Raw genomic sequence first — 62445 nt, 5'->3', positions numbered from 1 at the left:
CCTTTATCGAATATTAGTTGACCATAAAGTTCAGGGTCCACTTCTGGATTCTCTATTCTGTTCCACTGATCTATGCGTCTGTTTTTGTGCCAGTACCACACTGTCTTGATGACCACAGCTTTGTAGTACAACCTGAAATCTGGCATTGTGATGCCCCCAGATATGGTTTTCTTTTTTAAAATTCCCCTGGCTATTCGGGGTCTTTTCTGATTCCATACAAATCTTAAAATTACCCACCATTTGCTTCAACGTGGATGGAACTGGAGGGTATTATGCTGAGTGAAGTAAGTCAGTCGGTGAAGGACAAACATTATATGTTCTCATTCATTTGGGGAATATAAATAATAGTGAAAGGGAATATAAGGGAAGGGAGAAGAAATGTGTGGGAAATATCAGAAAGGGAGACAGAACGTAAAGACTGCTAACTCTGGGAAACGAACTAGGGGTGGTGGAAGGGGAGAAGGGTGGGGGGTGGGAGTGAATGGGTGACGGGCACGGGGGGGTTATTCTGTATGTTAGTAAATTGAACACCAATAAAAAATAAATTAAAAAAAAGAAATTGATAAAGGTTTAGCTCTTAGGGGTGTCTGGAATCGTCCTTGTGACAGCATAGGCAGCATTAATCAAGTTGAAAAGAGCAAGTTTCTCTGTTAAGCAACTTCATTGGAATGTGAATTATGCAAGTTACACATACTCCCTTAAAAGGATGAACCAGCCATTATTTAAGCTAGAGTTTTTATTGCTGTCTGCAGTATTCTTTGATAATGTCAAAAACCCTTATGCCTTTTCTTGAGTGGTGACAAAACAACCTGAACCTAAATTTGGAAATAAGACTTTTCAAGTTTAAGCTGAGTTACAACTCTGTTGCATGTTTTTCTTCCATTAGCCATTTTTTCTTGAAGAGTAATGTTGAGTAATGATTAAAAATGAGTGAAAGTACTTTTTGGAAGAAGCATGATGGAACTCAAGGAACTAAATTAAATCCTGTCTGAGGCAAAAATTCTATGCTTGACCCAACTTTAGTTAAGCTTCTGAACTTTCTAGGCCTTCTCTTCTGTGCACTCCCTTGTAAAATCTAGTTTTAGCAAGAATCTTGCTAAGTCAGTTTAACCAGAATTCCCTACCCTAGATATCCGATCAGGTTCCTTACCCTTTACAGTCCATCAGGTGAGGTTTGATCGCCTGGCCTTTCTTCAGCAAGACTCCTGTTAGGTCAAGGGGCACCTGGGTGGCTCAGTCAGTTAATATCTGTTAAATATCTGCCTTCGGCTCAGGTCATAATCTCAGGGTCCTGAGATCAACTCAGGGATCCTCAGTGAGGAGTTTTCTTCTCCCTTTACCCCTGCTCATGTGCTCTCTCTCTCCCTATATATATATAGATAGATAGATATAGATATAGATATAGATATATAGATATATAGATATATAGATATATATCATGCAGACATGTTCTCTAATAAATAAATACATACGTATATACATGCCCACTCCTGTTAGATCGATTTAGTCGGAATCCTCCCTACCTCTGATGTTTTCTCTTAGTAATTTTCCATCCATTGATCACCCTCGCCTCTACTCCTTTGTCGTAAATTCCCATTTGCCCATAATTATATTCACAGTTGAGCCCAATCTCTCCACCCGACTAGAATTCCATTCCGGGGCACCTGGGTGGCTCAGTTGGTCAAGCATCTGCCTTTTGCTCAGGGTGTGATCCTGGGGTCTTGGGATCAAATCCCACATCGGGCTCCTTGCTCCGTGAGGAACCTGCTTCCTCCTCTCCCTCTGTCTCTGCCTCTGCCTCTCTGTCTCTCATGAATAAATAAATAAAATCTCTTAAAAAATAAAATTCCATTACAGCGGTCCTTATACCTATTGCAATAAAGTCTGCTTTGCCATCTTTAGCAAGTGTCCTTGAATATCTTCTTTCTTCAACACCCCGAATATTTCAAGAGGCCACATGCTGATTTCACTCTTGCAGTTCTAAAAAATTTGGAACTTATTTCTTTTGGAATTGTCTTCAGCATCAGTTTGACAGCTATGCAGGAAATTCTTTAGGTATTTATAGTTACAGGACTTGCCTTTTTCTTGGCTCAACTATTTTCTCATTTTCTATATGAAATCCTCATTTTGCCCTACTTAGTTTTACCATTCCATCCTATCTCCCTTCCCCAAGCCTGTGCCTTTCATCTGAGAAATTTAAACTACTTAAGGCTACGGGGAGGGAGGAAGCAGGGAGCTCTACTGTTGCCAGCATGATGTGAGGTCCCTTGAAAGAGCAGCTGTGTAAGTCAAGGTGGCAAGAAGTGTGCAATGATCTGTTCTGGAAATAAAGGAATAAAACAAGGGAGTTTTGATTGTAATATATCAGGGTACCATAATCTGGGTTACATAAATTACTTTGCCCCCTCTTTTACATGGAAGTAACAGTACAGTAGAAGATAAAATTATTTCCAATACTGGGCAAATATAAATGGCTTGCTGGGAAGCGTTTGTCGCTGACCTCATTGTCTTAGGCTGTACAAGATTTTGGCAAGAAGACCAAAACTATGCTTGGATCTATCCAAACATCTCAGATTCCCAGAACTCCCTAGTCTACTTGTGCTCTCTGGCTGAAACAGCCACACACAATTTAGTTCAGAAATCCCTTGATTTTTCCCACCTCTAAGAGTTTGTCATACCTTAAGATTTTCCTTTTTTCATTCTATAAAAAGAATACTCAAAAATGCCTTCTCTCTCCTTTATTTATACATAGATGGTGGATTGGCATTTCTCCCCCAATGAAACTGTTCATTTTTCTGGTTATATCACACATGCTAATTTTTAAGAGTCAAATATAAAAAAAATCTAATGAAGAAAACAGAAAAAGTGGAAAAGGAAAGTCTGAGTTTAAGAGTCTTCATGTTCTACGAAAAGATAAGGAGAACCTTTAGGTCTTCTAAGATGTAAAAATCTTTAAGAGTAGCTAGAAATAGAATGTGTGACTTCTGTATCTGAAAAGAGGAATCATGAAAACTTAAGGGCAGCCTAGGTGGCTCGGCAATTTAGCCTGCCTTCAGCCCGAGGCGTGATCCTGGAGACCCGGGATCGAGTCCCACGTCGGGCTCCCTGCATGGAGCCTGCTTCTTCATCTGCCTGTGTCTGCCTCTCTCTCTTTCTCTCTGTGTCTCTCATGAATAAATAAATAAAATCTTAAAAAAAAAGAAACGTAATAAATCCAACAGTGATCAGGAAAGATGAAAGGTGCAGAAAAAAGGTAAATAGAAAGTAAACAAAGGCATAAATAAATAATTGCCTATCATAATGGAAGTTATTCTTCATCACAGGTGATTTTAACCCATTTGCAGTTAACATTATTGATAGGCAATTTTTCTAGAAGTACTTTAATTTTTTATTTTACTTTTTATTTGGAGAGGGAGGGGAGAGAGAGAATCTTAAGCAGGCTCCATGCCCAGTGCTGAGCCCAATGCGGGGCTCAATCTCACAACCCTGAGATCATGATCTGAGCTGACATAAAGAATCCGACACTTAACCAACTGAGCCACCCAGACAACCCATTCTTTAATAAATTCCTTTGCAAATTAAAAACCTCTAATTTCCAGTGAGCTAGAGCATACCGCTGGACACTTCCTGCCACCTTGACCGACTCAGCTGCCCTTTGCTCACTACTCTGGAGCCCTCTATGCACTTCTTTAGTACACTGTGGTGGTTCTCTGAGGAGGGGCAGGAGCTGGGAGAGGAGTTTCAGCCCCAGGATTGTATGCTTTCTGTACCATGATTCAAAGTTATTTAAATTTCTTCATTTCTTTGCATGTTTGTTACTGATTTAATATGCAGTTAGGTTCATTTTCTTCTGTTTGCATTTTAATTTTAGGGTTTTTGTTTTTTCTTTTCTATTTAATTTACTTTTTCTTGAATTTTCAAACATACACATAAAAAGAGGGAATAGTATAATGAGTTCCCATCCATGTACCTGCTTCCTACTTCAACAGTCAGCAATTTGAGGCCAATCTGTTTCTTTATATTTGTTCCCAATATCCATTCACTCTCAAATTAATTTTTTAAGTGAATCACAGAAACCAGTCATTACATTCATAATACTTCAACACCTGTCTCTAAAAGTCAAGGATTCTTTTTTTTAAAAACATGACCACAATGGGATTGTCCCTACTAACAATACTTATTATCTCTACTAACAATACTTATTTATTTTTAAACAAATATTTTCAAGCTTCAAAAGTCAAACTATATCTCCTCCATTCCATTGCCACTTCACTCATTTATGATTTATTCCAGGTTCTTACACACACACACACACACACATACATATATGTTATTATTATATATTCTTCTTTTATCTTAAACACGTATACATATGTTATTATATATTCTTTTATCTTAAACACAGCATATTACTTCATAATGTTTTGCATCTTGCTTATTTTTTTCACTTAATATATGTATCAATTGTGGTCCAATGAGGAGACAGAAGCCACTCAGGGAAAGTTATTAAATAAGAATTCTTTGAAGTTTTTTTTTTTTTTTTAAGTAATCTCTGCACAGGGCTCAAACTCATGACCCCAAGATCAAAAGTCATATGCTCTTCCAACTCAGCTAAGAGACTGTGACTCTTCAAGATTTAAAACAGCTCTTGGAGCCCCAGACCACACAGAAAGTGAGCTAAGAAAGCCACACAAGGAGGACATAATCTCCAAAGCCCTTTTTGGATGGGGGTGAGGATAATGCATAAGGAAAATTAGAATTGTTTGAGTGGAGTCAGGGTCAACAGTTTAATTATCACAACTGCCAAATCTCACTGGATCAACATTAAGATGTAAGATTAGGGCTCAAAGAGAGAGCCAGGGCCTATGGAGAATAATGGACAATAACAAACAACAATTAGTAAAAGCTACTCCCAGAAAGGAGAACCAAGACCGAAACAAGGCTCATTTCTCACCCTGCAGGGAGTGTTGTATTCAGTATGAAAATGGACCTGTGGTCTCTTCCACTTGTCATCTTTCACCATGGGAGTGTATATTCTTATCATTCTGTACCCTGTACCCTCTGCCAAATCAAGTTGTGTGACATACAGAAATTTGTCTCTTTAGGTCACAAAGATCAAGTGGCCACATCTGGACTTCATAAAAAGACTACCATTTATCACCTCTTATTTAAACATTATTGTGCATAACCCAGAAATCCTGAACGTGGGAGTTTTGTATTGTGACAGGATGAGAAATTTTGGGTTTCTCCGTTGGAAAGAGGGTGACAATATTTTGCCTTCAGAGGGGAACATGAGTTGAATTTTTGGTGACCAGTAGTTAATGCATTTGCCAAATGTTTCTAACTTTTTTTTAGGCACTGAGTAGGATTGAATTTCCATTTTTTCCATGTTTGGATGATGCCAAGGGATTAGTTCTGGCCCATGAATTATAAACAAAACCAAAGAATTATTTCAGTTATAGTACTTAATGGCTGATACAAGACCCTTCAAAACTGGATTTACTTCTGGCATGCCAAAGGATAATGTTCAAGATGGGAACTACTCCTCCAGCTGGGTCTTGAGTGACAGCAAGTAACTTCATGCTGTTTTGCAATGGATGTGTAGCAAGTGCAAAACATAAATACTTGAGCCCTAATCTTACATCTTAATCTTGATCCAGTCAGATTTGGGGGTTGTAATAAGTAAACTCTTGATCCTGACTCCACTCAAACAATTCTAATGAACTCAAACAATCCTAATGAACTCAATCACATTTAATAAGCATAATATATTCTAAAGACTGAAGACCCTCTTAATATTAGGAATGTATCTAATCTAAAAATATCTAAAAATAGGCTTTCTTAAAATGCAATTTCTCAAGAATAAAAAAGTCTTTAACAGATTTACTTTTAAAAATTCTGATTTTCTATAATAGTGCTGCCTCTGGAATAACTCAGCTATAATTACCTAACATCATTTTGTTACTACTATGGGCAGAATTGTGGTCCACCCACTGTCCCCCATTCATATGATCAAGGCATAACCCCAGTACCTCAGAATGTAACCATATTTGGAGATAGATATTTACATAGATAATTGAATTAAAATAAGGTCTTTAGAGTAGGCCCTAATTCAATCTGACTGATGTCCTTATAAGAAGAGGAAATTTGGACACTGACATGCATGCAGAGGAAAGATCATGGGAGGATACAGCTAGGAGATCATTTGCAAGCCAAGGAGAGAGAGCTCAGAAGAAGCCATAGCTACTGAGACACTGGACTTACAGTCTCTGGAACTGTGAGAAAATAAATCTCTATTGTTTAAGCCTCTCTGTCATATTTTGTTATGGCAGACCTAGCAGACTATATAGTCACTCTATTAAATATTTAAATTCCTGGCCTAGATTGAATAACATGTTCACCCCTTTGCAGGAGTGCAAGAAACCTTTATTTATGTTATCACCAAGAACCCATGTAATAGGAACAGTGCAGTCTCCCAAAAGAAGAAATAAGGAGGGGGATCCCTGGGTGGCGCAGCGGTTTAGCGCCTGCCTTTAGCCCAGGGCGTGATCCTGGAGACCCGGGATCAAATCCCACATCGGGCTCCCAGTGCATGGAGCCTGCTTCTCCCTCTGCCTGTGTCTCTGCCTCTCTCTCTCTCTCTCTGTATCTCTCATGAATAAATAAATAAAATCTTAAAAAAAAAAAGAAATAAGGAGGAAGTGGGCTGAGCAGATGTCCACTAACATTCCATTCCTTTGAATGTGGACATTCTGTTAAATAACCATGGTTCAACCATCAACATAAAAAAATTTACCTCTAATACAATACTATTATTTAACCTGTCATCCATAAAATTCTCCAACTGTCTCAATAATGTTCTTTTAAAAAAAATTTAGGAGGAGAGGAGCAGAAGGAGAGGGAAAGAGAATCCCAAGCAGGTTCCATACCCAGCATGGAGCCCAGCTGGGGGCTCAATCCCACAACCCCAAGGTTACCACCCCAGCCAAAGTCAAGAGACTGAGTTACCCATGCATCCCTCCATAATGTTCTTTTTAAAATAAATTTTTTAATTTGGGAATAATTTTAGATTTAAAGTAAAGCTTCAAAACTAGTAGAGAGCTCCCATATGCTCCTCACCTATTTTCCCTAATGTTAACATCTCATGTTATTGGAGTACAACTAAGAAAGCAACACTGGTACATCACTATTAACTCCAGATTTTATTCATATTTGTCTAGTTTTTCCACAAATGTCCCTTTTCTGTTCTAGGATCCAATCTAAGATACTACGCTGCATTTAAACCAATGATGTTCTTTTTAACCATTTGGTTTTTTTCCAGTCCAGGATCCAAACCAGGATTACCCACTGCATTATATTTCTTTAGATTCCTTTAATCTGAAACAATTCCTCAGCCTTTCAACATCTTTCATGATATTGATATTTTTGAAGAGTATAAGCCAAGTAATTTGCAGGGAAATATCCTGTTCCTCAGAAAAATTCATTAGTGTCTAATAAAATAGAACACTAGCTCCATGAAGGCAAGTATTTTTATATGTTTTGTTCATTAGTACAGATCTAAATCAATGTGTGGTACATAACAATAGCTCGATCAACATGTTTTTGTTGAAAGAATATTAAAAATATACTTACAGTAATGTCTAACAGTATACACATATTTTCTTTTAATTTTTAAAACGATTTTATTTATTTTTTAAAATATTTTATTATTTATGAGAGAGAGAGAGAGACAGAGACAGAGACAGAGACAGAGACAGGGACACAGGCAGAGAAGAAGCAGGCTCCATGCAGGGAACCCCATGTGGGACTCCAGGATCATGACCTGAGCCAAAGGCAGACGCTTAACCGCTGAGCCATCCAGGCATTCCCACATGTTTTCTTTTAAAGGGTGGGTGCACAGGGTTGAGGGAAAAAGGTTTTAAAAATCCTATAGAAGAGAAAATATCACAAACCTAGTCTGGGGAAAGGGTTTTGTTTTTGTTTTGCATACTACGGTGGAAATGATCATTCTGGGAGAATTTTGGGAGAAATGAACATTCCCAATAAGAAATTTTAAAATGACTTTAATAGGATTAAGACTTGTAGAAATCAGCCGTTTCCCCCACCTTGATGCCTGTCAGTTATACTCTTTCTGTAGCTGACCAAAAATGATTATGTAATCCATCTGTTTTCCACTTACAAAGTCTTTTCCCTAAATGAAACTTGAAATTGGCCTCTTGCCAATGTTCCTTTATAGCAAGACATAACAAACAAAAACAAAACAAAAAACCAGAAACTTTTGAGTGCCTGGGTGGCTCAGATGGTGGCAGACTACTGGTTTCCGCTCAGGTCATGATCTCAGTGTCCTGGGATCCAACCCTCCCTGGGGCTCCCAGCTCAGCAGGGAGTCCGCTTCAGAATTCTCTCTCCCTCCGCCTCTCCGTCTACTTGTTCTCTCTCTCTCTCTCAAATAAATAAATAAGTCTTTAAAAACAACAACCAAAGCTTTGAAACATACTCAAAATTAGGCTGCCTAAAACAAAACAAAACAAAAAAAAAAAACAAAACCCTTTTTAACAGGGCTCTAATACACTGAACAATTTATATTTTAAAATTATTTGACAAAACTTGTTTATGTTATTCCTGTGTCACTAAAAGAAGTTAAATTATTTTTAAAAAGAAAATGAAGGGATCCCTGGGTGGCTCAGTGCTTGAGCGCCTGCCTTCAGCCCAGGGCCTGATTCTGGAGTCCCAGGATCGAGTCCCACATCGGGCTCCCTGCATGGAGCCTGCTTCTCCCTCTGCCTGTGTCTCTGCCTCTCTCTCTCTCTGTGTCTCTCATTAATAAATAAATAAAATCTTTAGAAAAAAAAAAGAAAGAAAGAAAATGAAAGAAGAAATTATAATTGGCCAAGATATGTTTTTTAATTAATTAATTAATTAATTAATTAATTTATTTATTTATTTATTTATTTGACAGATGCAGAGATTACTTTTATTATGTTAGAATATTCCTTAATGGGTTGGCAATTACTCATGTGAAGGAGAGTTCAGAAAACAGATTTATGACTGTATTAGCCTTGTCCTTGATTAGAGATTTATGAATCATACAAAAAATATTATTCCCTAGAGAAGGTTATTCTAGAAGTAGGTGTAGAAAAGGTCTAAGAGGCTGTGAACTTGGAAGAGCATCTCCCTGCTTGTCTGGCTGTTCCAGTTGGACCACAAGACTTGGGTACAAGGATGGACATGTTTTCTCTGTTGGATTTAAAGCTTTACAACAGTTCGAATGCTCTTTCCTGCATACAACAGGTCGAAGGCCTAGTTAATTCGGTCAAAAGACTGTGAGTCACAAATTCATCAACTTTTATCTCTTTGGACATCTATTCAGACACCAACTCCTTTTAATGAATTACTGTTTCCTACTTGCTGTGTGTCGATATGGCATATACTTATTATATGTCACGTCTAAAATAATAAATAAAAAATTCCGTACACGTTTGCCTTCAATATGACCAGAGCCCTGGGCCATGAAGCTCAAGCGCCACCCAACCAGAAATCTCCACCAGGTGAAGAGGAAACTCCTACTGCTCTCGGGACAAAAACTCCATGAGCCTTCTGGGAAATGTAGTCTCAGGTGGAGTCCCTGGAGGACCCTGGGAAATCTGGGCGGGGCGCTCCTTCCGCGCACGCGCAGAGGGGCCGTGGGGGAAGTGCCCTGTGTTCTCCCGCCGGCTTGGTCGCTGAGCTGTCAGTGACCCTGAACGGCTGGAGGGACAGATGAAGAGCAAAGACCGGCTGGTTCGTGCAAAAGAAGTAAACCTGTCGGTAACCCGTCTGCGCGGGAGCATTTGGCTCGGAGAAAGCCGAGGAAGGGCCAGGCTCCCGGAGCCCGGGTGTGGCTGGGGTGCGGCGGGTCAGTCGCCCTGTTGCAGGTGCTGTGCACTGCGCTGTGCACTGCGGACGGAGCCTGGGCATTGAACTTGCTCACCTCATTCTAGGAGCCTTTTTTTTTTTTAAGATTTTATTTATTTAGTCATGAGAGCCACACACAGAGAGAGGCAGAGACACAGGCAGAGGGAGAAGCAGGCTCCCTGCAGGAAGTCCGACGTGGGACTCGATCCCCGGTCTCCAGGATCACGCCCTGGGCTGCAGGCGGCGCTAAACCGCGGAGCGCCCCCAGGGATCCCCGCTCCAGGAGCCTTTTGCCTCGCAGAGGACAGTGAACCCCCTCAGGGCGGCGGGGATGAGAACCAGCGTTCCCGTGCCAGACACTGTTAAGCACTTTGCAAAGAATGTGGCATTTACTTGTCATGGTTACTCTGTAGGGTAAGTGTCCTCATCGTTTTACAGAGAGATGCGGAGTTGCCTGCTTCACATCACACAGCTAGTAAGTGGAGGAGACAGTATTCAAACTCCACGCAGTTTTACCTGAGATTTCATTTCTTTTTGTAATGTAGTACTCTGCCTACAACAAAGAAGTTTGCATTCTTTCTGAGGAGTGAGTGCTAAGTGAATCTCAACTTGTGATCCGTGATTTTGTTTTTGTGTTTTTGTGATCCCTGGTTTTTGAGAGAACTCTTGGTGTCTCTGCAGGAAGGCTGTGTAATTGAACCCGTGGGTCCCTCTTGCATGTTCCTGCCAGTTTTGGTTTCCAGCCGCCCCAGTTAAAATCTGCAGGAGGCCGACCTAGGGCCACAGGTGATGGTGAGTTTACAGACTTGGGGCCCAACGTGAAGTTTCCAGTTGAAGGAGTGTTGCTTCTCTGTCATCCAGTCCGTCTTTTCTAGAAGAAGGAAACGGGAGGAGACTGTCCTGAACTGTGACTTTCCAATCCCATTTCAGGAGAGACAGGCATCAAGGTTTGTCCCTCCTGTCTAGTGAGAGTAGGGCTTGACTCATGGCATTACCTGTGAGTGCCTTCAAGGACTGTGTGGGTAGACGGGTCCTAAGTGTTTGAGAAGAGAGGTGAGAATTACAGAAAAACGGAGAGTTGGGTGTATGTGGTCAGACTCCACAGGAAGAGGATAGTCACAGGAGGAGCCTGAGGGGTGTGATCAAGGAAAGGAAGAATCAGGACCTACTACCAGAAGAAACTGGTAGCTCTTTGCTAAACACATTTCCACCCCCCTCTCCATCTGCCTGCCCTTCCCTTTGTTGGTGTCTCCTCCCCTCTCCCCCTCTCTCACAAACACATCAGCACAGCTGTGTTCCCTTCATTTCCTTTTGGTCCATTGGATCTTTCAATATGAGGCTGGCTCCATACTGTTTGTTGTTACATTTGCCTTTTGGGGATACTGATTCTTTCTCTTCCCCTTACCTAAATGCAGAAATAGTTTACAGAGTAATTACAGACCGGGAGTGCTAAAAGGTCTTTAGGAATCTTCTAGTTCCACTTCTTCATTTTAAGGAGGAATGAAACTAGCTCAGCGATGGCCATTGAGTGCCTGCGACCTCGTGTCTTGTTAGTGGCTAAGAAAGGCCCCAGATCCAGTCTTTAGTTTCCAGACCATTGTTCTTTTTCCTGCCTCACAGTTCCTTTGGGCCCAAGTTGCTTAATAAGTTTCTTTTTTTAATATTTAGTTTATTTATTTATGACAGACACAGAGAGAAAGGCAGAGGGAGAAGCAGGCTCCATGCAGGGACTCTATCCTGGGTCTCCAGGATCACACCCTGGGCTGAAGGTGGCACTAAACCACTGGGCCACCGGGGCTGCCCGCTTAATAAGTTTCTTTAGAAAACGTGTAGCAAGGAGAAAACCAACACTAAAAGGGGTTTATCCATCAATTAATTCAGCAAACATATGCTAAGTATCTGTTGTGGACCAAACACTGTGCTGGTGCTTGGTGTACTGTCAGTGAACAAAATAGAGCCTGTTTTTCATGGAAGGAAATAAAAACCAAATGAACAGGTACAGAATCTGTGTTTGAGGAAAAGGAGTAAGGGTGTATGGAGTGATGGTGACAGTGAGGGAGGCTATTTTATATGAGGTGGTGAAGCAAAACCTCACTGCTAAGTGACTTGAGGAATGTAGACAGTGAGCTGTGCCATATCTGGGTTTTTCCTGGGGAAGAACAGACCAAGCAGAAGAAATGTACAGAGATCCTGAGTAATCAACCTTGGTATTCTTTTGGAAGAATAGCAAGAAAGCTGAGGTCTGATCACGGTGAGCTGTAAGGGAGGGATTGAAAGATTGAAGTAGACGAGGTTAGAAGAGGTGAAACCAAGATGGTGTAGGGACTTACAGACCTTGACTTAAATTTTATCTGTATCTTTGCAAATTGCAAATCTGTTTTTTATGTGTATATGTGCATATATATATTTGAAAAAAGTAATGCATTATAAAAAAACCTAGAAAGTACAACCATAAAAGTTACATATGACCCTATCTCTTTACACCTCTTAAGTAATAATTATTTACAGTCTGATATATGGCTGCCAAGGTTGTGCATCTCTGTGTCTGTGTCCATATTTTTTAAAAAGTGCAGGGAAGGATTGTACTAGTATTTTAATGTATTTTTTTCACCTACAAATATAGATGGAACGCCTTTCCATAACAATATCTTCCTATCGCATTTTTTAAAAACACCTTATTAATGGATATTTAGGCTGTTGTCAGTGCTTTCATATTATTTTTTTAGTGCTTTCATATTATAAGCAATGATGTGAAAACTGCTTTTTATCTCTCCTGTCCTCCCTTTTTTTATTTTTAAAAATAATTACACTTTTACTGAGTGCTTACCATGAGCCATATATTGTTGTGAATGCTTTACATGCATTAATTTAGTTAATCTTCACAAAAGCCCTGTGAGATATGTACTGTTATTATCAGCATTTTGCAGATAAGGAAAGTGAAATACAGAGTGGTTAAGGTAGCTCTCTCAGGATCACACTGTTAGTAGGTGGAGTAGCTGAATTTGAACCCTGCCTGCCTGGCTCCCCTTCCCAGGCTTTAATCTTTGCATCCATCTCTTTTTATTTCTTAGAATAAATTTCTGGGTGAAAAGAAATCACTAGATAAGAAATTAACAGTAAGTCGTGATAGATCAATAGGGAAGAAATGTTATTCTCTGCCCAAGAGAGAACATCCTTGTCTGGGTTTCCTACAATCATATCAGAATTAAAACTGGAAGGGGATCCCTGGGTGGCTCCGCGGTTTAGTGTCTGCCTTTGGCTCAGGATGTGGTCCTGGAGTTCCGGGATCTAGTCCCACATCGGGCTCCCTGCATGGAGCCTGCTTCTCCCTTTGCCTGTGTCTCTGCCTCTTTCTCTGTGTCTCTCATGAATAAATAAATAAAATCTTTTAAAAAAGTGGACAAGTTGGTGCTTCCAGAATATGGACTTCTTGACTTGTTTGAAAAGTCATTCTTCCGCAAGTAGCCTTTTTTGTAGCTGGCATATGAATACTTATCTCTAGGCTGGAAAGGCAGAGAAAAATACCTGTAGTCTTGTTTTCATAGATCTATGTCCTTTCCCATGAGCATCAGAAAATGACCAGTTTCCAGGCAAGACATCCATCCATCCATCTGTTCATCCATTTGTTCAATCAAATTTCACTTTGTTTTCTGGTAGATTTGCAGTGACTTTTAAGAATCCACGTACTAACATGGAAAAGTCTCAATATATTAAAAAACAGGAAAAATACAGATAGAAATTTAAATTGAATACAAGCTTAGGAAGCTGATATGAAGGCCAGAGGGTTTGCACACCATTTGTAAACATGTGTTTAATCTTGGCAGTCATAGGAAAACCATATGCAGTCAGTGAATTCTTGCCCTTGTCCTAGAGAATAAGGTCTAACAATTCCATTGATAAAGGTTGGGCTGGCACAGACTATGAAAGAAAAATTTTGCCAAGTGTTTATTATGTAAGAGATTTGTTATGGATGCAATAGCAGTTTTCCTATGACCATTGTTTAGCGTCCTTTTGTATAAACATAATACATGAGGCTAAAACAATACTCACTGAACTTAATATTGTCTCTCTCTCTTTTTCCTTCTCTTCCTCTCTCCCTCCCCATATATATGGATGTATATATATGTATGTATATATACTTGTGTGTATGTATGTGATGAGACAGTTTGAATGTGATTTTCTTCTCTCACAAATTTTAATTCTGAGTCAAGTATGTACGTAGTATGTACATAGTACATAGTACATAGAGTTGCCCCGTATAACTCACTGCAAACTCAGAACAATGAACAGAATCAGAGGAATTGCTCTGAATCCCCTCCACATCCCCCAAGTGGCCTCACTACAGGTTGAAGATGAATGTGCTGTTACAGGCATCAGTGACATTCCAGGATGTGGCTGTGGACTTCACCCCAGAGGAGTGGCAGCTGCTTGAATGTACTCAGAGGAAACTGTACTGGGATGTGATGCTGGAGAACTTTATTTATTTATTTAATAAATTTATTTTTTATTGGTGTTCAATTTGCCAACATAGAATAACACCCAGTGCTCATCCCATCAAGTGCCCCCCTCAGTCTCAGTGGATAAGGACAGTGGGTGATAACTCTTCAATTTAACTAAGAATATACTCATAAGTGCCCTTCCCTTAGGACTTGTGGAAGCTGTGGATGTTCTGAAGCCCTGAATGAGTTTGGCCCTGAATGGTAGCGGTTACAGATTCTTAATCTTAACTCTTTGAGATCATGCACAAACAGTGTGTTTATGCTTCTACCTCTCAAATGGAGGAGCAGGATCTTTTCTGTTCTTTCCTTTTTTTTAAATTTTTTAAATTTTATTTATGATAGTCACACAGAGAAAGAAAGAGAGAGGCAGAGACACAGGCAGAGGGAGAAGCAGGCTCCATGCACCGGGAGCCCGACATGGGATTCGATCCTGTGTCTCCAGGATCGCGCCCTGGGCCAAAGGCAGGCGCCAAACCGCTGCGCCACCCAGGGATCCCTGTTCTTTCCTTTTTAAAGATTTTACTTATTTATTCGTGAGAGACACAGAGAGAGGCAGAGACACAGGCAGAGGGAGAAGCAGGCTCCCTGCGGGGATCCTGATGTGGGACTTGATCCCAGGGCCCCAGGATCACAACCTGAGCCAAAGGCAGACACTCAACCACTGAGCTACATAGGCGCCCCAGTCTTGTCCATTCTAAAGTCTGTTTGTCATTCTTTCCAGGCCCTGAGACTCAAGGAGGCAGACCTGAATTGTGAGGTAGTCATTTATCTCTAGCATTTTGTCTCCAGTTCTGTTTTGTTTCTCATGAACAGGGGACCCAGTTACCAAAACAAAAGTGATCTTCAAGGCAGAGCAAGGACAAGAGCCATGGATGGCAGAGGGAGAGAAGCCACGTTGGCACTATCCAGGTGAGTGAAAGAAAACCAGGCAGATGAGAGTCCTTGGAATTGAGATTCCAGTTGATCAGTGTGAGGGACAAGGTACCTTTAAAGCAACTCTTTCAGGAAGCACCTCTTAAGAGCCCCACACCTTTGGAAGTGACTGGGTGCACTTGACATAATATCGTCAGATCCCCAGATAACACCTTCGCTGTCACTCTGTCCACATAGCTGCTCTTTCTCTTTGCCAGCTCTTGTATGGAGGGATATCCCTCTCCCCTGTGCCCTGGCTCCCTGCACCTCCTGTTCCATGTAGGTCCTTGCTTTGTTCTTTTAATTTGTGAAATCCTCATTCTTCTTCCTTCCTTGGTGTGTTCACAGATCTTTTCCAGACATCTGGTTCTTGTAAGGTAGTTATGTTGTATGGATTTGAGAAATAAGGAATAAGCTAAGAGTCTCAAGTGTTACACGAATATTCCCCCTTAATGGAAGGGAATCCGATCTCAGAAATAGTGAAAAACCCTCTTCTCCCCAATTTCCCTAATGTTACTATATTAGTGGACTTAGCATTGTAGGGATTTGAGTTTGGCCGTGATGATGTTACACTGCACAAGTTGCGGCATCATGGCAACAATCAGAACTGACCTTCTTGACTACAAAACATATAAAGGCAAAGTTGCTAAAAACTAGAAGTTTTGTGTTTCAGGTCTCCAGAGTTAATAGAAGTCATTAAGTGTGGAGACCAAAATGGGAAATGTTGATTTGAAGCATGTGGTGGCATGGGCAAAGCAGGGTTCTGGAGACTGTTCTATCTGGGAGATTGAAAGAGGTTATAAAAAGTAGGTGATTTTCAGGACAAAGTCATGTCAAGTGATAGAAATAACTGATAATAGATGCAAAAGGAATTTATGTCTGGTCTTTTTTTAAAGATTTATTTATTTATTTGAGAGAGAAAGAGAAATTGTGGCAGGGGGTAGGGACAGAGAGAATCCAATCCCCATGCAGATGCAGAGCCTCATGCGGGGCTCTATCTCAGGACCCTGAGATCATGACCTGAGTCGAAATCTAGTTGGGATGCTTAACCGACTGAGCCACCCAGGTGCCCCATGTGTGTTTCATCTTTTAAATACCTTATATGAGCGGAATCTTACAGTATTTATCCCACTCTGATTGGCTTATTCAATTAGCCTAATGTCTTCAGGATTTATCTATATAGCTTATGACAGAATTTCCTTCTTTTAAAAAGTATGTATGTATATACTCTATTTTCTTTATCCCTTTATCTGTTGATTAACATTAGATTATTTCCAATTCTTGGCTATTGTGAATAATGCTGTGATGAACATGAGGCTGTAACTATCTCCAGGAAATCCTGTTTTCAGTTTTTCTGATAAATGCTCAGAGTGGGATTGCTGGATCATATAGTGGTTCTATTTTTGATATTTTGAGGCTGCACAATTTTACATTCCCACCAGCAGTGTACCAGGGTTCCAGTATCTTCACATCTTTGCCAGTACTGGTTATTTGTTGTTGTTGTTTTATAATAGACATCCTAACAGATGTGAGGTGTAATCTTTTTGTGGTTTTGATTTGCATTTCACTGATTAATGATATTGAACATCTTTTCATATGCCTGGTGACCATTTATGTCTCCTTTGGAGATAGATAGGTCTATTAAAGTCCCTTGCCCATTTTTTTTTTGCCATTGAGTTGTGGGAATTGCTTATAGATTTGAGATCTTAATCTGATAAATTGTTTAAGATTTAATTTATTTATTCATGAGAGAGAGAGAGAGAGGCAGAGACACAGGCAGAGGGAGAAGCAGGCTCCACGCAGGAAAGCCGATACGGGACTCAATCCTGGGACCCCTGGGTCGAAGGCAGACGCTAAACCACTGAGCCACCCAGGGATCCCCTCTGATAAATGTTTTAAAAGTATTTCTTCTAAATCATTCTGTAGGTTGCCTTTTGACTCTGTTGATCGTTTCCTTTGTTGCACAGAAGCTTTTGAATTTGATGTGGTCCCACTTATCAGTGTTTGCTTTTGCTGCCAGTGCTTTTGGAGTCATATCCAAAAAGTCTTTGCCAAGACCAATCATAAGAAGTTTTCCCCCCTGTGTTTTCTTCTAGGCATTTTATAGTTTCAGATCTTACATTTAAGCCTTTAACACATTTTTGTATATGGTGTAAGATTAGGGTCCACTTTAACTCTTTTAGATGTGAGTATCTGGTTTTCCCAGATATCAGCCATTTGTTGAAGACCATCCTTTCCCCATCCTTCACTTTTTGAAGGATGGAAGCCTGCTTTTTGCTTTTGAAGACTATGTAAGCATGGGTTTATTTCTAGGCTCTCTCTTCTCTTCCATTGGTCTATATGTCTTATATTTATGCCAGTACTATACTGTTTTGATAACTGTAATTTGGTAGTATGGTTTCAAGTCAAGAAGTGTGAAGCCTCCTGCTTTGTTCTTCTTTCTCAAGAATATTTTAGGTATTTGAGTCCTTTGTGGTTCCATATGAATTTTAGAATTGTTTTTTTCTATTTCTGCAAAAAAAAAATGTCATTGGAATTGCATTGAATTTGTAGATTGTTTTGGGTAGTGTGGACATTTTAGCAACATTATGTCTTCTAGTTCACCAACACAAGATGTCTTTCCATTTACTTGTCTTTAATTTCTTTCAGTAGTATTTTGTAGTTGTCAGTATACAAGTCTTTAACCTCCTTGTTAAGTTTATTCCTAATTGATTCTTTCTGATGCTATTATAAATAGGAACATTTTCTTAATTTCCTTTTTGGAGTGTTTCAGTGTATGGAAACATAACTGATTTTTGTATATTGATTTTGAATCCTGTAATTTTGCTGACTTTGTATATTAGTTCTAATAGTTTTTATGTGAAATATTTAGGGTTTCCTACATATGAAATCCTATCATCTGTGAACAGAGATATTTTTACATCTTCCTCTCTAGTTTCGATGCCTTTACTTCTTTTTCTTACTGAATCTACCTAGCTAGGACTTCAGGGCTATGTTGAATAGAAGTGGTCAGGATAGGCATCGTCGCTGACCTTATAAATTTAAATTTTTTTCTTTTTATAACATGAGATTGGAAAGAGTAACTGGGAATGTTTCATTTATCACCTTTTTAGAAGTTAGCTGCTTACTCGATGATATACTAGAGAGACAGGAGGGAAACAAAGACAATTTTTCGAATCAAGAGATGTTCATCTTTGAGAAAACACTGACCAAGGAGAGAGTCCAAAATTGCAATCTGAATATAAAATTTATTTCTTCAAGACAAAGACAACATAAATGTGAATCAAATGGAAAGAGTCTGCAACATAATTTGTACTTGCTTAGTTATAATAGAAGTTATATTGGAGAAAACTCTTGTGAATACAAGGAATGTGGAAAAGCTTTCAAAAACAAATTTTGTCTCATTAGACATGAAAAGAAGCCTATAAGAAAAAAAAACCTTTGGCTGCACTGAATGTGGGAAAGCCTTCCAAAAGAAGTTTCATCTCATTAGACATGAAAAAAACATATGAGGAAAAAAAAACCCTTTGAATGCAATGACTGTGGGAAAGGCTTTAACAGTAAGGGACACCTTATAGCTCATCAAAAAATTCATAGTGGAGAGATCCTTTGTGTGCAACGATTGTGGGAAAGCATTTATGCATAAAGCACAACTGGTGGTCCACCAGAGACTTCACACTGGAGAGAAACCTTATGAATGCCATCAGTGCGGGAAGTCATTCACTTGGCACTCTTCCTTTACCCAACATGTGAAATCTCATACACTTGAGAACTTATGTGAATGTAAAGAATGTGGGAAAACCTTCAAGTACAGTTCATCCCTTTATAACATTCTAGAATTCATACAGGAGAAAAACCATACAGATGTAGAGAATGTGGCAAAGCCTTTGCAGACTCCTCAGTGCTTGTCATGCATCAGAGGATGCATACAGGTGAGAAACCTCATGGATGTACTAAATGTGGAAAAGCCTTCATCAAGAAGTCACATCTCCTTAAACATTACTCAACTCCTACAGCAGACCAAAACAAATGTAGTGCATGTGGGAAATCTTTTAACCGGACGACACATCTTATTCTCCATCAAAGAAGTCATAAAAACATGGAAGCTGCATGAATGTGGGAAAACTTGCAGTTAATTAGCCTTTTAATGAAGCAGCAAAGAATTCATCATGAGAATTGGATAAATGTGGAAAAGCATGCTCTGAAATTCATATTCTGTGATACTACTACTTTTATTGAGAAGATTACAGAAAATTTTGAGTTGTAAGTTGAAAATCGTACTATATAGTGTAAAACTGAGGAAGTTTGGGTAACCGTAGATTTGAAATATATGCTATGCACTTCTTACACAAAATTATATCTGTTATGGTGATGGTTATACGGCATTGTGATTGTACTTAATGCCAATGAATTGTACACTTAAAATGGTTAAAATAGTAAATTTTATTGCAATAAAAATATATATAAGACTTCAAACTAGGATTATATCTGGTAAAATATCTGCTAAATACCATCATTGTCTCTTCAAACCTAAAATCACCATATGCAGGATTGCCAATTCGTGAAACTTATGGCTTACTGTATAGAATAAAGTTCAGTACTGTAAACTTTATCTCTAACCATTTCATGGCACCTGTGTATAGTTGTGGCTGTTGTTACTGAGCCTTCTGGAGCCTCCTTTTAAATAACATAAGTCAGAGAGAGTGATGAAGTCTTGTACTGCCTTTGCTCAGCTGGGACATTGGGTAATATATTTGATGTCTATGCAGAACACCAAAACGTGTGTGTGTGTGTGTGTGTGTATTTAATCCTGATTGGACACTGAAGAAAGAAAGCAGCTGTGTTTTGTAATACTTCAAGCACTTAATACAGGAAGAGACGCATTTCTTCAGGTAATCGTGTAAATAAAAGCCATCCTATTTCACTGGCACAGCTACATAAGTAGGAGTGAACCTACTCAGGCAGCACATAACTAGGGTACTTCATTAGAAAAATTAGGCATCATGATCCTTTGCAGAGACTTCTGGAAGAAAATTATTACTTTTTCATTTTGGAAGTGGATTCAGAAATAGGCTTGTTTGGAAATTTCCAGGTGACTAGCACAGGTGTATCAAGCTATTGAAAACCTTTTCTGCTTCCTTGAGCTGTACAGCAGCTCTTTTTTAATTTGACATTATGTAAATTCTGTTTTCTTTTCTTTTTTTTTTTTTGTTTTCTTTTAAGACACATGAACCAACAGTGATTTAAGTGGAAATTTTACATTTCACTTTAAGTGTTGCTTGATAATGTGAAAGTCTTTAAAACCCTTTCTTCAGTGGTTGTGAGGCTTAGGTCCAGCCTTGAGCTTCAACCTAAGTTCTCTAAATCAGCTTTTCTCTTGCAAACCTAAGTTTTAGTATTAAATGTGTGAACTTGGAATTATTTTTCTTTCATGAGCGTTTTTGTAGGGTGATGATGGGTGAAGGCTTATGCATGAGAGTGATTTTTCTGAATATCCCTCACATCTAAGTTAAGCCTTGTCTCGCAAAGTTTTCCATACTAAGACTACATGCTAATTAAACAGGTAGTCACAACTCGGCAAACCACAAAGGTGTGTATGTACACTAATTATAAACTCAGCTTTCTCAAGTTCAGCTGCCTTATCGCTTATTTCCTTTTAAAGCTGTCATTTTGCTTTACTGAACGTTACTCTTCACCTTCTAGCTCTTTCTCAGCTCCCGTCCTGAGCAGTAATCGCATCTGAGCATACCCGGGGGGTTGTCAGGGGTCACCCTGGGCTGGGGCTATGCACCGCAGTGGCGTGTGGGAGTGAGGGCCGCATGCTCTGACCCCTGGCGACCCTAGGTGAGAACGCCTGCTAGCCCAGAGGAGCCGGGGCGAGGACATTCCAGAAAGGACCCCCGCCCACATGAAAGCAACCGGCCCCTCCGTGTCTCAGCCCCAACCCCCAAGCAGCCAGACTCCCAAGTGCGAGGCTCGGGCTCGCAGCTCTGCGGTGCAAGCCGCCACATCGGAAGGAGGGAAGCCGTCCTTCCACAGAGGGTTCCAGAAAGTGAAATTGAAATGTGACCTTCCGGGACGCCTGGGTGGCTCAGCGGTTGGTCGTCTACCTTCAGCCGAGGGCATGATCCTGGAGACCCGGGATCGAGTCCCACATCGGGCTCCCTGCATGGAGCCTGCTTCTCCCTCTGCCTGGGTCTCTGCCTCTCTCTCAGTCTCTGTCTCAAATAAACAAATAAAAAAAAAATAAAATAAAATGTGACCTTCCCGGTCTCCGGCAGGGGTGGCAGGGGAACTCCGACGGGCCACCGGGCAGGTGGGTCACCCGGCGCGTCGCAGGGGCTTGTGGGAGGTGCCGCGGGGGCTTGTGGGAGGTGCCGCGGGGGCTTGTGGGAGGTGCCGAGGGCTCTCCTCGCGCAGCTGTGCAGTGCTGAGGGGCGGCGGGCGGGGGGGAGTCCCCGCGACTCCTCGCAGCGCCCCCAGCTGCTTGCGGAGAGACTGGGGCTCACAGGGGCCTCTGGGTCAGCGGAACGACGCGGATCAGAACGCCAGAGTGCGGGTGCGATGGAGGGACCTGAGCCCCCACACCGGGGGCCCCGGGAGTGATGCCACCCGTAGGTGTGGCGGGTGGGAACCTTCAGGTTCCCTAAGGCGCCCGTTTCAGCTCTGCTCACCTCCCACGGGGCTTAGTGGCGTCTGCCCCCGAGTGGCTCCCGGGTCCCTTCTCCCCCGGACTCCCTGCGGCCGGCTGCTCCGTCCGGCTCCGAGCCCCACCCCCATCCCCCCGACCCAGGTCCGGGTCGCGATCTCGAGTCTCGCCTCGGAGCAGTGTGCCCCCGTGCTCCCGGGGACTCGGGTTTCTCTCTCGAGTGCCTGCCGGGCCGCTCCTGTGTCCAGAGGTCCCTAGCCCGCGTTGCTGCAGGTATGTATCCTGACAGGTGCTTAGCGGACCTTTGCGCCCGGCTGGCTGGCGGGGAGGAGGCAGGAAGAGAGATTTGGAGCCCGGGAGAAAGATGCCAGCTGAGAACAAGCCATGCTCTTGATGAATGGGGGCTGCAGCTCCACGGGCAGCTGGAACCCATCTTGAGGGGACACACCTGTGACCTGAGGCCTGCCAAAACGGAGCCAGCACTGGGGTGGAGCCGCTGGGGTTGCGGAGGTTACTTAGCAAGGCTTGGGTCAGGGGACCACTTTCGGAGAACAGGGAGACGCAGTGGAAGTCTTGACTCAGAACAGAGGAAAGACCACTTCAGTGAGATGGTGAACAAGATGCAGTGTGGAGAAAAGAAGGCATCCTCGGGCAGGGGGGTGAGGGAACGGTTCAGACAAGGCAGAAACAATGGCCACAGTCCCTGGGAGTTACCAGGAAGGCTTGGTGTCTCATGGCTCCTTTCTCCTCCAGCTCTGCCTCCTTAACTCTGACCTCGCCCAGGAGGAAGAAGAGGTGACCAATTCCCAGGTAAGATGCAGTCCGGACCAGTCCGGACTCTTGAGGAAAAACTTTAAGTTCCTCTTTCTTCCCTAGAAAAGGAGAAGGAAACATTCATGGAGCACTTGCTGCATGCTAGATACATTCAACATCGACTTTTCATTCTCACGATAAGTGTGAGAGGTGGATATTATTCCCATTGTAGAGATATAGCAACTGCCTCAGTGGGGGGTTAGAGACTGGTCATGTTCACCAAGCTGTTAAGTGGGGAAGTCAGGATTCGTCTCCAGGTCCCTTGCTTCTCCTGTTGTCAGTGGACTAGTCTTCTCCTCCGTGGCCTGGGCATAAATTGTCCTATTCTGTGAAATGAGGGACTCCAAAGAGAATGCTACCCTCGGGCCTGATGCTCTCCTTTTTTTTTTTTTTAATTTTGTTTTTTAATTTTTATTTATTTATGATAGTCACAGAGAGAGAGAGAGGCAGAGACACAGGCAGAGGGAGAAGCAGGCTCCATGCACCGGGAGCCTGACGTGGGATTCGATCCCGGGTCTCCAGGATCGCGCCCTGGGCCAAAGGCAGGCGCTAAACCGCTGCGGCGCCCAGGGATCCCCTGATGCTCTCCTTTTAAGTTTGTTATCTTCTCTACCTGAGATGTTGCTCCTTCATTTATCCACTGAGTTACGACCGCTCTTTTTTTTTTTTTTTAATTTTTATTTATGATAGCCACACACACACAGAGAGAGAGAGAGAGAGAGAGAGAGAGGCAGAGGGAGAAGCAGGCTCCATGCACCGGGACCCCGACGTAGGATTCGATCCCGGGTCTCCAGGATCGCGCCCTGGGCCAAAGGCAGGCGCTAAACCACTGCGCCACCCAGGGATCCCTGAAGAGAAAGACAAATTGACTTAGATACAGTTCTTCGAAATTTGTGGTTTCTTTGGGGGAGATGAATATACACGAGTGTCAAATAGTGATTACTACTCGTGTATACATTAAGTAAAAATGAAAGAAGCCATATTTAAGTGTCAGTCTGAGGATGGAAGTCGTTAGTATATCAGTGCTGGAGAAGTGATTGGGAAAGACTTCCTATAGGAGGTGAGCTTTTGTTTCTTAAAGAGAAGATTTGAGTATATGAACTTCCATACTTCTTTCGAGTCTTTACTTTTTTTGTTAATTGTTTTATGGCCTAGTAGGTGATCAATATTTACAAGTTTCATGTGTGCTTGAGTAGAATATGTATTCTCTAATGGTTGCTGCCAACATCTGTGGGTGTCCATTTATTTTTGTTTGCTTGACCCTTCAGTAATTGAGAAAGAAAAATGTGTGAAATTTCTTTGAGTAGTGGATATGTCAGATTCTCTCTACAAGACTAAGATTTTTAAAAAGATGTAAGTCATGGATGTTTTAAGAGGTATATACAAGTTTAGAGTTATAGCTTCATGGTGAATTGAAATTTTTATCTCTGTAGTGACCTTTTATTTCACTAGTGATGCTTTTCATCCAGAAATCTACTTTGTTTAATATTAAGATAGCTAGTCCAGCTTTATTTTCCTTATTATTTGCTTGGTTTATCTTTTCCCATACTTTTAACTTTTTCATGGCCTTATGCTTTAGGCTTATCCCTTACTAACAATTTAAAGCTGAATTCCCCCCTCAATTTGATCATCTCTGCCTTTTTAACTGGTGGGTTTAGTTTATTTGCATTTAGTGTAGTTACTGGTGTATTTGATCTGTTTATCTTTTTCCTTAAAAAAAAAAAAAAAGGGCTCCATATCCATTGTGGAGCCCATTGTGGGGCTTGAACTCACAACCTTGAGATCAAGATCCAAGCTGATCTAGAATCTGACACAACTGACTGACCCACCCAGGTGCCCCTATACTTATACTTTTAATTTTGTTTCTTTTTTTGTTTTTTTCTCTCCATTCTTACCTTTTGTTTTTTGTATACTGTTTTTTAAGGGCTAGGGCTTTTCCCCCCCTCTCTACTTGTTTTAAATTTATAACATATCTACTCTTTAGGTGGCTGTCCTTGAAATTTTACCATATATTTGCAAATCTAAGTTTAAACGACTTTAAGAATATTGCAAAGACTTTAAAACTCTTTATTAGTGATTGCATCCTCACTTATAAACTGTTATTTTCTGCGTTTTAATTCTGTTCTTTTAATAAATTAGGTATTATTAGAATTATTATACAGACAGTATTTGTTTGCATTTACACACCTATTTATCACTTATTTATGTCCCATTCCTTCTTCTCAGCCTTTGGGGTCACTTTTCGTTTTCCTCAAGTGCATTCTTCAGAAGTTCCTTTTTTTTTTTTAAGATTTAATTTATTTATTCATTCAGAGAGAGCGAGAGAGAGGCAGAGACACAGGCAGAGGGAGAAGCAGGCCCCATGCAGGAAGCCCGATGTGGGACTCGATCCCGGGTCTCCAGGATCACACCCCAGGCTGCAGGCGGCACTAAACCACTGCGCCACCGGGGCTGCCCCAGAAGTTCCTTTTTAATGCCTATTTAGATGTTCAATTTGTTTTTTTACCCACAACTGTATGTTATTTCCAGATAATTTCTTTGCTTGGTTATCTTATAATGACGTCTTTTTTCCAAATAATTTGTGTATTGCTGCTCTGGTTCTGTATCTAGTAGTTTAAATATCTATAGTTGTTGGTAGTCTAAATTTGTTTTCTGCTGACTCTCACCTTTGATGACTTTGTTAGCTCACTGTTTGATCTTAATATATATGAGTCCTATGGGAAATTTTCCTCCACAGGACATTTGCTTCTGTTTCTGCCAGTAGCTTAGAGGATACTGCTAGATCATTCCAATTCCTTAGAGTCACTCTAACCTCCCCACCCTGCAGCTGTCACCAGGTTCTGTGTCACATAGCAGTGCTGCTGTTGGCATCTCTCTGTGGGGCAAACTTATGGCCAACTGCCTGCCACTCTGATCTCAGCTCACTCTGTGGTTTTATTTTTCAATTGTGGGGGAAAGAACAGTCCTTTTTCATTGTTTCTAGTTAGGTGAAATTCCTTGTTTTTGTAAAATAATGTTATTGACCTGTAAAACTTACAAATATCTTTACATCTGGGTTAGCATTTTTCTTTTTCTTTTTTAAAAAGATTTTATTTATTTATTTATTCATGAGAGACACAGAGGCAGAGACATAGGCAGAGAGAGAAGCAGGCTCTATGCAGGAAGCCTAATGTGGGACTCCCATCTCGGGACTCTGGGATCACACTCTGAGCTAAAGTCAGATGCTCAACTGCTGAGCCATCTGGGTGTCCCTGGTTTAGTATTTTTCAACTTTACTAGTAATCCAGGAAATGTTAATTATAATGTAATGAAATGGCATTTTTGCCACCTGTCAAGTGGCAGATAAGTGTTTTTTAAAAACACTTTCTGGTAAAACAGACTCTCAAATATTTTTAAAATAAATGTTATTTTGGAGACGCCTGGGTAGCTCAGTGGTTGAGCATCTGCTTTTTTAGCTCAGGGCATGATCCCAGGGTCCAGGGATCAAGTGTTGCATCGGGCTCTGAATTGGGAGCCTACTTCTCCCTCTGCCTATGTCTTTGCCTTTTTCTCCCTCTGTCTCTTAGGAATAAATAAGTAGAATCTTAGAAAAAAAAAGTCATTTTGGGGATCCCCGGGTGGCGCAGTGGTTTGGCGCCTGCCTTTGGCCCAGGGCGCGATCCTGGAGACCCGGGATCGAATCCCACATCGGGCTCCCGGTGCATGGAGCCTGCTTCTCTCTCTGCCTCTCTCTCTCTCTCTCTGTGACTATCATAAATAAATAAAAAAAAAAAATTAAAAAAAAAAAAGAATTTGTTTCTAAAAAAAAAAAGTCATTTTGCCACAAACATTTCAGAGGGCTTTTGGAAATTTGAAAATATGTGCCAGAAGTCTTTTAAAGTGCCTGTATCTGAAAGAATAGCCACTAGAAAAAGGACAGTCTCTTCAATAAATGGTGCTGGGAAAATTGGACAGTCACGTGCAGAAGAATGAAACTAGACCATTCTCTTACACCATACACAAAGATAAATTCAAAATGGATGAAAGATCTAAATGAGAGACAAGAATCCATCAAAATCCTAGAGGAGAACACAGGCAAAACCCTTTTTGAACTTGGCCGCAGCAACTTCTTGCAAGATACATCTATGAAGGGAAACAAAAGCAAAAATGAACTATTGGGACTTAATCAAGATAAAAAGCTTCTGCACTACAAATAAACAGTCACCAAGGGCAGCCAGGGTGGCTCAGTGGTTTAGCGCCGCCTTCAGTCCAGGGCCTGATCCTGGAGACCCGGGATCGAGTCCCACGTCAGGCTCCCTGCATGGAGCCTGCTTTTCCCTCTGCCTGTGTCTCTGCCTCTCTCTCTCTCTCTCTCTCTCTCTCTCAATCTGTGTGTGTGTGTGTCTCTCATGCATAAATAAATAAAATCTTTAAAAAAAAAAAAGAAACAGTCAACAAAACTAAAAGACAACCTACAGAATGGGAGAAGATATTTGCAAGTGACATATCAGATAAAGGGCTAGTATCCAAGATCTATAAACAACTTATTAAATTCAACCGCAAAGAAACAAGCAATCCAGTCATGAAATAGGCAAAAGACACGAACAGAAATTTCACGGAGGAAGACATAGACATGGCCAACATGCACATGAGAAAATGCTCCGCATCGCTTGCCATCAGGGAAACACAAATCAAAACCACAATGAGATACCACCTCGCACCAGTGAGAATGGGAAAAATTAACAAGACAGGAAACAACAAATGTTGGAGAGGATGCGGAGAAAGGGGAACCCTCTTGCACTGTTGGTGGGAATGTGAACTGGTGCAGCCACTCTGGAAAACTGTGTGGAGGTTCCTCAAATAGTTAAAAATAGAGCTACCCTATGACCCAGCAATTGCACTGCTGGGGATTTACCCTAAAGATACAGATGCAGTGAGAGACTGAGACACCTGCACCCCAGTGTTTATAGCAGCAATGTCCACAATAGCCAAACTATGGAAAGAGCCTTGGTGTCCATCGAAAGATAAATGGATAAAGAAGATGTGGTCTGTGTATACAATGGAATATTACTCAGCCATTTGAAACGACAAATACCCACCATTTGCTTCAACGTGGATGGAACTGGAGGGTATTAGGCTGAGTGAAGTAAGTCAATCAGAGAAGGACAAGCATTATATGGTTTCATTCATTCAGGGAATTTAAAAAATAGTGAAAGGGATTAAAAGGGAAAGAGAAAATGAGTGGGAAATATCAGAGAGGGTGATAGAACATGAGAGACTCCTAACTCTGGGAAACGAACAAGGGGTGGTGGAAAGGGAGGTAGGCGGGGGCTTGGGGTGACTGGGTGATGGGCACTGAGGGGGCACTTGATGGGATGAGCACTGGGTGTCATACTATATATTGGCAAGTCGAACTCCAATAAAAAAATAAACACAAAAAAGTTAAAAAAAAAAAAAGTGCCTGTATATTTGACCTAGCAATTCTACTTCTAGGAATTGACCCAAAGAGAAAAGTTGTAAATGCATTAAATTTAAATACAATGATATAACTTGCAGTCTTGATATAGTAATGAAAACTGGGAAGCAATTTAGATGTTTAATATAGGGCAGCTCCGGTGGCCCAGCGGTTTAGCGCCGCCTTCGGCCCAGGGCGTGATCCTGGAGTCCCAGGATCGAGTCCCACATCAGGCTCCCTGAAGGGAGCCTGCTTCCTCTGCCTGTGTCTCTGCCTTTCTCTCTGTCATGAATAAAGAAATCTTAAAAAAAAAAAAAAAAGAAATGTTCAATATAGGGATATTGGTTTTTTTTTAAAGATTTTATTTTATTCATGAGAGACACAGAGAGAGGGGCAGAGACAAACGCAGAGGGAGAAGCAGGCTCCCTGAGGGGACTCCATCCCAGGATCCTGAGATCATGCCCTGAGCCAAAGGCAGATGCTCAACTGCTGAGCCACCCAGGCGTTCCAGGGAGATTGTTAAATAAATTATAATGTAACCATAAGTTGGACCAGTCTGCAGCTTTTAACAAGGTGTAGAAGAATATTTACTAACAAGGGAAAATGTTCATGATACTGTAATTGAAAAATATTTTTAAGTTGTAAAGAATATTCCCAGCTTAAAAAAAATCCACATATGTATGCCAAAATATAAATAGCAGTTATTTTGAAGGCAATGCGATTATATATCTTATATTTTTTCTGTAGTTTTTTCTTATTTTCTATAGCCCTTCTGTTGTCAGAAAAAAGTAGCAAATGAAATATGATTCCCTTTTGAGGGGAATTTAATAATTTAAAGTGTTTATGCTAGAAATATAAGTGAGCACTCCATCAAACTAGTGGGCTAGATCAGGGTTTTTAATTTTATATATATATATCTATCTATATAGAATATCTATCTATCTATCTATCTATCTATCTATCTATCTATAGAATATGTAGCATTAAAAAATATCGCCAGCCAAGTGGTAGTACAATGATATTCCACAGGCATTCTAGATGCAAGGAATAGGAAGAAGAATCATGGGATGCTGGGGTGGTTCAGTTGGTTAAATGTCTGACTCTTGATCTCAGCCCAGGTCTTGATCCAGGGCCGTGAGTTCAAGCCCCACACTGGGCTCCATGCTGGGCCTGGAGCCTACTTAAAAAAGAAGAGGGAGGAAAAACAGAGGTTATATTCTTTTTTTTTTTTTTTTCCAGAGGTTATATTCTTTACAAATGCCCAATTAGGTCAGAGGCTTAGTATATATATTTATATCAGCAGCTAATTTATGTATGCCTGTACTACTCACTGTGTAGGATCATTATAAATACGAGACATTTTAACATTGCCAGTAATTTTTCCACATAATCTCTAGTGGTCCAGCCATATATAGACTTGATGTTGCTTTTTCTTTAATAGCTGAAATAAAACCTAGGGTTGGGCATTAACACTGCGGTTTTAGGCATTTATAATAACACACCTCTATTATATTTAGGAATAAATTTTAGAAAATAACAATGTAACTGATGTGATTATTCATTATTGACTAAGAACAAATCCAATTTTATTTTTTTAAATTTTTTTAAAATTTATTTATTTATTTATTTATGATAGTCACACAGAGAGAGAGAGAGAGAGAGAGAGAGAGAGAGAGAGGCAGAGACATAGGCAGAGGGAGAAGTAGGCTCCATGCACCAGGAGCCCGATGTGGGATTCGATCCTGGGTCTCCAGGATCGCGCCCTGGGCCAAAGGCAGGTGCTAAACCGCTGCGCCACCCAGGGATCCCTATTTTTGTAAACTTGTAAATTTGTAAAGCTTTTTTTAAAAAAGATTTTATTTACTTATTTATTCATGAGAGACACAGAGAGAGAGAGGGGGGCAGAGACACAGGCAGAGGGAGAAGCAGGCTCCATGCAGGGAGCCAAACGTGGGACTCGATCCCAGTACTCCAGGATCACGCCCTGGGCCAAAGGCAGGGCACTAAACCGCTGAGCCACCCAGGGATCCCAAAACAAACTCTTTAACAAATATTGTCAATCTCCCAATATTCAAGACCAAGTCAAAATATTAGCAATATTTCTATATTCAAGACCAACTTGAGTATTTTCATTTTTACAGCCATTTCCCAAAAGCTTCTCATAATTAAGAATTGAAAATGAGTGCTACAATATGAACATGTCTAATTATTGAGAATTTATTTTGATCAGCTTTGTTTCTGAAGTTGCTGTTATCTCTGGATTCAGAATTTTGCATTAATTCACTGCATTATAACAAATGCTTTATATAGGAAATAAGTTTGTGATGATTGAGAAACAGAATTAAAATAGGGTCTAGAGGGCAGCCCAGGTGGCTCAGCAGTTTAGCACCACATTCAGCGCAGGGCGTGATCTTGGAGGCCCAGGATGGAGTCCTGTGTCAGGCTCCCAGCATGGAGCCTGCTTCTCCCTCTGCCTGTGTGTCTGTCTTTCTCTCTCATAAATAAATAAAAAATCTTTATAAAAAGATAGGGTCTAGATATCCAGAACATTTGTCTTAAGTGTGTCTTTGTTAACCTTAAAACTGCCACTTATTTTGCTATCAAAAATGGCAACAGCACAGAATTGCAACTAGGGACAAGCAAACTAAGGCAAAGTCATAGGCAAGTGTGGAGAACACAGGAGAGGAATGCTCTTTTATAAAGGAAAAGGATGGGAAAAGTTGGGAAGGCTCTTATAAACAAAAAATCCATTGGAGTAAACTGGGAGTTCACAGTGTAGTGCCTTTTCATTGGTTGAGTTGTGACAGTCTCTCATTGGCTGGGCTATTGTCAGGGCAGGAGGAAACCTTTCTTGCTCCTACTGGGATAATAAAGTAGTAGCTAGAGTAGTGTGGACTTGCAAGGTACAGGTGCTTCTCTTCCTGTTGGGTCTGCAGTTGACCCAGTGGTAGGTGTGAGAGCTCCCCCTGCCAGCCTCCTGACTCCACTCTAAACAAAGTTTCCTTTGATTAATTTTCAGTCTTAAGTCACATATTCCTAGAAAATAAGAGTTACAGTTGTTATACAATAAGTATTGATGTTGATGCTTGAATTTCAAGACTGAAATATCATTAGTGAATTATTTTAAGGCTTTACAAAAGACACTGAATTTCATTCCTAGTCTTCCCACAGTACAACTTATTCTTTCTTAGAATCATAATAAATATAGATAGCTACACTAAAAGACCTATCACATCCCTGTTCATATTAATGTTTTATAGTGCAATAATTGAGAAGAAAACCACTAGCTTTTCAGTAATCCCATAAAATGATTCTCGGTTCATAGCACATGTGCTTGCCTTATTGCCCAAACTACTAGTTCTTACCAAGTGCATTTTAGGACCTAGTCACTCATGGGGCACCTGGGTGGCTCAGTCAAGTGACTCAGTTAAGCGACTGCGTTTAGCTCAGGTCATGATCCTGGTGTCCTGAGATGGAGCCCTGCCTCCGGCTCCTGGCTCAGTGGGGAGCCTGCTTCTGCTTGTCCCTCTGCCCTGCCCACTCCCCTCACCCCCCACTCATGTTTGCTTACTCTCATATGCTCTCTGTCTCTCTCAAATAAAAAAATCTTGTAGCACCTGGCTGTCTCAGTCAGTTAAGCATCCAACTCTTGATCACAGCTGGTCTTGATCTCAGAGTCCTGAGTTCAAGCCTGGCATTGGGCTCCATGCTGGGAGCCTACTTAAAAAAAAAAAAAAAAAAAAAAAAAAAGACCTAGCCACTCTATTTGGGTATGAATATAGCTATGTTTACACTTGGTAGTTAGTCTGTAAGATAGTTCAAGAATCTACAAGTTTGCTTGAAAACAGGATTGATAGCTTCCTAATCAAATGAAAACTTTACATTTTGTGAAAATGGGGGTCCAAAGGTTGTTAATGTGATTAGAAGGGTTCTGAACTCCTAAGTAAATAAATGATTATTGTTTTAAAAAAATCATTGCATATTGATATGTTATTCTCAATTTATATTTTCTGTTTATTTCACTGTTGTATCCCAAGTACTTTAGGCCACTGTCCTTTAAAAGGGTTTTAAAATTAGACATTTCTTTTTTTAAATTGAAGTATAGTTAACTAGTTGACACAGTTTATTCTATTAAATGTTTTGCCATCCTGTGAGATGATCACATAGATATTTCTCTTTCATTTATTATGATTATGTAAGATTTCTAATGCCAGTTGTTCGCAAAACCAAAATCCTCTTTAGCTAAAAGGAACTTATTGAAGGATGTTTGGTAGCTCACAGAATCTCCTCAGAGGCCAGAAAGACAGGCCTGGAAGCTACACAACTTGGAACATTGCCCAGATCACACAGCTGGACCATCGCAGTGGAGAAACCACTGCTGCTGTGCAGGCACTCAATTTGCACTGCTGACCCAGGGCTGAAGACACCATCCCTAGAACATTTGTTTCTAGTGCTTCTAAAACTGGATGCCTCTGCTGCCATTTCCAACTCTTCACTTCTGAATTAAAGACTTGTGCAAGTACATCTGGCTGGCTAACCAAGCTACAAGGGACTCTGGCAAGTGAGTTTCTGGCTTTTGTCTTGAGGACTCACAAATTCATAATGTGAAGAATTCCCTAGACATAGAGGGTCTAAAGTTGCTGGGTTGCCAAAAGAATGATAGATCAAGGAACCCTTAGAGTTGTTTAATAATAAAAGTATCTGTGAGCCTAATTCAACATCAGTGAACTTAATGTTGAATTATAACTTTGAAATGAAATGGAACCTGGCTGTGTAAATGAGTATTTGCAGAATATGAACATCTGCAAGTATGTATCTAAAACACATATAACACTGTGGGTCTGTGTATAGTTGTGGGGATTGAAGGAAAGGGGAGTAGTTAAGACTGAAACACAAGTTTGAGGCAGCTAGGTGATGGTGATACTCTTTACTGAGATAAGTAACAAAGGCGATAGAGATGTATACATATGTGTTTGTGGAGGGGGAGTTAGAAGACACATTGAAGTGCCTGTGGGACATCCAATTAAAGAAGTCTAGAAGGAAGTTAGATATCAAAGTCTGAGACAGATCCAGGTTAACAAATTTATGAGTTGTCACCATGTATTTGGTCATTAAAGTCATGGGATTGATGGAGATAATCTGATATGTGAAAGGGGAAGAAAAAGAAGGTAACTAGAGAAGACTGAGGAACACGGATATTTAAGGACAAGTCACAAAAAGAGGGGCCTGAGTAGAAGTTATGTTGAAGGAATGCAAGATGGTATAGACTGATGAGGAGGTAGAGGTGGGATGGTAGCTCAGAAAAGTGGTGACAGAGACAAGAGAGATCCTTAGGAAGATTTAGTGATGGAGCAGGAGTGAGAGATGACATGGAGGAAGTAGGTGATGATGCCTATTTTGTTGACTCGAACATCCAAGTGATTGGAGGTGTGGTTTCCTGAGTTAGGGAACATTGGGAGAGAAGCAGCTTTGGAAGTGAGATAAAGTCAGAATTGAGCAGGTTGATTTAGATGGCTTAGGGATGTCCAAGTGGATTTTTATTTCATTTGGAAAATATTCGTCAGTTATTTCGTACTGGATATTCATCCAGTAGATAATGGGGTCTGGAACTCTAGGTCTGGCTAGAGGTCTTGGCTGCCAAAGCTCATTAAGAGTTGCCAGCATTTGAATGGCATTGGAAGCTATCAGCATCGATGAGATCATGTAGAGTAACAAGAGAGTCTGGGATCCAACCCAGAGAACCCCAACATTGATGAGTAGAGAAAGAGCTTGAGAGTGATCAGAGAGGTAGGAAAAAACCCAGGTTACTATGATATCCCCACTCTAGGAGGAGAGAGTTTTGAGGGAAACTATGTCATCAGCAGGGCCAAATAATACCAAGAACTCAAGCATAGGTTAATGAGGATGAATTTCTAGAATTAAGAGTGTTAGATCAAAGGATGTTTGATAAAATACTGCCAAATTGTTCTTCAAAGAAGTTTTTACCAATTTATACTCTTTCCATCAGTATAGGAGGGTCCTGTTTCCTCACACTCTCACTAATAATAGGTATTACAAGTCTTAATCTTTACACAATGGATGGGGAAAATTGTATCTTGTTATCCGAATGTCCATTTCTTTGATAATTTGTGAGGCATTTATTTTTCTTCTAGGAATTACTCATTCAAATCATTTTTCACTGGTCCACTATTAAAAAGATTTTATTTACTTGCTTACTTATAGCAAGGGGAGGGGCAGAGGGAGGGAGAATCTCAACCAGACTCAGCACTGAGTGCAGAGCCTGACACAGGGCTCAATCCCCTGACCCTGACCCTGAGATCATGACCTGGGCCTATATCAAGGGTCTGATGCCCAACTGACTGAGTCACCCAGGTACTCCTCACTTGTCCATTTTTAACTGGGATATTTTATCTTCTAATTGGTATTAAGAGCTCCTTGTATTACTAGGGCAGTGAGCCTCTGCCTAAGATAATATGTATCTTTTAAAAAGTTGTCTTTTAATGACTCTTAGAGTTTGGGGCAGAACTCTGAAGTCTCCTCTCTTCTGTCTACCTTTGTCAGTGTTCCCAAGTTTACCCTTTGTACCACAAACATTGGTGTAGATGCTTAAGAGGAATTACTGTTCATTGGTGTTTTAGGAACCTGTTACATTGAAGGATGTGGCCATGGGCTTCACTGAGGAGGAGTGGGGGCAACTAGACCCTGCACAAAGGGCCCTGTACAAAGAGGTGATGCTGAAGATCTATGGCAACCTGATCTTAGTCTGATACATTCATTTAGTAATTCTCTTATAATTTAACCTGGTTTTTTCCTTCCCTTCTGAAAACATTTAGAACTTTGTTCTTGTTTCTGTTTCTCCTTGCAATTTTGAAATTTTACCAGAATATGTCTAGGTATGTGATTTTTTTTTCAGAAATTATATTTGCCGGTCACTGAGCCTGTTCATCTCTGAATCCTTCAGTTCATAGAAGTTTTCCTTTATGATTTCATGAGATTTTACTGAGTGAAAAGGAGGAAAAGCTTTTATGTTTTCATTATTCATTTCTACTTTTTCATGTTTCATGCTTCATGTTTTCCCTTTTCATGAGTTTTTATTTTGATTAATTTGGTCATCTTGCTTTTTTGAGAGTATCTCCCTTTTGCCTATGTATGCGAATCATCAGCTGACGTTTAGAATTCTTGACTGTAGAGTCTTTTTCTGTCACGATGCTGGAGACATTGTACCATTGTCTTTTGCCAATCTTATTCCCCTTTCAAGGAAGTAATTTGCTTTATTTTAATGTTTTATATGCTTTTGCTTTCTTGATCCTTGAAATTTAGAAATTTCAGCTAGATATGTGTATGTTAGTCTTTTTTTCAACACTCCTGCATGGTACTGGGGAGATACTTTCAATCTAAAGAGTCCATTTCTTTCAGATTAAGTACATTTTCATTAATTCTTCTGTTTGCTCCTCTTATATCTCTCTTTTTAAGATTTTATTTATTTGACAGAGAGGGAGGGAGAGAGAAGCAGGCTCTCTACTGAGCAGGGAGCCTGATGTGGGACTCAATCCCTTGGGATCATGACCCAAGCTGAAGGCAGGTGTTTAACCAACTGAGCCATGTAGGCATCCCTGTATCTCTCCTACATATATAAGGTCTAGATCTGTCCTTCGCAACTTAATATTTTTCTCATAATTTCACTTTTTTAATCCTTTCCCTCTGAATCCTGGTAGAATTCTTCAGATTGGTCTTTTAATTGTCTACTATCGTTTTCCTCATTCTCTAGTCTGAACCTATTGCTTGTAGCCTTGATTGAGATTTTTGATAATCATATTTTTCATCATTGCAAACATTTTCTTGTTCTCATCCCCTTTTCCACACAGGGAAGAAACTTTATGACTGTGCTGAGTGTGGGAAGAGCTTCAGTCTGAGCACAGATCTTTGCTATCTATCATCAGAGAATTCATACTGGGGAGAAACCTTTCATATGTGATACATGTGGCAAAGGCTTCAGTTATAACACAAATCTTCATGTTCATCGAAGAGTTCACACAGGAGAGAAGCCTTTTACGTGTGAGGAGTGTGGCAAGGGCTTCAATCAGAGATCCATCAGAGAGTCCACATTGGAGAGAAACTCCACAAGCATGAAAAGTGTGGTAAGGGCTTCAGTCAAAACATAGATCTCCTAGCACATCAGAGAGTCCACGTAAGAGAAACTGTTTAATTGTGAAACTCTGAAAACAGGGACTTAAATGCTCATCTGAAAGTCCACACAGGAGAGAAACTCTACAAGCATGTGTGGTAAGTGCTTCTTCAGTCAGAGCGTAGATCTCCAAGTTTATCAAAGAATTCACACAGAGAAACCATTCAAAGTGATAGACATGGTAAGGGGTTCAGGTACAATGTGAACCATCATGTTCACAAAAGACCATAGGGTCTCAGAAACGTAGAAATCTTGTGTTTGTGAGAAATGAGCTCAAGTCTTCACATTCATCAGATACCATGTGAGAGGAATACTCTACACATTTGGAACATGTGGTCAGGACTTCTGCCAGAGTGCATCTCTCCCCCTTTACCAGAGAGTCTTTTTCTAACAATTATGTGAACTCCATGAGAGTCCAGCTATGCATACTTTGTTCTCCATTTTGTCCCTAGCTCCTGGCACACTGCCTGGCACAAGTAGCCATTCACTAAATATTTGTTGAATGCAACTCCATATGGGAGAAAACCCCCTTTAAGTGTGATGTGTGGTAAAAGACTTCAAAGTGCACACATTGAAACCTTTTTTTTTTTTTAAAGATTCATTTATTTATTTATGATAGACATAGAGAGAGGCAGAGACACAGGAGAGGGAGAAGCAGGCTCCATGCCGGGAGCCTGATGTGGGACTTGATCCTGGGGCTCCAGGATCGCGCCCTGGGCTGAAGGCAGGTGCCAAACCGCTGAGCCACCCAGGGATCCCCTGAAACCTTTTTATTTATTTTTTTAAAGTTTGTTTGTTTGTTTGTTTATTTATTTATTTATGATAGACATAGAGAAAGAGAGGGGCAGAGACACAGGAGGAGGGAGAAGCAGGCTCCATGCCGGAGCCTGACGTGGGACTCGATCCCGGGACTCCAGGATTGCGCCACGGGCCAAAGGCAGGTGCTAAACCGCTGAGCCACCCAGGGATCCCCCTCTGAAACCTTTTTAAAATATATTTTATAGTAAAGATTTCAGTCAGATCACATATTTCATCATTAGTTAATCCCTGCAAGAGAGAAGTCCTATTAACCTGATGAATATACTAATGGACTTGAGATAAATATTCAAGTTATTAAATCAGTGTAGTAACTTTAAAAATATATACCTTCAAAATAAGAATTTTCACCCCTGAACTATCAATTATAAAAATACATGTTTTAACATGTGTGTTTTTACAAAAGTATCTCTCGTATTAGGAAAATATCCTGTGAAATGAAATTATGTGTCAGGCTCTGGACTCACCATCTCCACAGAAGGTTGATTCCATCTCAAAGATGCTTATGTTAGACATGACCAATGAGTTACCCAGCACCAGTGACAAACAAGGTCTTCCTCCTGGGAAAGACACCTCTTACCTGACAAAGGCTCTTCTAGGCCGAAAGCCTCCTGACTTTAATTGAGCATCTCATGATCCATCATGTCTCTAGGCTGCCGGATGCCTTGCACCATGGATTGTAGAGATTTCCAGGTATGGCATCTTCAGGGTAGATGTCTGTAAAAGAGACAGCTAAAGAAAGGGCTTGGGTTAGGGTTTATGGAAGGGAGTTAGAGGAGAGGAAAGCAAGTCTGAAAGGGGATGGTTAGAGGGAAAAGGAAAAGAACAGTGCTTAGGAGGGAGGTTGTGGGATGGTGGAGGTGGAAAGCTTGGAGGCTTCTCCCTAAGTCTCTAGCAAGTGTAGTGACCTCCAGTACAGAGCTTTCCCTGGGACTCTGAGCTGAGCAGAGAGTGGTCTATAGTGGGTATATCTGGACCCCATCTGCATTAGGGCCCATTGGGACCAGAGGTAGAAGAGCTATGTGAGGGGCCTTGGAAGGCAACGCCATGCCCCATCATTTCCCCAGGTGGCCTAAGTCAGGTGGGACCATTATCCCCCAGTGGGAGGAAGGACCATATAGGAAGGCAGTAGTAATAAGGCTGAGTCTCTTCAGGACACAAAAAATAATCATAGCCTGGGGGCCTGGGAAAGGGAAGACCTGGGCCAGTGGAGGTTAAGAAGACATCAAGGACCCAGTTTCATAACTAAATATGGGTAAGGAAGAGAGACGGTTTGTCTGAATCCTTCACCTAGGACCAGTATGTTCTCTGTGCCCCTCAAGGAGCTATTTCAAGGGGAAGGATATCTACAATTAGAAAGGCTTTGGAGCTCTAGGAGGACTGTCAGTGAGCTGTCCAGAGACCACTGGCTCACATTGGGATAGGCGGTTAGTATGCCTGAGGGTTTTAATGGCAACTGGCATATGAGAGGACTCAAATAGCATTGAATGAAGGTATTAATAAAATTCTAACAAGTCACATTTTATACGAGTTTTTCCTTCTTCCTCTTCATTTTTCCTTTCTTTTTGTTTTTCGATTTAAATATTTTAACTATAAAATCTATCAGGCATACAAAAAAAGTTCAGAAAATATAATGACTATAATAGTATGTTAAAATTTTTTACATATTAGGGGCAGCCTGAGTGGCTCAGTGGTTTAGCGCCGCCTTCAGCCCAGGGTGTGATCCTGGAGACCTGGGATCGAGCCCCACGTCAGGCTCCCTGCATGGAGCCTGCTTATCCCTCTGCCTGTCTCTGTCTCTCTCTCTCTCTCTCTCTCTCTCTCTGTCTCTCTGTCTCTCTGTCTCTCATGAATAAATAAAATCTTAAAAAAAAATTTTTTTTTTTTTTTTTACATATTAGCATCAAGTCTTTTTTTGGTAAAAAAAATAGATTTAACTAAAGTTTCTGCTATGTTACTCTGCTCAGAGGTAACAATTTTGCTTAAGTTATTGTGTATTACTTCTGTGTATGTTTTTGGGGTTTTTTGTTACCTGTATGTCCATGAGGTCTTAAATTTTTACATAGATAATATTTTTGCAATTTGCTTTATACCTCACACATTACATTTTTGAGATTTTTTAATGCTGATATTTTAGAACTAATTAAGGGATTTCAGTTTCGGTCATCTCAGCTTTCAGACAGATAATCTTTTCAATAGATAATTTGTATACCCCTGGGCCAATAACACATTTTCAAGTGCGATAGCTTTATAGAAGTTGTCCTGGCTATTTTAAGCACTTTCTACAACTTACATGAAAGGATAATCAACTTGTCTAAAGTCCTTGAAAAATTTGTTGGATTGCAATTTTGGGGGTTTTCTTTCTTTTTCTTTCATTCCTTCCATTGGATTATGTTTTCTTCTCTATTTTCCTCTACAGGATCAATAAATTTTATATTTTTGTTTTGATATTTATTAACATTGATAACATTGTAATAAAGTCTGCATTATGTCCCTCCTTAACAATAGAGAGTAGAACAGTAACTGTGCTTCTCCTTTTCCCAGGTTGTATGGTTGTATAGGATTTTAACTTCATCATGTTTTTAACATGTTCCCAGATTTGTCATTATTTTGTTGTAAATAGACAATGCAAGTTTGAATTAACCTGCATATTTGCCAATTTCTCACCACTAGTTCTTGTATTTCCTCTTTTCCTTGTGAATTCCATTCCTCAGCTTCCCAGAACAGAGGCAATTTGTACAGTGGTCAAAGCCTATGTGGGTCTGTTGTTGATCTCTAGCTCTGTGGCCTTGAGCCAATTACTGAATTTCTTTGTGCCTCACTTTCTGTATCTATAAAGTAGGGATGATAACAGTATCTACTTTATAGGGTTGTTACAGGGATCAGATGAATTAATATTTGTAGAATGGTTAAAATAGTGAATGTCATGTAGCAAGCCTTATAAAAGAGTTCCTTATATAATCTCTAATTTTTCATCAAGTGTGTCTGTGAATAGTAAGTTCTTTATTTCTCCCTTATTCTTGAATTATATACAATTTAGTATAGAATTCTAAATTGGCATTTATTTTTATTCAGCATTTCTGAGCCTCTGATGCTACTTTTTATTTATTATTATTTTTTAAGATTTTATTTATTTATTCATGAGAGACATGGAGAGAGAGAGGCAGAGACACAGGCAGAGGGAGAAACAGGTTCCATGCAGGGAGCCTGACGTGGGGCTCGATCCCAGGTCTCCAGGATCATGCCCTAGGCTGAAGGCAGTGTTAAACCGCTGAGCCACCGGGGCTGCCCTGATGCTACTTATTAAAGTCTAATTAGCCACTTTATTGTTCCCTTTGAGACAAGTGTGTATTGTTCAGATTATCTCTATATTTAAAGAGGTTAGGCAAAGTCCTGAAAAGTTGGAAAATGTGCTATTTTATGAAATATATCTAGGTGTGGGTTTACTCATTTTTTCTAATCAGAACATATTATGCTCCTACATGCTATTTTCTATTAAATTTTTAAAAAGATTTTATTTATTTATTCATGAGAGACACACAGAGAGAGAGAGGCAGAGGGAGAAGCAGGCTCCATGTAGGGAGCCCAATGCCAGGGCCTGGGATCACGCCCTGAGCCAAAGGCAGATGCTCAACTGCTGAGCCACCCAGGCATCCCTCTATTAATTTTTCTTTATTATATCTGTGTACTTGTTAGATTTGTCATTTTTGTAGCTTCTTGAATTACATGTTTAGAACTTATTTTTAGCCTTTCCTTATTTTCTAATATTTTTTGTACTTTAGTGAATTAAATTTCCTGTGAATACTTTGGCAGCATCCTTTCCAGAACACAATATGGCATCTCTATCAAGGGCCTTTAAAATGTTCATACCATGTGACTCAAATTTCAGATCTAAGAATCTATATTAAGGACATAATCAGTCGAATTATATATAAAAGGTATACATTACCATGTTATTTGTACTATTTTTAAAAAGGAAAGGATTACTATATAAAGATTTTTTTCAAAGTCATCAATGCATTTATATATATTCAGCAAGAAAACTGTTTGGGGTCATTTTTAATGACTTAGAAAAAAGCACACAATATAGCAGATGTAAAGACAAAAATAGAGGGGCAGCCCAGGTGGCTCGGCGGTTTAGCGCCACCTTCAGCCCAGGGTGTAATCCTGGAGACCTGGGATCAAGTCCCACGTTGGGCTCCCTGCATGGGGCCTGCTTCTCCCTGTGCCTGTGTCTTGGCCTCTCTCTCTGTCTCTCATGAATAAATAAATAAAATATTTTTTAAAAAGACACAAATAGAGGAAAAAACTTGAAAAAATAAACTAATATTAACAGTATAAATGGATGCTATTTTCTATTTCATGCTTTCCAGTCCCTACTGAAAGTAGTATTGATTCTTCTAATTACAAAATGATATAGGTCCTTTGTAAAATATTACAATATGAAGCAGAAGGAAGTGTAACTGGTTCATTGTGGAGTGTCAACTCAGTGGGGTATAGGTATATATGATCATGAAATGTTTTTTTTTTTTTTTTCCAGTCACTGCCTTCATCCATATTCTGTTGAATTCCTCTGACTAATTAAAGTAATGAATGAATAATGAGTGGGAAAGAGAGGCCCTGAGGGAGGGAGGACTTAGGAAAGAGGAAGACCTTCTCCCTCACCAGTTCCCTGAAAAGTACAAACTTGGTAAAAGATTACAAACTGGTGAAAATGTTTGCCACCCATATCACAAAGAGATCCACCTCTCTTTATGAAAAGCTCTTAGAAATCATCAAAGCGCATGCGCATGCGCGCACACACACACACACACACACACAAAATGTGAAGAGACTGTTCAGAGATAATATAAATGGCCCTCAAATGTATGGATAGGTGTCAAACTTTTCTCATGAGAAATGCAAATCAAAACCATGCTGAGATAACGTTTCTCATTTAACAGATGAGCAAAAAACTGAAAAGTTAAATTCATTCTTAATAAGGCTGTAGAGAAGCAGGCATTCTCATAAACTGCTGTGGGGATTACAAAATAGAAGTCCTATGGAAAGGAATTTGACAGTATCTACCAAAACTAAAGACACATTTGCCTTTTGATCCAAATATCCCATTTCTGTCCCACAGATACACCTGCATGTGTGCCTTGAAAATATTTGGCATTGTTTCCAGGGAGTAAAAAATGGAAAACAACACATATGTCCATCAGTAGAGGACTGGTTTAATAGACTATACATCTACAGTGGAAGAATGTGCAGCTGTAATGAAAAAAATTCTCTTATTGAAATGGAAATATCTCCAAGATATTAAATAAATGCAAGGTAGAGAACAATGTGTATATATGCATGTATATATAAATATATAAAAAATATTGTATAGATATAAAATACATTTTATTAAGAATGAGAATTTATATTTGCATAATGTCACATTGGAAGGATAAACAAAGGACTATGAAATGGTTGTCTGGGGAGCAGGACTCAAATTGAGAGTTTTCTGTACTTTGTTTTTTGTATTTTTTAAATAGTTTTTATTTGAACATGCTACTTTTAAAACAATGCTGAGTGAGAGCCAATAGCTTTTAGCATTTATTGACATATTGGCTTCCCTATTGTTATTTTTAATAAAATATTTTATGCAGAATATTTGTTTCTATGGGTTTGCCTGAGTTTTTATTTTAATTAGGATTTTTATTATGGTTTTACAGTCTCAAAAATGGGTTGATTCATTTAAGTAACCTAGAAAAAAAGCAAAATATACTCAAAAGCAAGCAGAAGAAATTAAAGGGCAGAAATCAATGAAATTGAAAACAAAAATATATGCAACTGATTAATTAACTCTACATCTGAAACTAATGATGTTATAATATGTTGGCTAGTAGAATTTAAATTTAAAAGAAATGAAACCAAAAGTTGATTAAAAAAAAAAAAAAAGGTGATAGATGTCTAGCCAGACTGACCAGGAAAAAAATAAGACAAATTATTGACAAAGAATGAAAGACTATTCTCCCTACAAACATTAAAAGATAAGGAAATACTCTGAACTCTACACAAACATGCAATAAATTATATGAAATGGACCAATTCCTTGAAAGACACATTACCAAAACTCATTCAAGAGAAATAAAGTGAACTATACACCTATTAAAGAAATCTAATTCATGGATTCAAAAAAGAAAAATCCCAGTCCAGATGATTTCACTAGTGATTTCTATCAAATGTACAAGGAATAATTGGTTCTTCAAAATCTCTTCTAGAAGATAAAGAGGCAATTCCTAACTCATTTTATAAAGCTAAGAGTATCTTCATATCAAAACTAGACAAATACAAGAAAACAGACCAATATCTCTTATTAATATAAATGCAAAAATTCTTCAATATTAGAAAATCAAATTTGATATGTAAAAAGAGAACACAAAACAAAGAGTATTTATCCCAGGAATACAAGAGTGGGTCTACACTTGAAAAATCAAAGTAATTCTCCACATCAACAGACTTAAAAACAAAAAACCCACATGATTATATCCATAGGTGCAGGAAAAGAATTTGACAAAATGTAACATCATTCATAATAAAAATTCAGCAGACTAAGAATAGAAGGGAACTTCCTCAGTCTAGTAAAGATAATCTGCAAAATACTACTTAATAGTAGTATTAAGTTATACTTAATAGTAAAAGATGGAATGCTTTCCTCCTAAGATTGGAAACTAAGGCAAAAATGTCTACTATTGGGGTCCCTGGGTGGCTCAGTCAGTTAAGCATCTGCCTTTGGTTTAGGTCATAATCCCAAAGTCCTGGGATTGAGCCCCACACCCCTGCTGAGCAGGAAGCCTGCTTCTCCCTCTCTCTTTGCCTGCTGCTCCCTTTGCTTGGGCTCTCTCTCTCTCCCTCCCCACTCCCTCTCTTTTTCTGTCAGATAAAACCTTTTTTAAAAGTATCTACTACTGCTACTATTGAATATTGCTCTGGAAGTCTTGGCAAATGCAATAAGGCTAGCAAAAAATAAAAGCCAATCTGATTCAAAAGGAAGAAAACTATTCACAGCTGGTATATCTCTGTAGAAAGTCCTAAGGGACCTATAAAGCTCCTGGAACTGATGAATATATCGAGGTTGCAGGATACAAGATCAATATACGAAATCCATTTCCTACACATTACCAATGAACGAAACTGAAAATTTTAAAACTACTGTTTGTAAAAGCTCCAAAAGAGAAATACTTAAGGATGTAACAGAGTATGTGCAGTCTGTACATGCTAAAAAATACAAAGTGCTAATGAAAGAGGTAAAAAAAAAAAAAAAAAAAGACATGTTTACAGATGAGAAAACCCGATATAATTAAGATGTCAGGGCACCTGTGTGGCTCAGTTAAGCAGCTGCCTTCAGCTCAGGTCATGATCCCAGAGTCCTGGGACCAAGTCCCACATCGGGGTCCCTGCTCCTTGGGGAGCCTGCTTTTCCCTCTCCCTCTGCCTGTCACTCCCCCTGCTTGCACTCTCTTTCTCTCAATTAAATGAATACAATCAAGATGTCAGTTCCCCCCAAACTATGGATTTAATGCAATCCAAAACAAAAACCTATAAAGGAAGGTGAGGGGAATTAGATTAGCCAAGATGATTTTTGAAAAAGAAAGTTGAAGGACTTGTACATTATTTTAAGACATACTATAAATCTACAGTAGTTGAGACAGTGTAATATGGACAAAAGGTAATGTGGAATAATGGAACAGAATATAAAATCCAGAAATAGATTCCTACAAACACGATCAAACACGATCAACTGATTTTTGACAAAGGGACAATAGTAATTCAGTAGAAAAAGGACAGTCTTCAACAAATGGTGCCAAAACTGGACATCTATATGCAAAATATGAACCTTGATCTACACTTTAAACGGTATGTAAAACAACTCAAAATGGATCACAGCAAAACTACAGTGAGACACCACTTTATATCCATTAGCATGGGCAATAATCAGAAAGACTGACAAGTGATGGTGGTTGGGACTCTCATATTAGTGGTGAAAGGTCAAATGGTACAAATACTTCAAAAAAGAATTTAGCAGTTCTCCAAAAAGTTAAATGGAGTTACCAAAAGACCCAGCAATTCCACTCCTAAATATATCCAAGAGAAATGAATACATTTGTGTACACGTTTTCATGTGGATATATGTTCATAGCAGCAGCATAATAGCTAAATTGTTGAAACAAGCAAAGTATCCATCAACTGATGAACAGATAAAATATAGAGTATTTTTATACAACGGAATATTATTCAGCTAGAAAAAGAAAGTACTGATACATGTTACAACATGGATGGACCTTAAAAATGTGCTAAGTTAGTCACAGAAGGTCACATTTTATGATTCAATGATAGAACAGGCAAATTTATAGAGACAACATAGATTAGTGGTTGCTAGGGCTAAGGATGGGAAGTGGAGAAGGGGATTGATTGCCAATGGGCATAGAGTGTCTTTGAAGTGGGGATGCAAATGTTCCAAAAGTGGATTATGGTGATGAATACACAATTCTGAACATTCTAAAATAAACTTTTTAAAAAATAAACTTAAAAAACATTGCATTTACACGTTATATGGGTGAGTTGTGTGGTAGGTAAGTTATATCTTAATGAAGTTATCTTTAAAAATGAATCAGAGACCTGGGGCGCCCAGGTGGCTCAGTTGGCTAAGCATTCAACTCTTGGTTTTGGCTCAGGTTGTGATCTTAGGGTTGTGGGATCGAGCCCAGCATCAGGCTCCATGCTCAGCACAGAGTCTGCTTGAGATTCTCTCCCTTTCCCTCTGCCCTTCTCCCCACTCCCCCTTCTGTGAGCAAATGCAAGCACTCTCTAATAAAGAAATACAATCTTAAAAAATATAGATCAGAGACCTAAGTGTAAAGCATTAGATTATAAAACCCTTAGAAGTAGAGATAGAGGAGAAAAATATCATGACTTTTAGTTAAGCAGGGTTCTTAGATATGAGACCAAATACATAATCTATGCATTTAAAAACTTGATTTCATCAAAATTTAAAAACCTTTGCACTGTGAAGGACACTGTTAGGAGAATAAAAAGAAACCACAAACTGGGAGAAAACACTAATATGACATGTAACAAAGGGATATATCCAGAAGATATCTTTTAAAAACCTCCTAAAATTCAACCAAAAACCTCAATTAAAGAAAGAAAAAAGGGGGATCCCTGGGTGGCTCAGCGGTTTGACGCCTGCCTTTGGCCCAGGGCGTGATCCTGGAGTCCCGGGATCGAGTCCCACGTCGGGCTCCTGGCATGGAGCCTGCTTCTCCCTCTGCCCGTGTCTCTCTCTATGTCTATTATAAATTAATTAATTAATTAATTAATTAATCTTAAAAAAAAAAAGAAAAAAGAAATAGGTGCCAATGGCACATTGACCAGGCCTTGGGCAGGCTTTAGGGGGACAACACGGCTATGGCTAGTGATTTCTACTTGCACTACTACAAAGAGCACAAGGGCAAGTTTGGACACAAGTTTCTGGAGCTGGAGTTCCAGCCAGGTGGAAAGTTTAGATACGCCAATAGCAGCAATTACAAAAATTATGTCATGATCAGAAAGGAGGCTTATATACACAAGAGTGTAATGGAGGAACTGAAGAGGATTATTGACGACAGCAAGATCACAAAAGAAAATGATGCACTGTGGCCTCCCCCTGACAGAGTTGGCCGACAGGAGCTTGAAATCATAATTGGAAATGAACACATTTCTTTTACCACATCAGAAATGTGTTTTCGGTATTTGTATACAATGGAATATTCCTCAGCCATTAGAAACGACAAATACCCACCTTTTGCTTCGACGTGGAAGGACCTGGAGGGTACTATGCTGAGTGACAGAAGTCAATCGGAAAAGGACAAACATTATATGGTCTCATTCATTTGGGGAATATAAAAATTAGTGAAAGGGAATCAAGGGAAAGGAGAGAAAATGAGTGAAAATATCAGTGAGGATGACAAAACATGAGAGACACCTAACTCTGGGAAATGAATAAGGGGTGGTGGAAAGGGAGGTGGGTGGGGGGTTGCGGCGACTGGGTGACGGGCACTGAGGGGGGCACTTGGCGGGATGAGCACTGGGTGATATGCTATATGTTGGCAAATTGAACTCCAATAAAAAAATTAAAAAAAAAAAAGAAATAGGTTCTCCGGATGTCTGGGTGGCTCAGCGGTTTAGCGCCTGCCTTTGGCTTAGGGCATGATCCTGGGGTCTCAGGATCGAGTCCCGCATTGGGCTCCCCGCATGGAGCCTGCTTCTCCCTCTGCCTTTGTCTCTGCCTCTCTGTGTCTCTTATAAATAAATAAATAAAATCTTAAAAAAAAAATAGGTTCTCTTATTGATGTAAATCTGACAAAGGATCCTGAAGGCCTTCGAGTATTTTTGGTACAGGACCTGAAATGTTTAGTTTTTAGTTTTATTGGATTACATTTGAAGATTAACCCCATCTAAATGGTATGTTTTTGAAGCCGTTTTTATATTAAGGGATGGGTTTGTTATTTACACTATTGGCATTTTTATGAGTGTGAAACTTTGTGTGCCAATTAAAAATAAGAAAATACATAAACAGGCTTAATGGTTATTCTCACTTGGGGCCAAGTGGTCTAGACAGTCCTCACACATGAAATTCTGTAAATAAAAGCAACCTTGTGTTGATATTTTGTTCTAATAAAACATCAAAGCCTAGGGAAAAAACCCAACATTAATGGACAGTTCACCAGAGAATATACAGACGGTAAATAAACACCTAAAAAGATGCTTGAAAGATGAATGGATAAAGATGTGGTTTACGAATACAATGGAATATTCCTCAGCCATTAGAAATGACAAATACCCACCATTTGCTTCGACGTGGATGGAACTGGAGGGTATTATGCTGGGTGAAGTAAGTCAATCGGAGAAGGACAAACATTATATGGTCTCATTCATTTGGGAAATATAAAAATTAGTCAACGGGATTATAGGGGAAAGGAGAGAAAATGAGTGGGAAATATCAGAGAGGGAGACAGAACATGAAAGACTCCTAACTCTGGGAAACGAACTAGGAGTGGTGGAAGGGGAGGTGGGCGAGGGGTGGAGGTGACTGGGTGATGGGCACGGAGGTGGGCATTTGATGGGATGAGCACTGGGTGTTATTCTATATGTTGGCAAATTGAACACCAATAACAAATTTATAAAAAAATAAAATAAAATAAAAAGATACTCAACATCACTAGTCCTTGGGAAATGCCAACTAAAACCACAACAAGGTATTATTACATACTGTATTAGTTATCTGTTGCTTTAAAAAATTATCCCGAAATCTAGCATCTTAAAACAATATACATTATCTCAATTTCTGTGGGTCGTGGATTTAGGTGCAGTATCAATGAGTCCTCTGTTTTAGAGTCTCTCATAAGGTTTCAATCAAGGTGTTGGGTGTTGGGGGGCAGGGGCAGCCTCAAATGGGAGCTCCAGTGGGACAGGACCTGATGCAAAGCATGGTTATTAATAGGATTCAGTTTCTTGAGGGCTATTGGACTTTGGGCCTTAGTTCCTTCCTGGATGTTAGCTGAAGACTGCCTTAGTCCTTCACCAGGTGGTTCTCTCCATCAGGATAAGCTCACAAGAAAAGCCAGGAAGAGAAGGCCAGTTACATAGAAGTCAGTCTTTCATAAGATAATCACAGAAGTGACACCCCATTATTGTTGCCATAGTCATCTCAATTTAAAAAAAATGAAAGGGACATTAATACTGTTAGTATTTCTTATTGTGTTAGAAGCAGGTCTTTAGATCCAACCCAAATTCAAGAGGTGGGTATTATTCAAGGATATGATTATGAACACAATTGTGTCCATGGGAGCCATGTCAGAAGCTTCCTTCCACACACTCTTTTTAGAGGAGCTAAAATTTTAAAATACCGACAATTCTAAGTGCTCACAGGGTGGAAAGCGCAGCACTTTCATACATTGCTGGTGTGAATGCAAAATGTTAACAGCCATTCTAGAAAGCTGGAAGTTACTTACAATGTTGAACATACACTATATAACCCAGCAATTCCACTTCTAGATATTTATCCTAGAAAAACGAGAGCTTACATTCACAAAAAAAATGTACACAAATACAAATATAGCAGCATTCATAATCACCCAAAGGTGGAACCGATCCAAATATCTCTCAATGGGTAAAATGGATAAACAAATTGTAGTATCCACAAAATAGACACCATCCATCAATAAAAGGGAATGAACTATTGATGCATGCAACAACATAGATGAATTGCCAATGAATTATGCTAAGTGAAAGAACATGGACTCCAAAGGTTACATACTGTATAATTTCATTTAAGGGACATTCTGGAAAAGGCAAAAATAGAGAACAAATCAGTGGTTTCCAGGGCTAGGGAGTAGGGGAAGGGATCTGAATACAAATTAGCCAGAATAGAATATTTAAGAATAAAAAGCACAGAGATGGTTTCTGAACCTAAAGAGGAAAAAGTGGTATCCAGACACTATGAAGAATTTCATGTCCATTGACCAGACAATAACCAAATACCTCTTCTCTCTCTAGTCTCAGTCTTCATCAAGAGATCACTATGCCTTACATGAACCAATGAAATTGTTATGTATTTTAAAGTCAAATTGTTTACACAGATGCAAAAAATATTCACGCAGACATTTGCATATCCTAGATAGACAATTCTACTTGACTGAAGCAGAGCACATTTGCTGGGACAAGTGAGACACAAGCTATTACATAAGAAACTCTCCTTGAAGTACATAGGGGTTTTGTACTAGGGGAAGATTTAATCTTCTAGACATTCGTCAAACATTGACTATTGTCAATAGTCAAACGTTGAGATTAATAGTTGCATTTATAGCATGCGAACTACATACGAGGTATGATTTAAAGTGCATTGTCAAAAAAAATAAATAAAGTGCATTGTCTATATTAACTAATTTAATCCTCCCAACAATCCGAAAAGTCAGATATCATTATTATCCCCACTTTACAAATGAGGAAATTGAAGCACAGAGAGGTTATACAAAGTAATATGGCTAATAAGGATTTGAGATCAGGGAAACTTGGCTTCAAGCCATGTTCTTGATTCTTCTTCTGTACTTCCCTTGCAATATAAGAATGTGAAAGAAAAATTGGTATCATTAGCACTTCTTATATACCAGCCATTGTGCAATAGGTTTTATAATGAGAACTATTTATTATCCTCATTATAGCCCTAGTTATGGAACCAGGTTGCTATTCCTGTTTTACTGAAAAAGAAAACCAAGGTACAGAGATTTCATGCCATGTTCCATGTTATACTATAAAAAATGATGGTTTTAGAATTTGAACTCAGGCCTGTCTAAAAGAGTCCTGTCTCTCATTCTGAAATACTAAACTCTGGGAGATCAAGGGGTAGGAGAGTGAAGAAGGGCAATACCTGCCCTTATTGATTCTCACAGAAGACTGGAATTAACACTGTCTAGGAAATCCCCAAGTAAAGTAAGTTTCGGAAATTTACAGATAGAGATTTCTTGCAAACAAATCTAAGGAAAGTGATCGTCAAAAAACTGAGAGTCACAACTGTATTATGACTCTTCAAGGGGGAGTATTTTAGGAATGTAACATCTGTTATGGGTGCAAGATTTTAAGGAGAACTTGCAGATGCAAGAACATGAAGTTAGTCTTCAAGAGGCTGATTCTAAGAACCTAGAGAAGCAAGAACATCAACCTTGAAAAATAGAAATCTGCCCACTCAGAGCCTTGTGCAAAATCCTATATGAGTGAAGACAATGGGAGTAAAGAACATCTCCCGGGTGCCTGGGTGGCTCAGTGGTTGAGCATCTGCCTTTGGCTCAGGTTGTGATCCCGGAGTCCTGGACTCTGCTTTGAATTTCTTCATGGCATGTGTGACAAAAGTGAGAAATTAAACATTTGTGTTTACTTTCCTGAGTTTGGGGCACCTGGGTGGCTCAGGGTTGAGCATCTGCCTTCAGCTCAGGTTGTGATCCCAGGGTCTTGGGATCAAGTCCCACATCGGGCTCCCTGCAGGTAGCCTGCTTCTCCCTCTGCCTATGTCTCTGCCTCTCTCTGTGTGTCTCTCATGAATAAATGAATAAATAAATAATATCTTTTTAAAAAAAGAACACCTCCCACAGAACATTGCTCAGAGAAGCTCCAAGGTCAAATATTGCCTGACCTCATAGAGCAAGAACCCCATTGCCTAACGGCTAGGTAACTTCATTCAGCAATATGTGTAAGGTGTAAGAACGTTTAGAATTGAAAATCATTTGTCTTAAATAGACACCAAAGAACTCACTAGGAAGAGAGGACCTAAATTTGTAATAACCATGGGAAAATCTTTATAATACTTTAAACTTACAAGAATATAAAATAATTCAGGGAAATAATTAGATATACATGAATTGTAGGTGATTATATGAATTATAAATATATGAATGAATGGCTTGGATATAGCTGAGTCCCTTAGTACATATCTTCAAATTCAGACACTCTACAAATGAGAAAAACACTACAAATGTGTGGGCGTGGTAAGGGCTTCAGCAGGAGTATGGATCTTTGATTATATCAGACAATCCATACAAGGGAGATGCTATTTATTTGTGAAGAATGTGTTAAGTAGGTAAATGTGTTATAATTTATCTTGGAGTTCACACAGAAGAGCCTTACAAATGTGATGAGTGGACTGTGGGTGTGGGTGTCAGAAGCATAAAAATATTTGCAGTCATGAAAGTGTCCATTGGATCCCTAGGGAAAAGGGCAGAATAGCAGGATCCTGAGGTCACCTTGTCCCACAGACATACCGAGGCAACATCTACAGCTATGCAACTAACTCTGAAAATGACCTGAAGACTGACAGATCTTCCACAGCTAATTGTAGAGGGAAGGCCACATGAAAAGGGGGTAGGAGTAGAAGTGTGGTCGGCAACTAAGCACCCAGCCCAATGAGCTGTAAATTGGAAGCACATCACAAACACAGGAACATGGGGATTAGACTGCACATTGGAAAGCCCTAGCCCTGGGGACCCACACTGAGATGAATCCCCATAACATCTGGCTTTGGAAATTAGTGGGGCTTAACTCCAGGAGCTTTAGAAATCAGTGGGGCTTAACTCTGGGAGAGCAAGAGGGTAACAGGAAAAGAAGTCCCCACCCTTAAAGACCCAGCAAGATAAGTAACTCAGCCTGAGATATAGCACAGAAACAGCAGTTTGAAAGAAGAGCCTGGAATACAGGTGAAGGAGATTTATCAACTCATGTTAGAATGTGTGCCAAGAGGGTCAGGATCTGCAGGTTTCTCCAGGAACAAAAGTGCTGGCAGGTACAATTTTTTCTGTCCTCCCCCACCCTAGATAGATGATTGCTTACATAAGCCACTTCTAACACTCTCCATCTATTGCTACCTTGTTAGCACCACATGCCCTGCCCTAGCATTCCCCTGCAAACCCACCCCACCCAATCTGCTCAACTCAGCAAGCATTCTTGCACATCTATCAGGCATCTCTGGCCAGGACCTGTACCACTGCCCTGGGAAGGGGGGGAGATGACCCCAAACACCAGTATGTCTCTAGTTCCTGCCCTTCAATGCACCTTCATCTGTAACAGAGAGGCTAATTTCAGACAATGAGGTGAGTGCAGACCACACCAGAGAGCCCATGGTAGCAGCCTCTGGGCCGCTCAATGGCAAGGTGAGCGAACCCTGCTCAGACGCATAGCAGACAAAGTTAGTCATTGCAACCAGGTAAGCTCAGCCACAATGGAAAGGTGCATGCAGCCCATATAGGGCACAGCCCTGGAGTTGCTGGTTCTGGTGATCAGGGGAGATTAGAGGTGCTAGAGGGCACCACAGGAACTCTTCTATACAAGGATATTCCTTTTGAAACTAAAAGATGTAGCTGACCTACCTAATATACAGAAACACACACAGTGTCAGACAAAATGAGGAGACAGAGGAATGTGTCTCAAATGAAAGAATAAGACAAAAATCACAGAAAAAGAGCTAAATGAAACACAGATAAACAATAGATCTGATGAAGGGTTCAAAGTAATGGGGACACCTGGGTGGCTCAGCAGTTGAGCATCTACCTTCGGCTCAGGGCATGATTCCAGAGTCCTGGGATCGAGTCCCACATTGGGCTCCCTGCAGAGAGCCTGCTTCTCCCTCTGCCTCTCTCTGTGTGTCTCTCATGAATGAATAAATAAAATCTTTTTAAAAAAAAGTTTCGAAGTAATGGTCACAAAGGTACTCACTGAACTTGAGAAAAGGGCAGGTAGAAAATATAAAAAAGCAGCAGGCAGAGCTGAAGAATACAATAACTGAAATGAAAAATACACTAGAGGGAATTAACAGTGGATTAGAGGATGTAGAAGAATGTATCAATGATCTGGAAGACAGGGAAATGAAAGCAATCAAGCCAAACAGCAAAAATAAAAAAGGAGACTAGGTTAAGGGAATTCTGACATCATCAAGCATAATAAAATTCACAATATAAGGATCCCAGAGGGATAAGAGAGAGACAATGGTGTAGATTTGAAGAAATAATAGCTGAAAACTTCCCTTATCTGGGGAAAGGAACAGATATCCAGGTCCAGGAAACACAGAGAGACCCTAATAAGAAGCTGAGGAAGTCCACAGTGAGACATATAATAATTAAAATAGCAAAAAGTAATGACAAAGAAAGAATATTGGAAAGAGCAAGAAAAAAAAGAAAAGAAAACAGTTACATATAAGGGAAACCCCATAAGGCTGTCAGCTGATTTTTCACCAGAAACTTTAAATAAATCACACAAATACCCTCTGGTCTGCAAAGTGCTTAAATGAAAAAAAATATGAAACCAAAATATTCTATCCATCAAGGTTATTGCTGAGAATTGAAGGAGAGATAAAGACTTTCCCCCACACAAAAGTTAAAGGAGTTAATCATTGCCAAATCAGCTTACAAGAAATTTTAGGGGGACACCTTCAGGTGGAAAGAAAAAATATCATAACTAGAAAATTATGAAAGGAAAAAATTTCGTAAGTAAAAGCAAACATTATAAAAATAGTAGATTCATGAGCAGCCCAGGTGGCTCAGCGGTTTAGTGCCGCCTTCAGTCCAGGGCCTGATCCTAGAGACCTGGGATCGAGTCCCACATCAGGCTCCCTGCATGGAGCCTGCTTCTCCCTCTGCCTCTCTCTCTCTCTCTCTCTCTCTCTCTCTCTGTTTCTCATGAATAAATAAATAAATAAAATATTTTTTTAAAATAGCAGATTCATCACTTAAAAGCTAGTATGGAGTTTAAAACACAAAAGTAGTAAAATCAGTTATACCTACAAAAATTAGTCAACGGATATACCAAATAAAAAGATGCAAAATATAACATACATAAAACATGGATGGGGGGAATAAAAATTTCTGCTTTTAGGAGGTTGTGTAAACCTAAGTGACCATCAATTTTATATAAACTGGTAAATACATAGGATGCTATATATGAATCCCATGGTAATCACCAATCAAAAACCTAAAATACGTACATACAAAAAATAAAGAGAAAGGAATTTAAGTAAAAGACTAAAGAAAGCTATCAAATCGCAAGGGAAGAGAGCAAGAAAAGAGGAAAGGGATAGAGAGGAACCACAAAAACAGAAAAAATTAACAAAATGGCAATAAGTACATATTTATCAATAATTACTTTAAATGTAAATGGACTACACACGTTTTTTAAAAATATTACATTAAAAACATATTTTTAAAAACGTAAGTGGACTAAATGATCCAATCCAAAGACCTAAGGTGACTTAAAGGATAAAAGCACAAGACCCATCTATATGCTGCCTACAAGAGACTCCCTTCAGACCTAAAACACATACAGACCAAAAGAGAAGGGAGGGAAAAATATATCCCATATAAAAGGGCAGGGGTGGGGGGAAGCCAGGATAGCAATATTTAGATCAGATGAAATAGATTTTAAACACTGCAGCGTGGGAATCCCTGGGTGGCGCAGCGGTTTAGCGCCTGCCTTTGGCCCGGGGCGCGATCCTGGAGACCCGGGATGGAATCCCACGTCAGGCTCCCGATGCATGGAGCCTGCTTCTCCCTCTGCCTGTGTCTCTGCCCCTCCCCCCTCTCTCTCTGTGTGACTATCATAAATAAAAATTTAAAAAAAAGTAAAAAAATAATAAAAAAATAAACACTGCAGCATGACAAATAAGAGTATTACATAATAATAAGCAAACAATTGGAACAAGAAGATATAAGCAATTGAAAATATCTATGCAACCAACACAGGAGTACCTAAAAACGTAAAGCAAATATTAATAGACATAAAGGGAGAAACTGACAGTAATACAATAGGGGACTTTAACACCCCCACTTACATCAATGGATAGATGATCCATACAAAATCAACAAGGAAACAGTGGCTTTGAAAGACACATTAGACCAAGTAAAACCTAACAGGTATATACAGAACATTCTATCTAAAAACAGCAGCATAGGGGCACCTGGGTGATTCAGTCAATTAAGTGTCTGCCTTCAGCTCAAGTCACGATCTCAGAGTCCTGGGATTGAGCCCTGTGTTAGGCTCCTGCTCAGCAGGGATTCTGTTTCTCCCTCTACCCCTCACCCCTGCTTGTGCTTTCTCTCATGTGCTCTCTGCACGCTCTCTCTCTCAAATAAATATCTTAAAAATAAAATGAAAAAAATAAAAACATCAGCATACACATTCTTTTCAGGTACCCATGGAACATTCTCCAGGATAGATCACATGTTAGGCCACAAAATAAATCTCAATGATTTTAAAGAAGATTGAAATGATAAGAAGCATCTTTTCTGACCACAATGATACAAAACTAAAAAACAAGCACAAGAAAAAACTAGAAAAATCACAAACACATGGAGGCTAGATAACATGCTACTAAACAACCAATGGGTCAATGAAGAAATCAAAGGGGAAATAAAAAAAAATACTTGTAGACAAATGAAAATGAAAACACAATTATCCCAAATCTTTGGAACACAGCAAAAGCAGTTATAAGAGGGAAGGTTATAGTGATGCAGGCCTACCTAAAGAAACAAGAAAAATCTCAAACACTCAAACCTTACATTTAAAGGAACTGGAAAATAACAAACAAAACCAAAGTTAGTAAAAAAGAATAATAAAGATTACAGTGGAAATAAATGAAACAGAGACAAAAAGAGGAAAAGATCAATGAAACCAAGAACTGGTTCTTTTTTTTAAAGATTTTATTTATTTATTCATAGAGACATATATCTCATATATTCATATATATTCATATATATATTCATATATATATTCATATATATATTCATATATATATTCTATATATATATATATATATATATATATATATATATATATATATAGACAGAGAGAGAGAAAGAGAGAGAGGCAGAGACACAGGCAGAGGGAGAAGCAGGCCCCATGCAGGGAACCCGATGTGGGACTCAATCCCGGGTCTTCAGCATCACACCCCAGGCTGCAAGTGGTGCTAAACCGCTGCACCACCAGGGCTGCCCAAGAACTGCTTCTTTGAAGAGAAACAAGATTGATAAACCCTGGGGCACCTAGGTGGCCTTCAGCTCAGGTCATGATCTCACGGTCCTGGAAATGAGCCCCACATTGGGCTCTCTGCTCAGCAGGGAGTCTGCTTCTGCCTCTCCCTCTGCTGATCCCCCTGCTTGTGCTCTCTCTCTGTCAAATAAATAAATAAAATATTTTTTAAAATTGATAAACCTTTAGCCAGATTCACCAAAACTAAAAGAGAACTCCAAAAAAATTATAAGTGGAACAATAACTGACACCACAAAAATATAATTATGATACTATTATAAAGTTATATACAAAATATTTGGACATCCTTCAAGAATGGATAAATTCCTAGAAGCATGTATTCTTCCAAAACTGAATCTGGAAGAAATAGAAAATCTGGAAAGATTGCTAATAACAAAATAGAACTGATAATCAAAAACTCCCAACCAGCAAAAGTCAAAGACCAGATGGCTTCACGGGTGAATTCTGCTAAACATTTAAAGAACAGTTAATACTTCTTCTCAAACTATTCCAAAATATAGAAGAGGAAGGAAAGCCTCCAAATTCATTCTAACACCAGCATTGCCCTGATACCAAAACCAGACAAAGATATTTCAAGAAAAGAAAATTATAGACCAATATTTCTGATGAACACAGATGCAAAAATCCTCAACAAAATATTAGCAAACCAAATTCAACAATACATTAAGAGAATTATTCACCATGAGTGGATAGGGTTTATTCCAGGAATGCAAGGGTGGTTCAATTTTTGCAAAATCAATGTGATGCATCACATTAAAATCAATGTGATGCATTAAGGAAGGATAAAAACCACATGATTATCTCAACAGATGCAGGAAAAGCATTTAACAAAATACAAAATCCATTTGTGATAAAAGCTGTTAACAAAGTAGATTTAGAGGCAACATACCTCAACATAATAAAAGCCATATATGACTATCCCACGGCTAATATTATATCAAATGATGAAAAACTGAAGACATTTCCTGTAAGATCAGGAACAAGACAAGGATGTCCACTCTCACCACTTTTATTTAACATAGTACTGGAAGTTCTAGCTGCAGCAATCAGACAAGAAAAAGAAATAAAAGGCATCTAAGTTGGTGAGGAAAAATTAAAACTGTCACTATTTGCAGATGACATACTATATATAGAAAACCCTTAAAAACTCCACAGAAAAACTACAAATGAGTTAATTAATTGAATTTAAATAAAAATAAAAATTTTAAGTTAACTAATTGAATTTAACTAAATAACTTAAAAAGAACTGATAAATGAAAAAAAAGAACTGATAAATGAATTAAATAAAGTTGCAGTTTATAAATTTAATATACAGAAACCTGTTGCATTTCTATACACCACTAACAAAATATCAGAAAGATAAATTGAGAAAACAATCTCATTTATAATTGCACTAAAAAGAAAAACTAGGAATAAGCTTAACCAAGGAAGTGAAAGACCTATACTCTGAAAACAATAAGACATTGTTCAGAGAAATTGAAGACAACACAAATAAATGGAAAGATATAGCATGTTCATGGGTTGGGAAAACAAGTATTGTTAAAATGTCCATACTATCCAAAGCAATCTACAGATTCAGTGCAATCCCTATCAAAACACCAACAGCATTTTTCACAGAACTAGAATAAATAATCATAAAATTCATACAGAACCACAAAATGCAGAATAGCAAAAGCAGTCTTGAGAAAGAAGAATGAACTGTGGGTGTATCACAATCCCAGATTTCATGATCTACTACAAGGCTACAGTAATGAAAACAGTATGTTATTGCTGTGAAATTAGATACATTGGTCAATGGAACAAGAGAGAAAAACCCATAATAAACCCATGCATATATCATCAATTAATCTAAGACAAAGTAGGCAAGAATATACAATGGGAGAAAGATAGTCCTTTCAACAATAAACTGGCACTGGGAAAACTGGACAGCTACATACCAAAGAATGAAACTTGATCCCTTTCTTACACTATGCATAAAAGTACACTCAAAATGGGTTTAAGACTTATGTAGGCCTATGTAAGACCTGAAATCATAAAACTCCTAAAAGAAAATATGGGCAATAATCTCTTAGACATCAGCCTTAGCAACATATTTATGAATAGGTTTCTGTGGGCAAGAGAAACAAGAGATAAAATGAACTATTGAGACTATGCCAAAATAAAAAGCTTTTGCTTAGAAAAACTTATATAAAACTTATACCACTAGACACCAATAAAGCAAACAATCCAGTTAAAAAATGGACAGAGAAAAAAAAATGGACAGAGAACCTGAATAGACATTTTTCCAAAGAAGACCTATAGATGGCCAACAGATGCATGAAAATATGCTCAGCATCACTCATCAAGGAAACACAAATCGGGATCCCTGGGTGGCACAGCAGTTTGGCACCTGCCTTTGGCCCAGGGCGCGATCCTGGAGACTCGGGATCAAATCCCATGTCGGGCTCCCTGCATGGAGCCTGCTTCTCCCTCTGCCTATGTCTCTGCCTCATTCTCTCTCTCTCTCTGTGACTATCACAAATAAATAAAAATTTAAAAAAAATTAAAAAAAAAGGAAACACAAATCAAAATTACAATGAGATATCACTTCATACCAGTCAGAATGGCTAGTATCAGACAAGAAATCACAAGTGTTATCGAAGATGTGGAGAATAAGAGAATCTTTGTATCTGTTGGTGAGAACGTATTTTGGTGCAACCGCTATGAAAAACAGTACGGAGCTTCCCCCAAACATTAAAAATAGAAATACCATATGGCCCAGCAATTCCACCATTGTGTATTTACCCAAAGAAAACAAAAACATTGATTGAAAAAGATATATGCATCCCTATGTTTATTGAGGAATTATTTACAACAGCCAAGATATGGAAGCAATCCAAGTACCCCTGGATAGATGAGCAGATAAAAATGTGGTGTATACACACACACACACACACACACACACACACACACACACACTGGAATATTACTCAGCCATAAAATAGAATGAAATCTTGCCATTTGCAACCTGAAAGGACTTAGACGGTATTATGCTAAATGAAATAAATCAGAGAAAGGCAACTACCATATGATTTCACTTATATGTGGAATCTAAAGAATAAAACAAACAACAACAAAAATCCTAAAGACTCCTAAATACAGAAAACTGGTGGTTGCCAGAGGGGAGGTGGGCGGGAAGATGGGTAAAATTGGTGAAGGGAAGTAAAAGGTTCAAACTGTTATAAAATAAATAAGCTATAAAGGTGAAAAGCATAGGGAATATGGTCAATAATATTGTAATAACTTGGACAGCCCCAGTGTGCAGTGGTTTAGCGCCGCCTGCAGCCCAGGGCGTGATCCTGGAGACCCTGGATTGAGTCCCACATCAGGCTCTCTGCATGGAGCCTGCTTCTCCCTCTGCCTGTGTCTCTGCCTCTCATTCTCTATGTTTCTATGAATAAATAAATAAAGTCTTTAAAAAATATATTGTAATAACTTTATATGGTAACTACACTTGTGGTGAGCAGAGGAATGTGTGGAGTCATTGAGTCACTATGGTGTACCCTTGAAACTAACAGAACTTTGTATGCCAACTTAAAAAAAAAAAAAAAAGGGAACGATCACTATGTGATATCCTGGACCCATAATGAAAAAAGTCCTTTATAAAGAGTTGGGTTCAGACCACAATCCATCCCGTGGTACAAGATTTTGCCAAAAGAAGTTAGGTGATCATGAAAGATGGGTCCATAGTGCTGCTTCTCTCAGGTAATGATGCCTTATGCATTGCATAAAACCTGATCTTGAGAGACGTGAAATTTTCCACTTCAACGTCTCTTACATGAGTATTCTTGTTTCTCAAAATGTGGTTTGCAGATCACCTGTATCAGAATTACTCAAGGTGAGTACTAGCATGTAAATACTACTTCAGTATTTAGTGCACAAGACACCAGTATACACAATTATCCAGGAGTCTTGTAAAAATTCAGACTCCCCTATATCCACTTAACCAGTTTGTAGGTGTAGGGACCAAGGATTTGCATTTGTAAAAGCTCCCCTTGCCCTCCGAAGGTGGAGAATCACTGTGCTTTGGGATGTTTGGATAACGTTAGGAAACAAAATCTTAGGTGGCACTTTTGTGCATTGAACCCACTAGATATAGAAATTGTTGGGACCCCTGGGTGGCTCAGTGGTTGCGCAGCTGTCTTCTACTCAGGGTGTGATCCTGGGGTCCTGGGATGGAGTCCCACATCGGGCTCCCTGCGAGGAACCTGCTTCTCCCTCTGCCTATGTCTCTGCATCTCTCTCTGTCTCTCTCATGAATAAATAAATAAAATTTAAAAAAATAAATTAAAAAATAAAAAGAAAGAAATTGTTACCAGTAGATTGATTGAAGTTGGGAAGTAGAATTCAGGGACTGGAAAATACATATCAACTGGCCCAAGGAAATAGGACATCCCCACAAATAAAAGCTAATGGGGACAATCTGCCACAACTTGTCTTTTAAATTATGTCTCCTCCCCCTCCCCCCCCTTTTTTTTGAGAGAGAGAACACACACACACACACACACACACATGCAAGAGCAGATGTTATTTCTAAAGTCTCAAATAACATTAAACACACTTTGGTGTGGGAATGTATAGCTTGATAAGGGGGATCTGGTTGGAGTCTATTATATATGAGAAATCAAACACAGATGGAGAAATTCCTATAGGAGGATGGGGTAATGGTGAAATCATCCTCAGTGCAGCAATGATTAAATTAGAAACATCAGCATAAATCCAGTCTGTAACTGAAAGAATCTGCACGCTCTGCCATCATCCTAGTGACTGCAAATAGTCCCATGGAATGGCATCAACGTGCAGTTTGTGCCCTAAACTGAAGCTGTATCCGTGGTTCCCAGATGCAGCTGGGGATTGGAATCAACACAATAGCTGGTTAAAAATACAGTTTATTGAAAAAATCATATACATATACTTTATCTTGGGTCCCACCCCAGGAGGCTATGATCCAGCACTTCTGTGAAAAGGCCTCCATAAGCACCTAAGTTCCAGATTGGGGACCCCCTGCTTTATACTCCTTTTCTAAATGGAACTGGGGCTTCCTAGAGATTGGTCATTAAGAATGTTGGCCATGGCAATTAAGATGGGGCCTGGGACATCCTGTTAAGGTACCGATGCCTGCAGAGTCTGCTGGGCTGGTAATTAAAGGAAGTAAAGCACGGGAGGAGGAGAAGGGGGCTTCCAGCCGTGAGCATGGCAAGCAACAACAGGCTGAGTCGTTAGCACAATCTCCTGTCACCCTGCCCCAGGGGGGCCCACGAATGTGTTCCCCAAGCACTGTTTAAAGACTATAAAAATAATTGTGCACCTGTCAGCAATTTCTCCCTGAAAAGGATTTCTGGTACTGGAACATTTTGTTCTCTAAGTAAGAAGCTATTGGTCCTGTGATGAATAAGCCCTGTTTTTTGACATCAGGCCAGAGGATGAGTGAACCAATAGGCTCCAAGCAACCCCTCCAACCCCTCTGTGGGAAGCTTAAGATGGGGCTCTGATATTTTTTTAATTTTTATTTATTTATGATAGTCACACACACAGAGAGAAAGGCAGAGACACAGGCAGAGGGAGAAGCAGGCTCCATGCACCGGGAGCCCGACGTAGGATTCGATCCTGG

The 62445-nt window shown here is 39.6% G+C and overlaps 1 long non-coding RNA gene and 1 pseudogene across 4 annotated transcripts; both read left to right on the top strand.

Moving 5' to 3' along the window:
* Window positions 1-9671: 9671 nt before the first annotated feature.
* On the top strand, window positions 9672-19917 carry LOC144281796 (uncharacterized; annotated as a pseudogene). Its single transcript, XR_013350192.1, has 4 exons — window positions 9672-9780; window positions 10576-10686; window positions 15207-15302; window positions 18714-19917. The product of XR_013350192.1 is annotated as an uncharacterized LOC144281796 (transcript).
* Window positions 19918-21690: 1773 nt separating this feature from the next.
* Window positions 21691-42842, top strand: LOC144281798 (uncharacterized). Of its 3 annotated transcripts, XR_013350194.1 has the most exons (6): window positions 21691-22227; window positions 22708-22764; window positions 32476-32762; window positions 34840-34929; window positions 36067-36484; window positions 42325-42842. It is a non-coding gene; the product is annotated as an uncharacterized LOC144281798 (long non-coding RNA). The 3 variants fall into 3 exon arrangements; XR_013350196.1 differs by lacking the exon at window positions 32476-32762; XR_013350195.1 differs by lacking the exons at window positions 32476-32762; window positions 34840-34929.
* Window positions 42843-62445: the final 19603 nt, after the last annotated feature.

The sequence above is a fragment of the Canis aureus genome, chromosome 13 (genome assembly GCF_053574225.1).
Source record: "Canis aureus isolate CA01 chromosome 13, VMU_Caureus_v.1.0, whole genome shotgun sequence".
Taxonomy (NCBI): Eukaryota; Metazoa; Chordata; class Mammalia; order Carnivora; family Canidae; genus Canis; species Canis aureus.
This window is presented reverse-complemented; position numbering and strand designations above follow the sequence as displayed.